Genomic DNA, 63663 nt, shown 5'->3' with positions numbered 1-63663 from the left:
CATCCCTTATAGTGACCATAACTTTGCCACAACACTACCGCCACCTGCTAAACCTTAATTAACCAAGGAGAAAGCATCCGTGTTTAACTTGACCCAACCACCTCTAAGCCAGGGCATGCCACTTAACAACAGTTAGAATTAAATTACATGAAGACAAAGACAATCCTAAAACAGAATAGAACTCACAAGTACTATTTAAACAAGTATATACAAGTTTGGTGATAGAATCCATTGGTTGAACCTCAATTGGATTGAAAATCAACATATTCCTATGGGGCCAAAGCGACCAAATACCCAACCGAAACAAGAATTTACAAAGTAAAAAAAGCTTTTCCAATGGCACAATAGATAAAATTAAGTTAAGCTTAGGTTTTAGTTTTAAGTTTTATATACAACATTTTGAAACCTCACTTTTTTTCTTACTCTTTTTCATATTTTTAAAGTATAAATATACTTTAATACATTTTCAGTAAAAAAATTTAAGCAAAAAGATAAATAAAATGTTCCTAAACAGACACTATACAACCAATAAGCCAAAGTAAGACCAAAGGATGCATTACAAAAACCTTGGATTCCTAAAGCTAAAGGTCTTGGACTAACGACAATCTCTAAAGAGAAGGATAGTCAAATTAAGAACCCACACGACACCACACCTTGGACACAAAGTAGCCGCAATAAGCCCTCTAGCTATCAAAACTTCTCTAACCAAGAATGCTTGTTGGGCCAAAGGTTTTAGCTCAAACAATGCTATTATTTAAACGAAGCCTAATGAAGAATTTAATCCTAGGGGAAGCCCAAGATTTCCAGACCCATTTCCCCCATGCTGAAACACTAATCATTGGCACGCATTACTGTTCTCAATTGCCAAAAGATAAACTTCCTGGTTTAAATTAAGGGCGTCCTCCAAGTCGGCCTGTTTGTTTGGAAGGCTAACCCTGCATGTCCGTATGGTGCTTACTCAATCAGTTACGAAGGCCATCCCAGCTTATGTAATGCAATGTGTGGCCCTTCCTGCGACAATTTATGATTGACTAGATGCAAAGAATAGAGACTTTCTTTGGGGTTCTATGCCGGAGAAAGTATAAATACACCTTGTGAGTTAAAAGATAAAATGTGATTAAGCCTACATCTCTTTGAGACCTTGGCTTACATACCACAAGAGCTAGGAATTCGGCTTCAACGGCTAAATTAGTTTGGAAAACTATTAAGAGTGGCTCTAAACTCTAAAGCTAGTGTTTTAAAATGCAAGTACCTAGCGTCTACCGAACCATTAGACCATCAGGCAATGGCCATGGCCTCTAATCGGAAGAGGACCCCTAAAATAATAATAATAATAATAATAAGGCTTCTCACTTAGCCAAAAAAAAAAAAAAATGTTTTATCTATTTGTTTTACAATATATAAAAAATTTAATCAACGCCCAAAATTTTTACTTATTCTTTCTAGGACAAAATTTAATTACAAAATTGGTTGTAACCAATAAGGCCATAACTTCCTTTAACAAAATTAACATTACTACATATTTTATTTGTTTGATTACATGTTCTTTAAACTCTTAATACACATGTCAAAATTTGTGCTAATCGGATATTATTTATTATATGATCTATAAGTTTATATTTTATGCATAATTTTAAACTACAAAAAATTGTAATTTAAACAATTTATTGATAACATAGCTATTAATCTTTAATTTTATAGAAATTTCGCAAGTTTGGAGGATAAAAGAAGAAAATGTAATTTAATGGTAGATTCATCAAAATTCACCTCTAATAAAAAGATATTGAGTAAAGTTGTAATTTTAGGCTACAACAAATTTTGTAACTAAACTTTGTCCTCATTTCTCTCTCTATCAAAATTAAAATTAGAATTAATAATTTTCCAAACAAAATTATTATTGAAATCTATTGTTCAATACCTAAAGTCCAACATTGCCAAAAGAAATAATGTCCATCTCAAACATAATATTTATTTTAATATTGATTGCTTGGATTTATTTTTAGAATAAAAGTTCTAAAATTCGTTTTATATAAATAGTTGAAAGTAGTTGAATTAATGTATAAAATTATATATATATATATATATATATATATATATATATATATATATATAAATGCTAGACTATTTTTCTAATACATGTATTGCTTATAAAATATTAACTAATAATATATTTTACATGTGCACCTATAGAATGAAGTTATTAAAAATTAAAATTGATCAAATCCTATTTAAGATCGATTATGTCACAAGAAAGATTAAGCATATTAACGATATTACCAATTGATAAGAAAATTTTAGTGGAACTTGAATATATATATATATATATATATATATATATATATATATATATATATAAACATAATTAATTAGTAGTAATCTTAAATCTCAAAAGCCAAGAAAAATATATTTTTAAATAATAAAATATCAAAACATAAATATTATTCAATTAATATTTAAAATAAGAGAATGCCCACTATAGTATTGAGGTAGCCTTAGATTGGCCTTATTATCACAGACCGTAAATTTGAACAATGTTTGAAATGATTTTTTTTTTTTAAAGCTGAATTGAGGTATTTAATAGAAATGACACTATTTAGAATATACAAGTTTTTAAAATTTTTATTTAATATTTAAAATATTCTAGGCATATGAAAAATCTTTGTAACAATGTGCCCATATTTTGCATCAAAGGCAGGTAATAATGTGCTCATTGTTGGAACATTGGAAAAAAAATTTTTTCTTTACTTTCTACTTCTTTAAATTGTTGTCTTAGAATCAAAATTTGTTGAGGCAGCCCTACCACTAACTTATCCGCGTTAATGGTAGGTATGGCTTTAGGCTTATGGATTCTTGAACTAAAGAAAGGTGGATCTATGTTCTTGAAGTGTTCATATTGGGCCATGGAAAATAATATGAGCACTCTGTGACTTGGCAAGATTCCATGAGCTTTCCATATATAATACGGGTTTTTCTTTTGTGCCGGATGAGCTCATCAATCAATAGTTTAGAAGATACTAATCAATAAGTCTTACCTTAGTTTTTTTTTTTTTTTTTTTTTAGGGGGAAGTCTTACCTTAGATTAAAACCTTAAATGGCCAACTTTTTTGTTAATAAGAAAACGATAAAGCTATTTAATTCGTGGTTGAAATCTTACATACATACTTATCAATTAATAAATCAATGAACAAAATTCAAAGAGTCCTTCAACCAAACACAAAAGTTTAATGTCTAATTAAGTAGTGAACCACCTTGTTCCCCTCCAACTCTTACCAACCAAAAACGATTATTCTTTTCAAAGATCAAAAGCTCATAACTAGGTTGTATGAGGTTCCCCCTCGCAAAAAAAAAAAACAAGGTTGTATGAGGTTAATTAAAGTATATAGCCTCATTTGGAAATTAATTAATATTTCCTATTCATGGTAGGTAAAGAAATTAATTAAGGATCAGGCTGTGCACTAGATGTGTTACGTACTTATCACGTGTATAAAAATATGTTATGCTTATGCGTCTATTTCATGTTATTACAACAAATAAATAAATAAATATATATATATATATATATGTGTGTGTGTGTGTGTGTGTGAACATTTAAAATTTAATAGGGTTTATATTTTTATTGATTGCATGTTAGCTAAGAAGTAAGAACACCCATAACACAAAACCAAAGGGGCAAGTGCCCATTTAGTAGCGAAAACAAAACGGCACATATCATGACTAATCGTTTTCAAAAATAAATCAAGAATTCATTCTTAAATGTTATACTTTCAAGTCGGTTTCTTTGTTTAATTCGAAATTACTTTTGAGTTTTGATGTGGGTCAATTTTAAGATATTATTTCAAAATAACATTAAAAAATGTTGCCGGCCATAGACGGTCTTCTTCTATATATTATTGTTTTCATTTGTTAATGTTGTTGACCAAAAAACCAAGTGTTTTTTGTATGCTAAAAAATAACTCTCAAACTTTGATTAAAACATAAGATAGCTATGATCTGTCTCAAGCATTACATATGCAAAGGGTGGGATTAGTTTTCACGTTAAGGCGTTCAGCTACCTACCATTAAAACAAAAACAAAAACTTATATGAAAATATTAAAAATATTATCAATTTTACTAAAAACTTTCAAACTAATATGAAAATTAATTAATATGATTGGTGTTGTATCAATAATACAATAATAACCACAATATCTCTACCTTTTTTTCTTTTTTTTTTTTGAGAAACCAATATCCCTTCCTTAATTAGTAACCCAACCCTAGCCCCAAAAATTTTGGAATCAATTGGTGCCGCATTTTTTTTTAATTCAGTGGTTAGGAGTGGATGATTTGAATCCTATATGTTCTCATTGGAAACATAAGCTCTTGCAATTAGTTCCATATTAATAACATAAGAAATAAATTGTTTTAATTATTTTTTGATGATGATACGGGTTCTACAAACTTTATTACATAAGTTTTAAACTGATGTGTCGACTTTTATACACAAAATATTTATATATAAAAAGAATTAAAAATTTTATTTATTATATTATTAATATAACATCAATCACCTAAGTTGGCATGTCAGCTGTGATCCTTTTATTTATGGTAAAATAGGCAGTACCTTTAGTATTTTGTCTTTTATCTTGTAATTAAAAGTTGATATATCAGTTTGCAAGGTCTATATAATAAAATGCTTAGTACTCCTAACATCATTCTTAAACTTTAATTGTTGTGGCGACAAGCATGGATAGCTTAAGTGTCTGTTTGGAAACAGTCTTACTTAGAATTTTGAAGAAAAAAATATTTATAAATAAATAAATTAACTAAAACCAAAAGTTGATATCAAAGACAGTAATTTACCATAGGTGAGGTGCTGTTTTGGTATTCTTAAGCTTAATAAACTTGAAAAATGTGTGGCAAATCTAAATATTTCAAGTTTCATTCACTATATTAATTTGTCTAAAAGTTAGGATAATATATATATATATATATATAATGTGATAGTATTAGCGTGCATGGTACCAACTCTCCAGACTACTCTGATTCTCAAAATAAAAATAAAATAAAAACCCTTTCTAGACTCTAACAGGGGTGTGATACTGATATGTTTTAATAGCAATGGAGATTTGAGGCAAAATCAACTGCATGATTTTCCGCGTGATCTTTGGGGAAAAGACTGAATATACTCACGATCAAAACGCCCCGTCGTACACGTTAAACGTGCCAGCCACCCTGCACCCATAATATACTCCAACTACATTCCACGTCAGACTCTCAAAAAAAAAAAAAAAAAAAACTATTGAAACATATCAGTATCACAACTCTAACATTTATTACTCACCTACAACTACAACCACAACTCTAAGCAAAATTAACTTCCAAAATAGAGGGAAACCAGTCACTATATCTATTCGGCAGAATTTATAATTAATGGAATAGAAGATAGAAATAGGCCAGCTACAAAAACAAACTATATACATTTTATCTTTTATTTGTTTTTCAATGGATTTATTTTGATATAGATATTATTTGAATTTAATTAGGTTTGTTGTTCAACAACAAGAAACTTTAGTAGTTGAATTAACTTAAAACCCAATTCAACCAACTTTTAGAGTTTTAGTAGTTTGGCAAATTGTTGGATATGTTCGTTAACAAACAAATAAAATCATAAAAATCTTATATACTAGTTTCTGTGTTTCATTTTAGATTTTACCAATCACAATTTAACTTACATTTGTTTAACTTTTCTTATAGAATAGCCAAAGTTTAAATTTTATAAAATTAAATACATTACAAATTATAATTAATGGAACACAAAAATTGATACAGAAAATTTGTATTCGTAATATATATAAACCAATTCATGGATCTTAAATTTCACTCCATATTTCTTTTATAAGAATCGCATCTTGCAAGTTACACGTAGTGTTCTTTGATTAATGACTATGGTCAATGTCTTCTTTAACCTTCATTTTAAATCTAAAACAAAAAAGGAATAAGAAAGCAGAAAAGGTCTAATGTGGGGTAATGAATGTATTGGGTTCACTTTTTGTTCATTTGAAAATGTCAAAACCCCCCCCCTTTAAGAAAAGAAAAAGAAAAAGAAAAAGAAAAGAAAACATGGGCAGAAGAATGACTGAATGAATAAAGATAGGACCAAATACAATGATATTCCATTTCAAACATCATAACTTATTTCTTTGTCGTCTGACACTTTGACTTAATTAGAATTTAGCAATTAAAACATGGGGCACTACTTTTTCTGTCGTATAAAAGTGCAATCCCATGTTCTTAATAATTATGATGGCAATTATTTTGTCATTTTTTAATCGGACAGAAAAAATTGTAAAATATTTTTATTTAAAACCCACACGTATTATAATCAATCGTGGGTTAAAATTTTTAAATAAAAATCAATAAAAACTTATTAATTCAATTACTAGTGAAAAATATTGTGCCAAGTTGTCAATAATGTTACTCATAATTGTTTAATACTCCTATATTCAACAAATGTAAACATGCTTTTCATAGTGTGTGGACATCATCATTTTGTGAAACTCACATTAATTAGTTGCATTCGGATACTTGAAATTGAAATTGAATTTTAAACTAATGAATTTAAAATGCCTTAATTTCAAATCTATAAATTTTAAAATTTGTTATTTGGAAGTATTTTATATCTATGATGATTTAAAATTATAAAATTTATAATCTGTTGAAGTATGTCTTAAGAATTTCTAAAATTCCATGGATTTATAAATTATTTCAAATTCAATGATTTTAAGGTTTAAAATCTTTATAGGATTTGTCAAATTTAAATCCTTGACTTTTTCTTTTTTTAAATTATCCGAACAAGATATTTGAATTTTAATTACCAAAATCAAATCCACATTCTCAAATCCTATTATCTAAATCCAAATCCACATGCTCAAATCCTGCCATCCAAATACACCAATCCATAAAATAAATGTTGTTGTAATAGAAACATTGTGTGGATTGTAGGAGTTAAAAACAATAAAAACGATTTAGAGGCATGTTCTTAAAAGAAATGTTATGTTTATAATATTTTCACAATAAATCTTAACTGAGAGATTGTTACTTGCTATTATTGAAAAAATATTTTGTATAAAATAATACTACGTCATTTATATCAAAATTCAATAAACGAGAAACATGTGTGTAAAAATAACCACCCACTAACACATATCTTTCAATTGTTAGTGGGTTAGTTATTTTTTACTGACATGTCTCACACTTATTGGATTTAATACTGCTGACATGGTATTATTTGATATCAAATACCTTCTCGTGTTACTGGTGGAAAAAAAAAAGTAATTTTAGTAATAAGTTTATATTAGAACCAATAACAACTTTACCATTTTAGATTTGTTGTGAAAATATTGTGAATATGACACATCTCTTGTACTTATTACAAAATGTATATTGACCTTAATTTACTTGCGGTCTCATCTTAACGTTCTTTTAGCAACATATTTAGGCCAATTACAATTTACAACTCAATTTTTTTTTTTTTTTTTGGTAATTTACTCAGGGCATCAACTTTACTTGGTAGTCCAAAGCCGACTTTTCTACTGGTTGAATTAATTAATTAATTAATTAATTAAATACAGTAAACCGTCAAAGGTTACGTGTTGGACTATCAAACGCCAATCCGCTAGGAACACAACTAACGGTTCCCACAAAACGTCACCGTTTTATTTGTCAACGACGTCGTTGAAGGTATAAAGGCTGCAACGGTCAATACGGCAGTTGAAAACGTTAAATAAAAGTAACGACATTTTAAGACATTTAAAAAATAATAATAATAAAAAAAACGAAAACGAAACTCGCGGGAAAACAATATAAATACACAGGATTAGCAAAGAATCCGGACCTTTTCAACGGCCAAGATTTGTGGAATTTTCCCAGACAAGCTGACAAAACTGCTCGCCTCTTGTTCTTCTTGTTCTTGCTTTTGTTGTTGGGTCGTGTAGATTTTCGTCAAAATTTATACGAAAACCAAAAAAAACCCAACAATATTGCCACCTCGAAGTTTCCAAAACAATATCCAATCAAAAAAACAATTGATCTTATTGTGGGAAACTTCAATTTCTTTTTTGGGGCCTGAGGAGAAGGTTTTTCCGTTTTTATTTTTCACAAGCTCTGGTCGTAACAGAATTTGGTCAGTTTCTATTTGGTTTTGTCAGCAAATATTATTATCATTTATTGTTTATTTATTTGGTTATCCATTGACTATGGTATGCTGCTTTATCAGATCGAATAGAATTCCGGTGACTTGGGTTCTTGAGAATTTGATAGCAATTGGTGATTTTTTGGAAGTTGATCGGGTGACTTGGGTGACTTGGGTTTGTGAGAATTTGATAGCAATTGGTGATTTTTTTGGGTGTTCATGAATTTGATCGGTGAAAGAATGAACTTTTTACTACAGGTATATAGATGCTGAAGTCCCTTTGGTTTTCAACTATTATAGCTTTTTTTTCTTTCTATTTTTTGTTGTTGTTGTTTGTCATAGGAAGCATCTTTGGTATTGGAGAAATACATGTTGCCTGTTGTTGATTCTTGAACTTGTTTTAGTTTGTTCTGATTTGTTCTTCTGTTAATTTCCATAATTTCCTGTCTTTCATAGCTGACTTTATTTTCTCTTTTTTTTTTCTTTTTTTTTTTTGAAATCATTATCTGAAGGTTGCTGCATAGTTAGATTTTGTGTTGCATCTTGAAGATTTGAGTTGCATTTTCGTTATTCTTGAATACCCGAATCACGAATTCACCTCTCTATGCCTGGAATGGAACAATTCCGGCATATTGGAGAGGTGCTTGGAAGTATGAAGGCCCTCATGGTGTTGCAAGACGATATTCAATTCAATCAATGTCAGTGCTGTTTGCTGTTTGATATTTTTTGCTTGGCATTCGACACAATTGCAGAGGAGATACGACACAACCTGAAGTTTGAAGAGAAAAACAAGAAATGGAAAGCTCTTGAGCATCCTTTGGGAGAGCTCTACAGGGTTTTTAAAGAAGGTGAGCTTTACATTAAGTATTGCTTGGATATCAAGGATTGGTGGGGAAAAGCAATCAGTATCCATCAGAACAAAGATTGTGTTGAATATCACATACACAACTTGTTCTGCTTATTCCCTGCTGTAATTGAGGCCATAGAGAATGCTGGAGAGATAGCAGGACTCAATGAGGATGACATGAAAAAGAGGAAAGTCGTGCTCACGAGGAAGTACAATAAGGAGTGGAATGACCCAAAACTTTTCCATTGGAGATTTGGGAAGCAGTACTTGATCTCTCGAGAAATATGTAACCGGTTGCAGAGTGCTTGGAGGCAAGATAAATGGAGGCTTATTGAAACACTAGAGGATAAGAGAATTTTGCTCTCTGATGCTTTGACAAAAAATGAGCACCGGCTTGCAGACTTGCTAATCAAGAAACTACATGGGTCAGAGCAATTTAAGGGGAAACTTTTTCCAAGTTCAATTTTATTAGGAGCAAAGGATTACCAAGTGAGGCGCAGGTTAGAAGGGGGAGGCCAGTATAAGGAAATTCATTGGTTGGGGGAAAGTTTTCTTTTGAGGCACTTCTATGGGGAGGTTGAGTCTTTGAATTCTGAGATTTCTACCCTCCTATCACTTTCCCACCCCAATATATTGCAAAACCTTTGCGGCTTTTATGACGACGAGAAGAAAGAGTGCTTGCTTGTTATGGAGTTGATAAACAAGGATCTCATCTCCTTCATGAAGGAGAATTGTAGTGCAAGGAGGCGGATTCTGCTTGCTTTCCCGGTTGCTGTTGAAATCATGCTTCAGATTGCAAGAGGCATGGAATATCTCCACTCTCAAAAGATCTATCATGGAGATCTGAACCCTGCTAATATCCTTGTCAAAGTGAGGAATTCCACAGAAGGCTATTTACAAGTGAAGGTCTCAGGTTATGGCTTATCATCGGTAAAAAATACTACTCGAAACTCAACAAACCAAAATACAGACCAAGTTACAACAGACACTTGTATTTGGTATGCACCCGAAGTTCTGGCTGAGCAAGAACAGCCTGGAAGTGCTTTTACTTGTAAGTACTCAGAGAAAGCAGATGTCTATAGCTTTGGTATGCTTTGCTTTGAGCTCTTGACAGGGAAAGTTCCTTTTGAAGATGGCCATCTACAAGGAGAGAAAATGAGTCGAAATATAAGGACCGGGGAAAGGCCTCTCTTCCCATTCCCTTCACCTAAATTCCTTGTGAACCTAACCAAAAAATGCTGGCAAAATGACCCAATTCAGCGCCCAAGTTTCTCATCCATCTGTAGGATTTTACGTTCCATCAAGAAATTCCTTGCAATGAACCCCGACAATGGTCAACCTCAACTGCTCTCACCTTCTGTAGACTTTTGTGAAATAGAGGCTTTGTTTTTAAAGAAATTTTCTGCAGAAGAGGGTGGTGATCCAGCTCCAGTATCACGAATTCCATTTCAAATGTTTGCTTATAAACTTGCTGAGAAGGATAAGACTTCTATGAGCATTAAAGATGATAGGAGTCAGGATCCAACAAATGATGCGACCTCGACTGGCAGAGATGATGGTGTGTCTGTAGCGGATGATCAACTGGTACCAGCTAGTGATACAGCTTCATTTAGTTTTGATTTAATATCAGTTTCTTCTGAGACCCCAGTAAAGAAAATTTCACAAAGAAATAAATCTGCAGAACTTAAGATGAGAAAAGGCCCAGGTAGGCTACTTCTAAACTCAGCTTATTTTCCCTTGAATTATTGGAATTACAATCCATCCTCTATTGCAATGTCACTAAATTTGTTGTGTTGCTTACACAGGAACAACAAAAGCACAAACACCAAGACAGTCACCAGCACAATCACCATTGAGAACATTTAGCCACAATTTGAAGTCAACCAAGGGGAGTATGTCGCCATTGGCTATGAGCCCTATACACCCAAGAATAAGAGGCAGGCCTGTCCCTAATTCTTAGGTATTGTAGGGACTTCACCTAACTGAAACAGAGTTGGTGGTGTTCCATAGAAGTTTTTCCCAAAACACGGGATTCCCACAGTAATTTGTCACTTACATCACTTTTTTGGTCTACTTCTGAAAATGAAAAAAGGAAAAAAAAAAAAATGTAGTTTTGTATGAGGTTAGAGATAGTGAACCTCCATGACTAGCTGCAAACAAGTGTATCCATGTTATAGGACTACAATTTTGAAGTAGATACATATTTTTGTCATTACACAGTTACCATGTGATTGTGATCTGTATATTCGGCCTTGTTGGAGGGCTTTTTTTTTTTTTTTGTGTGTAATCAATATTGGACAGATTTTAAGCTTACTAACTGCAATCCAAGATCTTTAAAGCCTAATTCTCATATAAAAATAAAAAGATGCAATAGATGATCAACCTAAAGCATCCACTATATTGTTTTTTTTTTATCATCTAACCAAGACATCAATTAATTTTTAGTGTAAACGAGATTTGAACTACAAATATTTTATTCAATGACAAGAGACTTTACTAGTTGAGCTATCTTTAAATATTGAAGATTAGTAATGGCTCTATTCAAAGTTAATCAACTAAAAAAAAATATCAAGAAGCACTTTGACACCCTTCTTTTAAAACAAAATGAGGCACTTTTAAGTCTATACAATTGTGATATTCCACGAAGATTGGGAAAAAAGAAAAACTCATGAGACAGGATATCTTGTCATATCTTTTATAAAAAATAAATAACCATATACATCAAATTTTAGAAAATATACAAAAGCAGCTTCCTACTTTGGACATTAATTTCTTAATTACAACTCAATAACGAATTTCTTGTCAGTATGAAAAAGGCTTCTGCGCTGTCTTTGAACAAACTAGTCAGTTAAAAAATGCTAGTCCTTCACCGAAAACTTATATGAGGAGTTCAGGACTGCAAAACAAATCTGCATTGTTCTGAGGAGCAAGTGCAAAAATAGATCATATTTGTTTCAACTGACACGGCTGTTCCCAAAATCCTACTTTTATCTTGAATCCACTTGTTCGGAATTCATGTCTATCTCAATCAATCATTTTAAATCTTAAAGCAGTAGCTCAGGCCTCTTCTATCAATGGCGAAATGATAGTTGGTTTTAAGCGTTTTAATTTATCATTCTTGCATCTAAATCTTCCTCTTTGGAGACCTGGAATCAGTTGTCACAATCTGTCTGGCTTCTCTTCAAAGATGTTTTAGGGCTAAAATGTTGCACAACCAGTATTTTCAACCAGTTGTGCCAATCACATGATCAACTTGAGCTGAAGAATTCTTCAGATTCTCAGCATTTCTCTGTGCAAAATTATGGTTTCTGCTATGAACAATCCCCCAGAAAACCTTGGGGTCACATGAGCTGCAAAAAAGCCATAGAAGACTACAAGTCCTTGGTCTCAAACAGTTCAATTTTCCTTAAACCAACTGCAACACTTTTATACACCCACTTGAACTGGCAGCAACCACCATGTCTGATTTCCCTCTCCAGCAAACACTTGAAACAAACTGCCCATTATCATCATCAGTCTCTTTTGCAGAGATAGGATCAATGGAGCCAAACTTATGGGAAGTAATAGGCATATATAGAGATCTATGATAAGCATAAACCTGAGAAGAATGAGACCACTTTAATATTAAGTACTGAACTTCCTTGAATTTAAAAGAAGGAAAACCCTTCTTAATTTATTTAACCATGAACTCAGTATGACATAGGCAATTAGTGCATACCTCATTTGTTTCTGAACCACATGCTATGTAACCATTAGCAGTGGATAAACCCACAAAATTCTGACACAAGAGGTGCAAAGTTGAACCAACCAAAAAAGGGGGCAAGAAGTCAGATTCTTAAATGAAGCAAGATCTATGCCAAATTTTAGAATAAAAGAAAGAAAAGGAAATAGGATCTAGCATAAGTAAACCAACCTTCTCGTTAGTATGCCCACTAAGGGTTAAGATGTTGCAAGCATGAGTGGACGGACCACTAGGACTGCTTTTTTTGAGATCCCAAAGCTTTAATGTATTGTCGGTGGATGCAGAAACAAGTGTTTCAGAGTCCAAGAATTTCACATAGCTCACAGCTTTGTCATGGCCAGCCAATACACACCAGGGGGTTCTAGTATTCCGAAGATCATAGCAATAAGTTCTATAATCGGAAGACCCAAAGGCCAGCAAATGTGAGGAATGAGGAGAAAACTGAACACAGCAGACATTTGCAATGGTCCTGATCGTATCTAAGCAGTTCCTCTGCACAAGAAGTTCTATTGCATAAGACTTTCAAAAATTTTAAGTGGTAGCCAGAACTAGAAAGAACAAGTGCCAAAATGCAGATGTCAACCAATTGAGCTACAAGACTAAAGTAAGATTGTCACAATCAATATGTCTACCTGCACATCTTGCCAGGAAAGTTCTGGCCATCCTACTTGATCATTTCTATAAAAGAGTTAAAATAACAATATCACATTTGTTGTTCACTACTTTCAAGGAGTACCAAAAAGAAACTTTTTGAGAATAGGACAAATCTCTCTAAGGAAAATATACTCTTGAAAATCATCAATGATTTGGCATTATATGATGAATCAATCTGAAAGTTCTTGTACCCAAAAGAAAATATAAAAATTAGGTCAAATTACACTGAAAGGTCCCTAAATTTTAGTCCATGGGCAATTTTAGTCCTTAAAGTTTAAAACAATCAGTCCCTAACAAACTTAAAGTAATCGCTTTTAGTCATTGATATGTCTAATGGAGTGAAGACGTGTCATTTTTAGTCTAGCCAGATCATCTAAGGGACGAAAAGCAATCACTTAAATTTCAAGGGCTAAAATCCCTCATGGGCTAAAGTTTAGGGACCAATAATGTATTTAAGCTTAAAAATTAAATGTTACCCCATTTCTTTTTATACCTTCTTTAAAATCATTGGATTTTTTTTTTTTTTTGTTAAAAAAATATAGGTAAGCTACCCACCAAATGAGTCTTAAACCCATGAACTCACCCTCCCCTTAGAACTTAAAAGGGGAGGAGGTCTCAGTTGAGCTAGAGCTTATTGACTTAAGATTGTAGAGATTAAAAAATAAATAAAGACCAAAAGGCAATCCGTTTCAATTGTAACACTAATTTTACTGAGTACCAATTTTCTTTAAGTACTAGTTGGCGTTGGATGAAGTGAGAAAAAGGAGAGAGAGTATGCATGCCTCAGTAATGCTCCACAGTTTCACCGAGTAATCATCACTTCCACTAGCCAACTTTGTTGGACATGCTTGAGAAAAGTCAACAGACCAAGCCCTCTTTGAATGCTCCGTGAATTGAGAAAACACTTGACCAGTACTTGCATCCCATAACTGGAAATCCATCCAAGCAAATCAAGTTGAGAGCAATGCAGAAAAAATTAGTAATTATAAAAAGCAAGGCATACCCACAGGTTAAGATGCAATGTAATAGAGAATCAAATAAGAACCTCCAGTGTTCAAAATTGTCTTGTGATACCAAGGATCAAGTAATCATAAAGTTACTATTATTAGGAAACTAAAAGACTTAGTCATTAATCAAGATTATATATCAAAAAACACTTGCAGTATGCATCCACTTGCTAGCATAACCCAACTAACATATGCATTTTAAGACCCCAAGGGGTAGCACAATCAGCTCGAAACCATGCCTCATGAAGCCGAGGTCATAGTTCAAATCTCCTATTCCCCCTTCCTTTGAGGCCAAAACTTTAAATATATATGATCATAGACGTCATCGCCTACAACTTTAAATACAGTCCGTTCTTCCTTCAAGATAATGTCTCTAAATTATGTGTGGAGGTTAAAAATAAATAATACAATGGTGGTGTGCGCATGTTTCATATTATACATTGGGAGTATGATAGTTAAATTGGAACTGCTTCTACTTTGCTGAAATCTTGAAGTCTAAAATCAGTTTCATTATTGCAGTCTTAGATATTTCATTCAAGCCTACAATAATGCACTGGAGTTCTCCTATACGGGAGGCTCAAGGCATGAGACAATTGCTCATGTCTGAATTAACAGAGGAAACCAGAACAGGGACATAAAGGAAAGGAACTAGCTTAGTTCAATTTATGGAGGGACATGTAGATCTAGCACAAATACTGATGATGAAAATGATATTTTGCTCTAACAAAAGGATATGGATGATCACATTCACAATATAATAAAACCAGTTAAAATCTACTTATCCTATTAACTCAGAATCTACTTTAACCCTATAGAGGAGGAGGAGGAGGAGGAGGGAGGGGAGGGGGCATCTGTGAGATAAATCATTGATTATTTAGTGAAAAACAAAGAGAAAAGAACATGCTCCACATGAATTGGCCCATTGACATTCTGGCCCAAGTATTCTTTATCAGTTCACATTCTCTTACGTGAAAAATATACTCACCTTCACTACGCCATCATAATCAGTTGAAGCCAAATAGTTCCTGATATAGTTGTTCCAGCAAACGCAACTGAGCCTTGATTTATTTGATATCTCAATTACTGGATAATGAATGTCAACAGACTCATCAAAGAGTGCATTAAATTCAAATATCTTTATTTTCTTGGACACTCCAGCAGCAGCAAAGTAGTCTTCATCCCGGTCAAAACTGAGAGAGCAAATTACATTTGCAGAACTATTGAAATCCCCGTTTCTTAGTATCCCACGCACTTCAAACTTACTATAACGAGCATACTTGCACAAACCATCAAAGAAGTCTCCTAAAGGATCAATAGAAATCTGTTTTTCTTCATCCTTTTGGGCCAAATACCAGTTCTCACGCTTTCTCAATAAATCCTTATCTGCAGGTGTTGTGGCATCACTTTCAGAGAGCTGAACTTTGGATCTCATGGAGAAATAAACACTCTCAAGATGACCGATATTCCTTGTCAACCCCAAGTCATTTGTATTGGATACAGGGGATGATTGAGAAAGCACCTCCAAACTTGATGGTTCTTTGTGAAGGAACTTATTCTCCTTTCTATTGAGAGAGTCATTGTGCAAGCACACATGAGACAATGGGTTTTTTATATTGTGCCTCCTCTCAACCTCTTCGATGTCTGATTCTAAGCACCTAATTTCTTCTACTAACTTGGAAGCATCCTTCTGCTTGTGCTCGTCCAACAAAACCAGGAAATGCAATAGTAAATCCGATTCAGCATCATCTTGATCCATGGATGATGATAATTCTTCTGCAGACACCTCCTCTGCTCCATTAGTCATTTCAGATTGTAGAATTTCCCTGTCAGACAAATTAGACAAATTATTAATCCAGAACATTACATCAGAGTATAGATATAGAACCAAGCTGGGGTCCAAAATTTAAAGGATTTGAAACAAATTTTTATTGGCAATTTCACATGAACACCTGGTGGGTTTTGAACTCATGACCTTACCCTCCACCCCTTTCTTTTGGGGGAGGAGGAGATGCTGTTATGCTAGAACTCATTGGCTTAAAACAATTTTTTAATACATTGGGCACTCAATTCCACAAGACTACAACCTACTTATGTCACCAATATTTGATTGTATCTAAATCAGATAAACAGCCAGTGCACTGTTCATCATTAAGAAAAAGAGGAAGGTCACTTTGACATGACACGATGCCAAATGCTCAATCTCTCATGCTAACAAAATTTACTAGACTCTAGCAACAAAGAGTTCAGTCTTACCTGGTAGTTGGTCGGGAAGAAGGTTTAGGATGAAGTAGCCAAAGACAGAATCCAGCTTCCTTGGTATTTTCTGACAAAAACTCTGGGGGAAGAATTCTATAACGCAGATCTGACATGGCTGCAGCATGCATTTTTTCTGAGTCAAAACGACCAAGTAACTGAAAGACAACCCAAATTAATCCATTAAAATACAAATCGGTCATTCAATGACTTTAATATGAGCCAATGACTAGCAAGTAAACAGTCAATGAAAATCATAAACATTACTCGTAGGTCAGACTGACCAGAATCGACTAAATAATGCTTCCAGATTCTAAACTCACTCAGTATTCTTAAGAGAAATGCCACCAGCTATTTCATTTGTTGGCAAGTCTGATATATAAAAAAATCATAACCTTTATGTCTGGGTAATTTTCTCTTCTAAGAATGCTGGTTTTGTGAGGGCATAAATTTCACAGTTGACATAAATGAGTGGCTATACATGATAAATGCATTTGTAGTTTAGGCTCCATTTGTTTTGTTGTAAAATGTTTGAAAACATTTTCTGGAATTTTTCATACGGTGACCACCTTGCTCCATACCATCCCAAATTCCGGACTGAACTGGCATTCCAGGCAAAAATTTCAGCATTCCAGCTGAAATGAGTGTTCTGGACCAAGATTCAAAGATGTTGGCTTTTTTTTTTTTTTGGCTTTAAAAACATGCACACTTTAGTAATTTTTCCTACCTTCCCTTTCACTTACAAGATCCTCAATTTCACTCTCTTTGGTGGCTCTCAGCACTCAAACTCCAGCTTCTCTCTTGCTATCTCTCCACACTCTCAACTTCTTTATCACTTCTCTCTCTCTCACAGTCTCTGTGTCAAAGGCTTGAAGTTGGCTGGAGTCTGTCAAAGAATTGAAGAAGGGACAGCGACACCAACTCCACCTCAAAGCTCAATCTTATTTTCAGTTCTTTCATTCTTTGTTATTTATTTTTTTTATCTCAGATAGATCTGTATCCATGTGTGTTAATTATATAAATTTGGTTATGGGTTTGGTGGGTTAAGCACTTTTTTTTTAAAAGCCTTATTGTGTCCGTGTGTATTGCTGTTATCTAAGAAGAAGTTTATTTTTTATTTAATTGTCAGGTTTCATAAACAAGCCTGTTTTGATTTGTTGAGATTGAAATTTGAAATTATTTGTTAATTGTCTTTCTTGTTTGCTGTTTACATAGACTGTAAATGAATCCACTAGTAAGGCTTTTCATTTTTCAGTCTCAAATGAATATAAAAATTAAAGCAACTCATATTAAACTTATACCCACTCTCGTTTTGTATGTTTTTTTTAAGTGTTTTATATTTTATAAACTTTAAATTATATATATATATATATATAGAGAGAGAGAGAGAGAGAGAGAGAGAGAGAGAGAGAGAGAGCGGTAATCCTGAAATGGTAAACCGGTACATATTAGTACCAAAATATTCTGTTGTAGTAGTTAAATCCGAAACAGTCTCCAGAACAGAATTCAAAAACCTTGTTCAACCCTGAAAATGTTTTATGTTGACTGAAAAGCATAGTTATAACTTTTGTAAAAAAATTTACACCCAAAAATATTGTAAAACGTTTTCAAAATTGTCTCGCACAAAGACACCCCCCCCCCAACTCTCTCTCCACCATGGCTCAGCCTCTCACGCCACCAGTGGTCCTTGCCAATGGCCCTTTCCTTTGTTCCCATCAGGATCACCCCCCCCCCCCCCCTCTCTCTCTCTCCCCATAACTCCTTAGAAGACCTCTACCTAGAGCTCCATTCATCACAATCCATCATCACCACCATTCCTTGGCGGCTATCTTCTTCCTTCACATTTTAGGTTTTCTCTTCAATGCTCCGCCCACCCTTGATGCCAGCTGCATGTTGAGGCGGCAGCTTGGGGTGTGGTGGGCTTTTTTTTTTGGTTGGTAATGAAGCTTGTGAACAATGATGACCGGCAGCAATGCTTCAAATAGACCCAATTTTCATGAACCCATTGAAACATAGAAAATGATTTCTAGAGCATTTTTAGAAACACAAGCAAACACCGGAAAAGAAAATATTTTCCCTAAAAATGTTTTCAGCTAAAAATATTTGTTTTTGATAGGTAAACAAATGGAGCTTGGTAAACATTTTACAATGAAACAAATGGAGCCTACAGAACCAAAGGAGAAATTTTTTTAGAAAAATCATTGACTGATGCCTGAGTCACATGAAACAAGGATGAATAAACAAACCAACGAGTGTCAACTGGAGGGTGAAAAAGGACAGTGTAAGGCCAAATATAAAGGGGTCAGCAAGCCCCCAGAGAGCAGATGACAAAAAAATAGGACTGATTTATACAACCAACAAAAGTGTGATTTAAACATTTATGCCATCAGATGAAGAGGTGCAGTGAAACTTTGAATTCCCAGAGTAGCTTCTCCTCTGGGATAAGGACCTCTTATTTCATGGCTTAAATCCTTCACAAAATCAGAGACCAGATCAAACATAAGTCCTTATAATATTAATAAAGGTATTCAACATTTTTTTTAGTTGTACACTCAAGAAAAAAATTGGCTAAGAAAGTGCTATGTGGGTAATATGCAAATTTCCTTTGAAATGAAATACCGACAGCAGAATCACAAGCACTTAAGAACTGGGAAGTTTCAGTTTTCCTTCTTATATCCAAATAAATGCTAATAAATCAAAAAATATTTTCAAACTCAGCAGCACCTCAAATCATGGGTCAACATGTTTGTAACACACAAACCGAAGTACAGCCGAAGGAACTTGACATTATACATCCATTCATTCATAGTTTAGAATCAAGACAACTAACGAACATAGTTGACCTAGATAGATTGAACAAACATGTAAACACAACAGAAGTCATCTCCTGTCCATACTAATAAGTTCAGAGTAACAGCTAGTTATGAATTTCTCTAATTATGCATTCCAGAAATGACACAAATACAGCCGAGCAATATCATCCACCACTGTATAAATGGACAAATGTTTGCACTCTTTATATTTCTCTTGTGGTCACTGTGTTCCAACACCAATAATACAAACATGCATAGCTGTAGTTTATGAGTGGCAATAATATAAAAGCTGAGATGAAAAATGTCAACTAGTAAATGAAGAAGCAGCATCTCACCTCAAAAAGAACAACACCCAGACAGTAGATATTTGAAGAGATTGCGCAGCCACCCTCACTGGGCTCCTCCGGACTTGTATACCATTTCTCTTCCAACTGGTCACCAAGAGAAGCCAACTGCAGCTGAGCTATACTAGACGTAAAAGGGCTGCTACTGCTAGACTTGCTCTGAGTTTCAGACTGTGTAGTTGGCTTATCTTCATTATATTCAGTACAAGAATCCCGAGGACAAGTGATATTGGCATTGCTATCATATGCAGTTTCACATTTGTAGCCAGGTATTGAAGGGTATTGATGCCACTGCCTAATAAAGTTTTTATTCTCACTGAACTTTTGTTTCTTTGCATATAAAGCAGCAGGCGGGAGCATTATCTGCTTCATAGGCCTTTTTCTTACAAGGAAACTATCTGACTGAAGAGTATTTTGATCCATAGCACTCTCTAACATTTCTCTACAGACAGGTGAACCAACAAACTTAACCTTATTTGATGGCAACAACCTAAAACAAGAGGGCCGTAAGTCCTTCAAGGCAGTTCCTTGAGAGTGATAATAATCGACCACATTCACAATCTGTCTAAATATATACAAACGCTCAAATTTACTTGCTTTTTGGCATCCAACTTTCAGCCATTGTCTCAAACTAACTCCGCCATGATCAGAACCACCAGTTCTGGGCCCAGAAATACCATCAGGAGAAGGCAATGCAGCAATAACATCAGTAGAAGGCATCGCAGTTTTGGGAGCCAGAGATGGTGATTTATCAGAAGCTGCCACAGTACTACTGGCAACCTTCAAATTATTCTGGTCTTTGGACTCAGTAGGAAAGCCATCATGAGGTGGGCCTTTACATATGATCCCTTTACCCTTCAACGTCTGTTTAACAAAAAACTCAGAGAACCCTGATTTAGATAAAATCTTTGTCCGAATGCCCCCATGATTATTCCCCGAAGCCCCTTTTATTTCAGCACTTGTCAACTGTTCCATCATATCATTATGCTCATCAGCACAAGGTTTTTGAGCAGATAACTCTGCGAGTGGCTTGCAATCCATATCCTCCCAGAAACTCGACAGTGTCTGACTATTATCCCTGTACATAGTGTCACCACGTGAACTCCCACCTCCCAATCCACCCGCAAGCTGATAAAGATGCTGCCACTGGCTCTGCTTACCCTGCATTCTTTCTCGATAGTTTGATGTGCCAACAATAGCTAAGTTCGAGCCATTGTAATTGGTCACTCTCAACTCTTCAACCATGACACTGGCATCATCCAAAACACCAGAACTAGCTTGGGGTTGTTCAGATCCATTCACATTGTCCATGCTCCTATATAGAATCTTACCCTCTTGAGCTGCAAATTCCTCAGCTGGGTCCTGGGAATAGTCACCCTCTACAGGAATAAACATATCCTGGGGTCCCAACATGTCACGGCTTTCAGGTTTCAGAGAATACTTGCTCTCCTTGCGTTGGAAGCGAACACCCTCTTCCGCACCTAAAGGAGTCACTTCGTCACCCAATCCTTGGTCCATGGCATCCAAACTGACCTCATCCAGTCAAATTTTGGCTTGCACTATAAAATGGGACTTGTTCAGTCAAACCCCAGATAAACTATCCAGTTTTTTTCTTCTCATTTTCTCCTGAGAGCAACTGCTAATCAAGCTACCAAAATTAAAAAGAAAAAGAAGAAGTTCAACACCATAATAAAACAAAATTTAACAAATTACAACAATGCCATATGCTAAAAACAACATATAAAAAAACTATAAACTCCCATCTCATTCACAATTTCACATAACTCAAATTGTCCACACACGCACACGCACACAAAAAAAAAAAATCAGGACGAAACATGAAAATACCGAACCAATTAGCTAGTCAATCAAATAACAGTATAGGTGAGAAAATTGGACATAATTTTTATATTAATTTTTCCCCTGGAATCATAATTTTGATATTATTAGATAAGAAAAGAAATAACCAATACAATTTTAGAAAATTCTCATATTTATAATTGTTTGCTAAGAAAATGAAGCAAATGGGCATTCTAAAATTTCGGAATTAACGTCATTTTTAACACCCCATTTGTTTTCACCTCAGAAACCAAACTTTCCTTCTTTTTCTCAGGAGCAAAACAGAAACTACAAACTATTTTTATATTAATATATAGTAACAAATAAATAAAATACTCAAAAGAAAGCAGAGCTTACCAGCTATTCGAATTTGAACCAAAACGAAACGAAAGCGCTTCACCGCCTAGCTATTTCATTTCGGGTTTAAGTATGAAGGTTGTGTAGGGGCAAAATCGGAAATTCAGTCGAGACCAAAAGCCCTAGCTTGGTGAAGATGATAATGGAAAATACTGGTAATAAATATCTTTCTTCTCTCTCTCTCTCTCTCTCGCTAAAACTCTCACTCTCACTTCCCAATTTTGAATTTTGAGTACTTTTTTTTTTTTTTCTCGACTAAATAAATTTCTTAAATATCTTGGTGTTTTTTATGGGGGGTGACAAATTTATATAAGTTTCTTTTTCAGTGTGATTCTCATTAGATCTACGAATCTCCCAAACGCGGCATAAGAGTAGCCACTAAAACAAGTCACTTTTGATAAGATTATTTTTTTCCTTTTTTAATTTATATTTATGGTGTATCAAAATTGCTAGTTCAATCATTTCGAAAAAAGTGCTAGTTCAAAAACAAAATTTATAATTTTAGCTACAATTTGTCCACCCGACAAGTTGTAAGAATTAGGTTCATATGGGTCAACAACTTTTTATTACTCACAAGTTATAACTTCTTATGTGAACAAATCGTAATAAAGTTGTAAATTTTATTGTGTTCACATATATTCAAGAGTGTATTTAATGAAATGAAACTCTTATCTTCCTTTGTTGTCTGCATGCATTAAGAAATTTTAGGCTGTGATTGGTTAGAAACGGGGGAGACAAACAAGAATAAGTGAATACCTAGTACAATGCTTAAATAATGCTTTAGGTAAGAAGTGTGAAATTTAAATGCACTGAATTTTGTGCCTTAAATGAAATTCCATCTACATTTGGTCAAGGCAAAAAATGGTAGGTTTTGGTAATAAAAATGTGTGGTTGTAGAAAAGAACAGTTCTCAAACTATTGACTTTAAATGCTGTTGATGTGGACTGCATAGACCCAGGCTTTGACTATTTTCTAGTTAAGTTCGAGCTTAGAGAAGATGTAGATAATATCCTAAAAGGTGGGCCTCGGTTCATTGGGCAACACTTGGTTCATTGGGCAACACTTCTTGGCGATCAGGCAATGGCAGCCCGAATTCAAAGCCTCCTCAGCAACCTTCTCATCAGTTGCTGTATGGATAAGATTGCCAGAATTACCAATCGAGTTTTATGAGCGAAACCCTCTACTCAAGATTGGGAAAGCTATTGGACCAATCCTACGCATTGATGCACACACAGCAAATGAAGTGAGAGGCTGGTTTGCTCGTTTATGCGTGCAGGTCAATTTAGACAAACCTCTCATACAAATTATAAATCTTGGCAAGTTAACACAGGCTGTCCAATATGAAGGCATTAGCATGCTTTGTCTTGCGTGTGGCGGGATTGGTCACAAAAAAGAATCATGCCCATATCACATCAGAGAACCCCATAAGGAAGCAGAGAAGTAACAGAGTAGCAATTCCAAAGCTAGTGATAGCTTGCAGTCTACAAATGGCGAGCAAGAGAATCAGAAGCAGGTGGAGTATGGAGAATGGATGGTCAGGGGCGTAGCCAGAAATTTTTACATGGGGCCGATTTGAAGTATTTATATAAAAAACATAAATCACAAGTCTATTGAATATGAAATTTTAATTTTGATATATCTTAAACATTAATGAATATACAAGGTAGCAAGGTAAACATTAATGAACCTGTTGAAATGAATGCATCTAATCCGTGATGACCTATTGGTTTCTTACTAAAAATGTAGCAAGGTAGACAATATATCGCATCCATTGAAGGTGAGTATTCCAACCAATCCCTATGTGAATGTAATTCAAACCGTGAAGGTTGAAATCGATGACGATGAGTATCATCGTTGTATGGATAGTCTATATTTTTAGGTTGATATGGACCTTCTTTGAGATAAACTCGTCGGATTTCATCTTGTTTGTTGATAGGGAATTCACATATTTGTTTACGTGATCCTGGATCACGATCTAGCTCTTCAGATTGAATTCTTGAACATTTGGAGGGGTGTTCATCAGGCATTGAAGTATCAACATTTGTTTCTACAGCCACAGGTGTCCTAATTTCTGAATTGCTACCATCTTTTTTCTTAACGAATGCATCAATTGTTTTTCGTTTGCTCATAATTCTTTTAGTTTTAAGAATATGACTCAAAAATTAACCTCAAAAGAACTTTAAAAAATAAAATTTTAATTAGAAATTTTTACTTAGTTATATGGATGTTATTTATACTCAAGAAAAAACAAAATTTTCACTATAATTTAAACAGTCAACCCATTTTTAATACGACTTTAATTAATAATAACTCCTCAAACAAAAACAAAAATTAAACACACAAGTATTGTTACACACCATAAACCAAACAATTTAACAACACCAACAGCCACATCATATGATATCTAACTAATCAAAAATAAGTAATGAATCAAAACAATTTTATCTTAGAAAATTTGTCTTCACAAAGTGTAAAGATGGGTGTGAGCTGTGTGGCAATGCCTACTACCTCTGCCTACAACTTTAGATCTTCCCTTCAAGACTCATCACAAACAATCTCTCCATGCCTTCAATCATGTATTTCTCTAAAAATATATGAAAATATAAAGAGCATGTGAATATTTAGGTGTAGATAGTTGAGAAAATCAAAAAAAGACACTAAAAAAGGATGAATGTCTAATGCTTAAGAAAAAGAAGAAAACTCACCATGCAGTCACCAAGTTTCAAATCTTGAAATTTGACAATGAAATATGTTGGGTGATTTGTTTTAGAAAGCAAGAAGAAAGAAAAAATTGGTCAGGATTTTTTTTTTTTTTTTCAAACTGTAAGGACAAGGACTGATGCTGAGTATTGCGGGCTGGTACTCTGGTAGGCAAAGGAATGAGAAATGTATCAAAAAAAAAAAAAAGAATAAGAAGTCAAGGGAATGGGATTCAGTGGGGTGGTTTTTTTTTTTTTTCTCTTTGACCGAAATGATAGAAGTGGAGTACTGGGGTGGGTTTTTTCTTTTTGTTGTTAGTGTTTGTACTATTTAAAGGTAAGTGGGCTGTGGGTCAGTTTTTTGTATTATTTGGAATACATCAGGCTAAAACTAAAGCTGGGAAGAGTGGAGATATTGTGGGTATGGTGAGGGGGCCGGATGTTAAATATTGGGGGGGCCCAATTATTTTTTATAGCTACTCTAATGGATTTTTTTTTTTTTTTTTGCAGGGGCCACGGCCCCCTCAAGCCACTACGTGGCTCTGCCCCTATGGATGGCAGTTGCAAGGCGCAAGCCAACCAACAAAGCCAGAACCAAGCTCAATATGCCAGAGCTGAGCCGAGCAGCTAAGTCACACTAGGAGCGAAGTGTCACATCCATGCATAGGGAAGAGGATCAAAGTAAGGTGGTAGGGAAAAGAAAAGTTACACCAACTCTACCTATCGTGTCACATAGGGAGGAGTCCAAGACTTCCCTGTCAAATCACAGCAAATCAAGATCTGGTAGAAGTATAAGGGGAACTGGGACACGTACGAAATCTAACCAACAAGCAAAGGATTTAGTTGGGGACCAACAAGAAGGAGTGGGCCCTAACAAGGGTAGTGGGCCTTTTGACTTGGGCTCTGGGTTAGGGTGTGGCTCAGATGAAGGTTTAGTGGGGGAAATTGGGCCTAACAAAAACTCCTTTATTTTCTCAAGCCCACCAAGGTCATCAAGCCGTATGGCCAAACCAAATGTTGATGAGAAGGAATTAGAAACTATCATTCTAGAGAGCAGCCATGATGGAGGAAAGGGGCAAGTGGGAGATTTGCTACAAAGGAAAGTTTATACCAAGGTGAAGGCTCCTAACGGACAGGCCAGTAGTTCCAGTCCCTCCATTGATAAGCTCAAGCTCATTATCACCAAGATCAAGTGTGTAAAATTTGGAGAAATCGCTATTAGAGGCATAAGTGGAGTGGACCCAACCGGGGGTATCAGTGAGGAAGATATTACAAGAGAAGCCAATGGGGATAATTAAGCATTCAATGACTCTATTCCGAGGGAAATTGGAGATGAGAGTAGAGCTGATGGAAGCATGGAGGTTGAGGGAAACTGAAGACCTTTCCTCACGAACCAATTTTGATTCTTATGTAACTCTTCTTTGAAATCACGAATATTTTGATTTGGAATTGCAGGGGTGCAATAAAACCCCAATTCAGAAAAACAGTGATGGATTTGGTGGATTGGCACTCTCCACTTCTTATGGTGGTAACGGAAACTAAGCTCAGTGAAGCAAGAGCTGATGAGATTATTAAGACCCTACCTTTTGATGGAGCTATGGTGACTAACACAATTGGCTTTACAAGAGGTATTTGGTTGCTGTGGAGATCAGACATAGTTCAAGTGGATGTCTTGGCAACCACAAAGTAGGAAATCCATGCCACCATCAGGGTAAGATGTCAAACCTTCAATTGGCTTATTAGTGCAATATATGCTAGTCCTAGGTTTGTTGAAAGATGCATGTTATAGGATAACCTAAAAATGTTAGCTTCACTTCATGATCTGCCTTGGGCTATTATGGGAGATTTTAATGAGGTGATCTCTATGGAAGAAAAGTCTGGAGGGAACCCCATCTGCCAGAGAAGAATTAGGGCTATCCAAGATTGTATGAATGTTTGCCAAATGATGGACTTGAGGTTTTTAGGGCCAAAGTTCACCTGGTCCAATAAAATGGAAGTTGGAAGCCTAATTCAGTGTAGATTGGACAGGTTTTGGGCCAACCCAGCCTGGAAATCCTTCTTCTCAAAAGCTAATGTCACTCATCTAGCCAAAGTCAATTCAGACCACTGGCCTCTACTCCTAAATCTTAACCCCAACATGGGCTCAGCATCAAATGGACCTTTCAGATTTCAATCTATATGGTTAAGTCATAATGACTTCCCTGCCATTGTAAGGGAGGCATGGATAGGAAAAGAGGCAGACCTGGCAGGCACAATCACAAATTTCGCAGTGAAAGCTCAAAGATGGAATAAGGAGGTGTTTGGGAATGTGTTTAACAGAAAGAAACAAATTATGGCCAGGATAATGGGTACTCAAAGAGCTCTAGCAAATAATCCCAACAACTTCCTACTCAAGCTTTAAGACCAACTCTCCAAAGAATACAATCTCATCCTTCAACTGGAAGAAGAGATATGAGCGATGAAGTCCAGAACCATTTGGACCATTTTTGGGGAAAGAAACACAAAGTATTTCCACATGTCAACTTTGGCACGGAGAAGCAAGAATAGGATTACCATTATACAAAATAATGAAGGTGAATGGATACAGTGGCAGAAGTTAAAGAAATCTTCATATCAAGCTTCAAGAAGCTATATCAAACTGAGCAATGTTGCTGCCCATTGAATCATCAGTGGAATTTAGGCTGGTGTGTGAAGTTGAATTCGGAAGAAGCAAACAATATAGCCCATATTCCATCAGATGAGGAAATTTGGAGTGCCCTTAAGTTTATGAAACCTTACAAGGCCTTGGAGAGCAAGGTAGTCGATACTATACCGGTATCGAAACATCAACGTTTTGTACCGGTTTAAATATCGGCCGTACCGGCCATGTATAGGCCAATTTCGGGCAATACCGGCCAATACCGGGCGTACCAGCCGGTATAGAAAATAATTTTTTTTTATTTTAGTTTTGTAATTTTTGAATATTTTTAAAGGCAGAATGGTAACTTATTTACATTAAATTATTAGTATTATTTGTTTTCTTAGTATGTAATGAACAATTAAGCTTTCTATTTTTTATATATTTTTTCTTTTAATTGATGCTAAAGTCTAAAACCTTAAATAATTTGTTCTGAATTGAGGTAATGTTTTATGGTAAACTTGTTTATTTATTATAACACACACACACACACACACACACACACACATATTTATAAATATAAAAAAAAATAACGGTAAACCCGAAACGGTACATCGGTATTGACCAGTACCGAAATATATCGTTCTACTGATCAAACCGATATAGCCTCCAGTACGAGATTGACTCATTTGCCAGGGAGTGATGATTTGCATGCAGGATTTTTTCAAAGGTTCTGGCTGGTGGTTGGTGAATCTGTAAAGAAAGAGGTCAATGGAATCTTTGTGAACCAAAAGGTCCCAGATTATCTTAACCAAAATTTGATTGCTCTCATTCCTAAGCAGATTGGTCTGGAATCTATTAGCCATTATAGACCAATAAGTCTATGCAATACTATATATAAAATTATCTCAAAGATCCTTGCTTAGAGATTGAAACCCCTTCTACCATCCCTAATATCCCCCATGCAAGCTGCCTTTCTTGAAGGTAGGAGATGGTTGGATAATGTCATTATTACACAAGAGCTCGTACACTCGTTAAGAAGAAGGAAGGGTAAGGATGGCTATATGGTAGTGAAGATAGACCTAGAAAAGGCCTATGACCGCTTGGAATGAAGTTTCATCAAAATGGTCCTTGAGCACTTTGGCCTACCCGAGAACATCACAAAGCTAATTATGAGCTGCGTCTCAACTACTTCGACGTCTTTACTCTTTAATGGGAGTAAACTAGAAGAATTCCAGCCTTCAAAGGGAATTAGAAAAGGTGATCACATCTCACCCTATCTATTCCTATTATGCATGGAATTCTTCGGTGCCCAAATTACCAGTATGTGTGAAGAAAGAAGATGGGACAAAATCAAAGCTTCCAAAAATGGCCCAAGCTTCTCCGACATATTTTTTGCGGATGACCTCATGCTATTTGCTAAGGAAGATGACAAGAATTGTGAAGCAATCATGGAGGTCCTAGATAATTTCTGCAGCCTGTCTGGTCAGAAGGTGAATCATGGGAAATCCAGAATTTATTTCTCCCCTAATGTCACAAGACGATGTAAGAGGAACATATGCAGGAATATGGGTATTAATGCTACCAACAACCTAGGTAGGTACCTAGGATTCCCTATCATTCATCAAGGTAGGGTCGACAATGCTTTTAACTTTGTGTTGGAGAAATTTCAAACTAAACTTGCTAGTTGGAAAACAAAACTATTATCAAAAGTAGGCAAACTTGTTCTAGTCAGTTTTGCTGCTGCTGCTATAGCTGAATATTACATGCAATGCCATGCTCTCCCCACCAAGGTTTGTGATGCAGTGGATGGAATGATGAGAAACTTCCTATGTAGATCAACAGATGAGAAGAAAAAGATGCATATGGTAAATTGGAACACTGTCTCTCTACCTGAAGAATTGGGAGGTCTAGGGTTGTACAGTTTGAAGTATAGAAACATAGCTGTACTTGCAAAGCTTTGTTGGAGGCTAGCTGGTAATCAGGAGGCCCCATGGGCAAGAATGTTAGCTGCCAAGTACCTAACACCTAGAAGAATTGTTGGTGAAGGGAGAAATCTTCCTTGTTCAAGCATTTGGAATTTGAAAAGCTAGTAAAAAGGGAGGATCAATATACGTTAAGGGCTTAAAATGGTCTGTTCAAAATGGAGAATCAATTAAGCTTTGGAAGAATTTTTGGCTCCCTAATGGCATCTTACGAAATCTCATACAAGGTCCACTTACTAGAGAAGAAAAACAATTGACTATTAGACAATGTTTTGATCTAAACCACGAATGGAATTCCATAAGCATCTCCTTTGAACTACTAGACAACATCCTTAATGTCATCAAAGCCACTCCTCTCTCTTATGACCAAGGAATGGAAGACACACTCACCTGGGCATTTTCTAAAAATGGTAATTTTTCACTCAAAACAACTTATCTTTTGGCAAAAGGCTTAAACCCTTTGAACCTGATTACTAAGTCTATAGCTTGGGTTTGGAAGACTGAACTTCCTCCGAAAATCCAATTTTTTCTTTGGCTTTGTTGGCATAACAGTCTGCCCACTATTGAAGTATTAGGTTCGAGAGGTTTAAGCCTCAACCCCACATGCAATATGCGCCAAGGAGGTACAGAGTCCATTGATCACCTTCTTAGAGAGTGTATAGTGGCCCAAAAATTCTAGCAGGATCTGAAATTCCCCTACTGCCTAAAGGATTCTTTTATGAATCCAATTGGAGAATGGCTGGAGCTTAACAGCAAGATCGCGGTAAGCTCCAATTTTATGCGCATACCATGGAAATTAGTGTTTGCTATGGGAGTTTGGTAGCTATAGCTACACCGAAACAACTTTGCATTTAGAACAGGTAAGGTGGACCGCATATTTCTTAAAAAATGCATCAAGGAAAGTGCATATTTCTACTCCATGAGTATGAAGGCAAAAGCCCAAATTCATAAAACTTTTATTCCAGTGAAATGGGAAAAGCCACAGGAGGGATGGGTTAAGCTGAACTCAAATGGATCAGCCTTAGGGAACCCGAAAAGAGCGGGGGGGAGGTGTTATTAGAAATCATGAAGGAGAATGGATTAAAGGGTATGATAGATCACTTGGCAACACCAACAGCTTCATTGCTGAGCTATGGGCCGTAGGAGATGGTTTGATTTTAGCCAAAGAGCTTGCGGTGAATAATTTGATTGTAGAGCTTGATGCTCTGAGCATTGTGATTCTAATGAATAATAACACTCCAAATCCTTTAATGGAGCCTTTGCTAACTAATTGTAGGAACCTATTGAGGACCTTCCTCAACAAGCAGATAATCCACACCTACCGTGAAGCTAATCAGTGCGAGGATGTGCTGGCTAGGAGCAAGCTCCCTGTCTTCTTTTGTTGTCTTTTTGAACCTACCACTTGTGATGGAAAATATTTTAGTATTTGAAAAAACAGACTTGTCCTGTAATAGACTTGTAAATGCTTAGTTCTTAATGCATTTTTCATGGTTTACCGAAAAAAAAAAATGATGTTGATGTACTTTTGGACCAATGTGTGTATTTATTATTTAAAGTCAGCTTTTACAGGCCAAATAATATGCAGAGATTGCGACATTAATCCGATTTAGTACGTGTGAGTTTATCTCATCCAAATTCATAACAGTTAATTTGACATGTTATTAATTATAAGAAAAATAATAATATGGGTAATAGAAATTAACAATCATGTTTTTTTTTTTTAGTAGAGTTTGTAATACGTTTTAGTATTGAAACCTATTTACCTTTTTTTTCAAAAAAATAAAAGAACCTATTTATTTATCCCTTGCATTTGTATGTATTTATTTCTAAAAAAAAATGAGAATTAGGGAAAATTTACCAATGTAACTATTATAAAAAATTGTTGCGAATAACATTGCTCTTTTTTGTACCATTTTGAACAATAATCCTTTTATTCTTTGTACGTTTATTAAAAAGGTAATCTTGTAATTCTCGTAATTAAGAAGAAAAAAATAATGATGAGTAATTATAAAATTTGGAAATAATTTTCTAAGATTAATTAGATAAATAGAGAAAAAAAAGATTAATTGGATAATTTGTTTTTCTTATTAGAGTTAGACTAATTGGATAATTTTAAAAAATTTGAAAGAATGACATTCTAAGTATTTGAGTTCATCTATTCTAATATAATTTTAGAGATAGTGTTTATTACACATATCTTATTAAATACTCATTTTTTGAAGAGTTCGAATTTGGTAAGGATTGTGTGTAAAACATAGGTTTTACACCATTTAATTGAAAATTGTCACATCAATATTTTACTTAAAATCTAATACATCCTATGACACCTAATAACATTTCAATAAACTCCTAATTTGGTTGAATATATATATAGGTATTATAATTAATTGGGTCTAGTTGTATTTATTTTTAAATATGTAATTGAATGATATGACCTGTTGAGATTAGAGAGATAAAATAATAGTTTTACGTCATATTCTTAGATAATTTAATTTATTTTTTCTGAAATGAAATAATTCAAAAAATTGTATGCATAACAAGATGTATTTAAAAGTTTTTACCCTAATTTTATAGAATAGAACGGTGAGTTCAATTCTTATGGAAAAAAAATGATTTATCAGTCTTATCTTATGGTGTTAAGTTGCAAAGATCATAATTACGGAATTACCCAACAACAAAGATTATTATTATTATTTTTTTTCTAGTCGGTATGGGTTTCTTTTGTTGTGTTGTGTCTTCAATTTTTTGGAAAAAGTTAAAAACAGAGAGAGAGAGAGAGAGAGAATAGTAGTAATGAATGAACACAATAATATTGAAGGGAAGAAAGAAAAGGCAAATGGCGGTCGACGTAGAGTGAATATAAATTGAAACGCACGCAAAAAGTAGGGTGTGATCAGAGTCACATCACGTGGCCCTTCATGGGCAAGAGCTTTATTACACTCTCACTTGGTGGTTCTCATTGTACCACTTCATTAATCTCACAATTGCACCTAGCTTTATTACACACATTGCGTCAGTGACACTGACCAGTCCCTCTCTCCCTCATCAGTACACGCTGCAGCAGGTAGGACAGAATAACCGATAAATAAAGGTCAGAATTGCATGAATAACACGTGTCCAGCATTACGTGCAATCTGCATGGCCGCTCGATGTTGTTTCTGTTCGTATTGCCAATGCCAAGGATACCCATTCCTCCTGACTCCTGAGGGGCCTTTTATTTATTTATTATTATTATTATTTTTTTATGTTAGGGAAGGAGAAAGTAAGACCCACCAGAGCTTCCAATACAATGCGTGAATGCCATATGCTATGGATTACACTTTGATTTTACCAAATTGAAAAAAAAAAATTTTTGAAAAAATAAATAAATTTTTTTGTTCTTATCTTCTTTTCCTATGATTTTTAAGTTGATAAAAATATTAATTTAATTACAATCCAAACTCTTCATCTAATCATTCTTATTCCTTTTTATTTAAATTATATTATCATGTGTAAAAAAAAAACAACTTAGTACACATAAAAATAAAAAATTTGCAACAATCTTCATCTAATAATTTATTTTTATTTAAATTATATTATTACATGTATAAAAAACAACATAGCACACCAATAAAATAAAATAAAAAAGCAACGTATTCAACTACATATTCACTGTATTCAATCTATATGATATATATATATATATATATATATATATATATATTTTAGGTTATTAATTCAATTTTTTTTCATTCAATCTATATGACATTTTTTTGTTGATAAACATACATTCTAAGTTAATTCTTCTTCTACTTATTCTTTCTTTGTTTACATTATGCATTAAGATTTTAAAAAGTCAAAATAATGCTCATAAGCCTCAAATGCCATGCTTTATCTCCTCAAAATACCCATTCCTTTTCAATTTTTTCCTTTCAAAGTTAAAGTGTTTTGGTAATAGGTTCTACAACTAAATGCATAAAAATAGTTAATTGTCATTTTTTTTAAAGCTTAATTGTCATTAATTATTAATACAGTGACAATAGATAGTTAATGTAGATCAAACTCTTTTACCAATAATTTACTATGAATGACAATCTATTTTCTAAACTATAGAAATTAAAAATTCTACTTTGTCTAAAATTCTATTAGCAACAGTTTCAAGTGTATAATTTAAAATAAATTTAATATTTATTTTGATTGTATAACATTATTTTATGTTTTAATATGTAAAATTTATATATCACACACTGATCATAAAAAGTGACTCAAATGTATGTATTAATTATATGTCGTAACATTAATATGTTTTATAATATGACTAACTAATTATTAATATAGATTTGAATCTTTTAATTTATTTACATATATCTTTTTAAGTAAACCGTGCAACACACGGGTCTTTAATTAGTTTTAGTATAATTTTAGCAAAAAATTAAATAAGTTGTTCTTAAACGGACAAGTGTGAGAGAGAGTCCATAAACACATTCAAATTTAATCACAAGTTAACACATAAATATGTTGTGAAATTGAAAATGAGTTTGGAAATTTAGGGGAGAAAGGGTTCGAGTTGCGGAATTAGCAGCATATTGTAATTATTTATCAAAAAAAAAAAAGAGCTTGAGTGTGTGTGTGTAGGAAAACTACATTCTTTAGTTAAAATAAATGGTAAAACTTAGATATATTTCATACTTGTAATAAATTTATTAATTCTTGAAAAAAAAAATATTTAGTATATTTTTTATTGATCAATATAATAGAGGCTTGGGTAACGTACAGTTGAGACAAAACTCCTACGTTCCATTTTCTCATTTGTTCCACTTTTTTCCATTAATTTAATAATTCTTGAAAAAAAATTATAATATTAGTATTTTTATTGATCAATATGTTCCATTTTTTTTTTCTCGCTAGTATGTTCTGTGATTAATGGAGTAGATAATGAAACACAAAAAATGGGATAGATGAAATTTTTGGTTAAGCTATGAAACTCTTAATCAGAAACTTTTAATTTTGATCCGCACGTTTTAATGTTTCCAACAGATAAATGAAAAACTATCGCATATTTACAATTTTGCATGTTATCTTTTGTCGTCATGAGTTTCATATCTACTTAGCTAAAAACCAAATTTCATATTTATTTTTATAATTAAGAAAATGCACAGAGAGTATTGTCAGATTATCAACTACACCACAGTGCGTTTTGTAAAAAGCTTTTTGTTTTTTTGTATTTTTTTTAAATAAAATTAACAAACTAAAATATAAGTTAACTTTTACCTTTTTTTGGTCACACGTGTAATAAATAAAATTTATATCTTTTGTCACACATGCAAGTAAATAAGCTACCAAAAATTATATTTTTGATCTCATATTTAACAAATAAACTACATAAAAGTTACCGATAACAAACAGACACTAAGCCTCTGTTTGGATTGCACGTTTCCAGCTCCAAGTCTGCGTTTGCATTTGAAAAAGTGGGACCCACGACTACAGAACACGGACCAGCCAACTCGCACAAAACGCTTGAACAGTGTTTTGCCCCTTAAAAAAATGAGAGATGCTGCGTCCACAATATTTTTACAATATTTTCACAATAAATCATAGGTGGTTAGTTGTTACTGGTTCAAATTTGAATCTAACACTAAGATTACTTTTTTACTCCAATAATAACAACCAGTAACAACCTGCCACTTATAATTTGTTGTGAAAATGTTGTAAAAACGTTATGGACATATCATTTCTCTAAAAAATTATTTTACTACAGTATTTTCAACAAAAAATTTTCAGTTTTCAGCAAATAAGCGGTATTCAAACATACCTAAAAGCTTGCACTGTTTTTGCTTACGTTGGTACATCCTCGTGGGTGTTTGATATGGGGAAAGTGTGTACACGATAATACAGTTGTGGACCTGTGCCCTGTGGCTGTGGCTATGTCTAAAAACAATATAAATAGTACAAGTTGTTAATGTGGTACCACAGATTAATTTTTCTGCGTCATATGGATTACCCCATTACCAGTAACAACAAGTATTATATGATACAAAAAAAAAATCATTTGATTAGTATACTCGATCATCAAAATGTGCAAAAAACAATGCAATAATCTCCACGTGATACATGGCAGAAACAATGCACCCATCGCCTAGATATATTACTGTTTTCCAAGTTCCAACAAGTTCAACACATCATAATTATTAAAAGGGGGGGACAATCTTCAAAAAGACGAACCTTAGCTCATAGTGTTTTGGGCTTTTCAAGAAAAATTGAGCTACACACAACACAGTTGTGTTACCACTTATCTCCTCCCTGTTCTGATCAAAAAACAATAATATATGTGCAATTTGCAATTAGTACAAAAGCTCTTAGCATCTTTTAAAGCATATACTTATGAAGCATCCGCAATGAACTGTTAATCCCGTCTCTACTTTACAGAAGCCCCTAAACAAACTAATTAACAAATTTTCAAGGCCATTCCACTTCAGTTCCTCTGTTTATCTTCTCACTTAGCTTTTGGTGAAAATGCAATTAATGCATATCCCAGATGTGACAAACATCTTAACCAAAATACATCAATAGCCTAATATAACAATCAAACTTAATGAATGTACCATATGTAAACAGCATTACATATGAAAAGCAAAAACTTAAATTGAGAGGCAAGTAGCAATTCACCTCTGAAGAGGGTACATTTCTACTGGAATTGTAGACTAAATAGCATACAATGATAAGGTATAATAAATAAATAAATAAATAAGAGAAACCTCAAAAGATTAACATCGGATTAAATTAGTTTCCACTTTGAAGTACAAAAAATTTACAAAACTAAGCTTGTACCAATAAACACACCAACTTCAAAACCCACAATCGTTTCAAAGAGCTTCTTTCTCCAAAGATCATTGAGTTTCTCCAATGACTTTTCTAATGGACTCATTCCAACCAACTAGAAAAAGGAATGAACAGGTGAAGTTGAAAATTATAACGGTGGTTTTCAAACTTCATGTACTCATTCACAATTTCACACTATAAAAGGTTTAGTGTAATACCTTTGTCATTGCCACCAAGGCTGAAAATGATACATCCTCAACACAACTATATACTTGTGTATGAGTCAGGAAGGCATTGGCAAGGGGAATATGAAATGTAATTAATAGATAATAATCCACATCATGTTCCAAGCCAGACCACGATGGAATGAAGTAACAAGGACTGGTGTTCCCGGACATTAAGAATGTAAAATAAAAGACTTTTGTTGATAGATTTCAAGTTAGAAAACATACGTTACTAAAAGCTCAAAAAATATACCACAGAAAAGCTGAAAAGGCCACAGGCACTGAACTCCTTACACCATTAGAACAACAGCCTTGTTGCATGTTTCAATACAGAGACTAACAAGTTCAAGGTTCGAGAGCACACCAAACGAACTTTGTTTTCAATGCAGTCCTAACATTTCCATATATAGAAGTCATTATAATCCATATTAATTCATAATTACCACATACCACGTTTATTATATGAAACTTGAATAATAAATAATTCATTCCATGCAACCACGGCATAAAAAAGTAACTTGTGCAATTTAACCAACATTCAGAAATAGATTCATTTGAAATGGCAATAAAATAAAATAACTTTAAAAGCAAAGAAAGGTGAATTTAATGGGGGCTGAGATAATGGAAGTGATTTTTGAATGAAATAAAAATAAAACCTGCCTTCAACAACAATATAAACAAAATTTAAGCACCCAACCTTGTGCATTGCTTATCTCAAAAAGAGAGAGAGAACTTGTGCATTGCTTGTAAATTTTAAGTTATACAAGCAAGAACTCAACCATTAGCTAGAATTAATTAGAGTTTGATCTGTTAAGAGAACAGAGATTAATCAAATTCAAAACCGAAACTTTGAGGAACGAATCAAAATCAAAATAGAAATTTATAAGTTGTCATACATCCACAATAATTAAATCTGGTGTTTCAACTAAAACCAAATAACTTCTCATATGTTAACCAAGAAAAACAAGCAAAACAAGAAAATGTGTATAACAAATTCCAAAAGCACATATAGCAAAAGAAGTGTCAAGAATACCCCAACCAACTTAAAATTTTAAAGAAACAACACAACATAAATAATAAACCCCATAAACTCAATAGCCTCTCCACAACCACCAAAAGCTAAGAAACAAGAAGAAGTATAACGGGCAAATGGGTGTAAAAAAAAAGTGAAACCCCACAGAAAAAACACCAACCAGCATATAGTATGAAAGAGAAGTTGTAGCACGAGTGAGATTGAAAACTGTACCCATGCAGGGCTATAAAGGCAGCCAAGTGGGAACAAGACAGATTGTGAAACAAACAGTCTATTACTCTATATTTAACTTTGCTGCAATAGACTGGACAGTCCTTATGCAGCCTTAAAACAAGATCCACATCAACATTAAATATATATATATCAGGAAAAAAGCAGGGACTCCTTGCATTTTTTATACTAGCAGAATCAGTTGGTATCAGACACTCTTGAGGGGGTTAGACACTGGTGTTAGAACCCCACCACCCACTCCCACAATTTAGCTAGGGAAGAAGGGGGGTGGGGGAGACTGATTGTGTAACAAACAGTCTATTACTCTATATTAACTTTTTTGCAATAGATTGGACAATGGGCAGTCCCTTTGTTTGATATGCAGCTTTACACCAAGGTCCACATCAACATTAAATATATATCAGGAAACAAGCAGGGGCTCCTTGCATTTTTTATACTAGCAGAATCAGTTGGTATCAGACACTGTTGCATGTGTCTATAAACTATATACAGCCATCTAGCAACAAAAGGATTCAAAATTGTGAGATATGAACAATCAAGAAGACCCAATAGTCTAGGACTAGGACACTTAGACCTACATGCATCAGCATTGACTTTTGAAAACCAGAAGTTGCAAATTCAAATTATCAAGATAAGAAGAAAGGATCCTCTTTCTTCTGGTATATCTCAAATAGTTGCTTAGCATGAGTAACAGCTAATCTTCTGCAGTCAGAAAGACCTTTATGATCATGCTTCTCCAACTCTGCAACAGATTTCCTCAGCTTTTTTTGTGGATCACCAGCTATAAGAAACTCTGCCAAAGTAGTCCCCCTGGAGCCAAATGCATGGAAAACTCTATTACAAACAGCAGAAGCAAATTAAATAGCAACAGTTGACTAATCAGTAATCAGCTGAACGCTGAAATTTTTTCCCCTCATAAATGTTACAAATAGAAATGTACAAAACAGATGTACATTTCAAAATATGTTAACAAGTTACATGAAAAGGCAAAACATAGTTCAGCCTCCTTCAAAAGGTTTCTTGGGAATTTTGCAAGAGTTTGTACGAGTCAATTTATTTATTTATTTTCAATCTAGTCTTGTTGAATGAGGCATCTTGCAAAAGCTGTTCAAAACTGTGCATGTAACGTGCTTGGAAGGAAATTATAGGGAATATAAAGTCATTAAAAAAGAAAACAAAAAGTTACATATAAACAAAAATTTATAGTAGACTGCTCTCTCAGTCTTACCTGGCTACATCAAAATTCTTAAATCCTCGGTTATTGGGAAGTGAAAAACCAAAAGGTGATCTTTTCACAGAGGTGTGCTGTCTGTAAAGTGCACAAACAGCCTCCATACAAAGTTCTTCATCTTTCCGAAATTCTTCAAGCATGTTTGCTTCGAACTCCCACTTTTGATTATCTCTGTTCCTTTGGACTTTTGGTATAAATTGATCCAAATTTAAATAATCATTCACATCATCATCAGAATCTGACGAACTAGAACTGTCATCACTATCCCCATCCAAATCCAAATTATGCCAAAGATTTTGTGGGCTTTGTTCTATCCCCATGTTCTCCTTACATCGTCTCAAAAACATCTGATCCTGCCTTGATGGTCTTATAAGTTTATCAACACCAATACCACCAGAAGAAACTGCTTTTCTTGACATATGAATGGTAGGAGAACCCTCAGGATCACTAATCAATTCTTGTTTTGGCTCCATCTTTCGTTTACTGGCTTTAAATATTTCATCTTTTTCTTGATCAACATTGTTGATGTTTTCACTCACATTTACATGTGAATCCCATTTTCGTTTGAGCATTCGGGTCCCATTTTCCACAGCAGCCAGATTGGAGTGCACATTGTCTGCAAATTTTTGAGAATTTATTTCTTTTCCACTTGAAGTTCCTTCCGCAGCACAATCTTCATCACTATCAACGATGTCAATAATCCCATTTTTCTTACCTACCAAAAAAAAAAATCATTGATGTCAATTTTGGTTTTAGATGCAAATCTTTCAACAGCTAGCATGTAAGAAACATATAAAGCAGATATTAGGTATGTCAATTACCAGCAAAATTTTGGAAGCCGGAAAAAGAAGAAAAAAAGGGGTGGGGGGGGAGCAATTTCCTTAGCCTCCAGCATGTGAACGGTTTATGCATTAGGAAAAACCTATTGGAATTGGCTCCTAAGATATTTGGATGCCCAATGTCTTAAATATCAATTCAAATTTTAAAATTTTTTTAACATATAAGATGACTTCAAAATTATTTAGATCCTTATCATTTCATCAGTTACAATACTCTGCCAACCTGCCTCCCCATTCAAAGGCTACACCTTTCACATCAAAAGCAGGTCTCATTAATAAACCCATGTATCATGACTTAAAATTATTTTCACCTTGGATTAACTAGAATAGGAAGTTGGTCATCTTTTCATACACATATAATAAAATGCTCTAACATTAGAAAGCACCAATCCTAATTTCCTTATGAAATGATCATCTGTAGCCCCCTTTTGAAAACCCACATATTGTTTTTAAACTCACAATGTAGAAGGAGAGTACAGGAAGTGTATACTTCATGACCACCAGAAGGAATGTAATGGGCCTGGCCCCTACAATCGTCGTAGTGTACAACAGAGCAGAAGTCTGGTGCATTTGCAGCCATATTTGTTCATGTAGTTAAGCATTTCATTACTCACAAAACTCCAGTTTAATAAAACAACTTATATATAGCCTACACTACAATTGTACAGTTCATGCAGATCTCCTGACAATCTTGAACCTTCCATAAAATTTTCTTATCACATTCTTTCCATATTATGACAAGTAACAAGAAAGGAAATATATATATATATATATGCCAAAAAAGGAGTAGTCCCCTTAAAGAATTAATAGACAAAGTTTAAGGATTGAAGAATAACAATCAAATATAAAGGAGAAAAATAAAAAGATGGAAGCAATGCTTAGAATGACTGGAATGTTAGCCGAATCCTTTCACAATAAAAGCCAAGTTATCTCACACTGAAACTTTTCATAATAAACCAAGCCAAAAATCTCACAACATAGTTACAATTATAATGATACAAATGATAACCCATTATCTATTAACTACATTAGTGACAAACGAAATCATCTATCGTGCTACTGTTGATGAAGAGAAACCAAATTGAGATGGATATAGAGATCCCAGTACCCTCCAACTGACACTTTCTATAAAATGCTCAAAAGGCTAATTTTTACTACTCTGACACACGTAATGGCTATAGTTTACAGTGTTCATTTCAATTAATCATAGCTCTGATGTCTCTAATTAGAAAGCTAAACCTTTTTTCTACTCTGCACAGTATTAAGCTGCCAAAGCACAGCTCTAAAGAAAAAAGCTTCCATAAATAGTAATTCCTAATCATTAGGTGAATTCTATATATAAGTATATAGCTACAAGAGATTATAATATCCAAATGGCAATTCTTCTCATTACTGTATTCATTTAGCACCAGTACTAACATACCAGCTAGAACTGAAGCCAACCCATCAAAATATTCCCAAAGAAATCATCTTTCATGAGTCTTTCTCTTTAAAACCCCATTTGTCATTTAGCCACTCTGGCGTTATAGTCGACATGTTATAATAATAAGCACATACACATGGACATCAAAAATATCTCCACACATACATTACTCTATGAAACATGTGAGCAAACAAAGCACCAATTTCATAAAATCCCAAACTCTAATCCACACATAAAATTAACACAATGTGTGTGTGTGTGAACAGTGAACATAAAAAAACGATAACTCTCCAATACCTGCAGTTTGAGAATCCCCATTTCCTTTGATCGGAGAATCAAAACTAAGTCCTGCAAAGGCTTCTTTACTCATACATGCAGTAGTTAGTATATCTCCATTTTCTTCAAAACCAAGTCCCACACTGGCTTCTCTACTCTTATTTCCATTGCAATACAATCCATCATTCTCAATCTTCACAAAGACCCCATTTTGACCAAAATTTCCAACACCATTCTCATTCAAATCCTTCTTCTCTCTTCTCACTTCGTCGGAACCGTCCCGAATCACCTCGCCACCGCCATTATTGTTAGCCAGAGGCTCTGAATCCGTCAGCATTGCTATATCTTCCTCTAATTTCGAAACCCTAATCCCCAATTCCTCAAACCTCTTCTTCCAAAGCTCAACCTCGCCTTTAGCCTTCACATTCTCGCACTCGAGCTCGCAAATCCTCCTCCGAAGCACACCAACCACGTTCTTCTCATCTTGCTTCGAATTCTTCGCCTCCTCCGCTTTCCTCTCTCTCTCTAGCGCCGCCTCCAACGCCTTCTTCTGATTTTCAAGCTCGTCCTCCAGGTAGATCCGATCCAGATTCTCCATCTGCAATTTCTCCGTCAACAACGCCTTCTCTTTCTTCTCCTTCTCAATTTCTCGTTTCAATTTCGTTTCTCTCGCTACCAAAATCTCTTCGGCTCGGTCAAAGTCTTGACTCCGATACGCGGTTCGGAGCTTCGCAACCAACTCCGAAATGCTCTGGTTCTTTGGGTTAGTGCAATCGCCATTGCCGTCCAATGCGAAAGCCGGTACAGGCCGTGAACTCATTTTGGGGAAAATGTGAGAGAGAGAGACAGTCGAAACGACGCCGTGGGCTGGTGAAAAGGGTTTTGAGGAAATGGAAATTGTTGCTGTTGCTGTTGCTGTTGCTGTTGCTGGGTTTTGTTGTGGAGAAGCGGAAGAGGTGGTAAACGACTGATCACTGACTGAGCGCCAACTGGTTTTCACTTTGTTCACTTCAGTATTGGTTTGGCGTGGCTTCAGAATTACACAAATTTAGCAATAATTTTTACTACATTTCTCTTACATGGGAAACTGTTAGTAGCCAAAAAATAAAAATAAAAAAAGTTTCTAATTTACTTGAAAATGACAAATAGTTAGTTTTAGTATGCCACACATGAGAGTTGTGACACAAAATGTGTAATCTTATATATATATTTTTTTTCATTTTGAATGATTATATTTAAATTTTAGTAATTACTAATTGTTTAGAATTATGAGTTCTATTTAACTGAATTAGTAAAATTTTTTATTTGGAACTGACAACTTAAGTTAAAAACTATCTTTAAAAGAAATTATATTGTTTAGAATGTATATTTGTGAGTAAGCCTATTTAGAAAATATTTATATATCAATTAATGTATTGTCTTTTACACAATCATAAAATGTATTGTATAATTGTGCGGATCAAAATACCGTGAACAAGGTAAATGATCTGCATCATTAATTTATGGATATGGGACGATGGTTTACAATGGGAGAGTTAGATTAGAAATCAAGCTAAAAGAAACTAGAAGACACAAATTGGAACAAATGTAAGTTGGATCTTGTTATTATAACAAATGTGAGTTGGATTTTGTTATTATGTTCCGCCTGGCCTAAGTTTACTCTCTTTGTAAATTGTTGAGTTTATTTTTGAATCCCTTTCTGAAGTGGAGGAATGTCCTATTTATATGAGTTTTTTCTCACTTCTATAGTGGGATTGTGTGGTAGAGATCATAAGGTACTTGTCCCATTAACTTTTTCCTTTACCTTTTAAGGGAGATAAGTGAATTATTGGGTGAGAAATACTATTCAGGCTGATCATTTATTAATAAATGTAGCATTTAGTAGATGGGAATATTCATTTAATGCTGAGGTGACTATTGCCGGATCTAGGCGTTATCCCTTTTGGTTCATTGGGCATATTTTCGTTGGATTGTGGCCCTCCTCTGGCTCTTTTCATGTTTGCTTATATCAACGACGGTTGAGTGCTGAGGTTTTGTCTTCTCGTTCAAATACTAAAATTGTAGTGAAGGCCATTGCTGGGCTGGGATCAACCATCCTTAAGAGGGCTTAGACCTTGCCCTTCCATAGTGTTTGGTTAGTCCTCCTTGTTGGTATCTTAGGCTGGGCCCAAACCTTTCTTCCTCTATCCTGTCCTCATGGACCATGGGCCTCTGTGCAAAAAAACTGACCATGACCATATTTAGTTTATGCAAGAATTATAAAATGCATGTAATTGTATATTTTAAAATGTATTTATGCACACACCTAAGGTTATAAACTAGTTTAACATAACAAACTACTCTCAAATGGTTAATCCTCTATTCTATTTTGTGAGGTTCCAAAGTACCTTTTTTACTTTAATTAAACAGAAATATACATCTTTTACTAAAATTTATTAATTTAAATTATTTTTTGAAGGAATTATTAATTTTAATTAAATATGGTAATTTTAAGAACTTGTGCTTTGTTATGTAAAGGATAAAGAATTGAGTCCAAGATTCCAATTTATTGGACCATCAGTCCACTTTTGGCCACATGTGCATGCCAGGTCCTCTCATCTTCTGAAATCCTAAATATTAGTTGGGTCTGGGCTGTTGCCTGTTGTACAAGCTGGACCTCAAATAGCTGAGCTATTTTTTGTTGATTTGAAAGGAGGGATGTTAGCTGAACATAGCAATTCAGATTTTTGTAAGCTTATGCTGTGGCCTGATAATACACAGTACCAATCTAGAATTTTCCTCAGATTATTCAAGGATGCTGTGTCATTTTTAAAGAAGAATATTGAATCATTTGCTAAAAAAAAAAAAAAAGACTGCTGAAGGAACCGTCTTGTCTGCCCAGTTTTATACCATGAATGAATTTATGGTTTTCAGCTAGCAACAGATCTACAGATAAGATGTTGGATCATTTGTTAAAGTTTGTTTGTTTGTTTGTTTGTTTTTTTTTAAGCAACTTAGCCAGATGGGCTTGAAACTCCTTTGGAACATGAGGGAGACAATGGTCAAACTGAACGTGGGCCGCTGAAGGGGCATGTCCATTGGAGGCGTAGTGGGCCTCTGGCAATTTTATGGATTGTATATCATTATGTGAGCCTGTGAGGCCTTAACTCTTAAGGAAGCAGAGAGTGACTTAAACTTGTAATTGAAGTTATTTCGAATGGTTGACTTAAGCAGGCTATGAAAGATAGAACATAGAAGTCGTAAAAATATGAGTTGGATCTGTGCTTTTTAAATTTTTGGAGATATTTATGTAATAATAAAAAAGAAGAAGATGCGTCTGTCGGTCTGTGTTCCAAAATTAAGCACTTTTTACCGTTAAATTAAAAGAGATTTGAACAATATCTCGACAGCCCAACTTAGTGAGGGACAATGTTTATGATTGTTACTTGATTAAGACAATTAAGTTGCCAAGTTTCATCTCCACCTGGAGTTGCCAATTTCTCCATAATGACAAAACTCTCTGGAGCCTGGAGGTAGGGTGTAACATCACTTTACATTGGATTGCCAAGTTATCTTGAATGGTGCCTGCTAAAATTAGTCTGTAGAACAGTAGAGGTGTGTATTTAGAGCAGTTTATTTGCTTGAATTATTTAGCTTAACGAATGAGTTGTATAAAAGTGTAACTGTACTTAAAAATAAATAAAAGAACCTTTAAAAACCTCTACTAATCTAATAAGCCAAAGAAGTCATTGGGCTATTGCCTGCCTCAATAAAATCCTCTCCATGAACTTGTTGATGTTGTTTGTGCCAGTAGCCTGCTTTTTCTTTTGCATTTAGGTCAAACGTAGCAAGAAAAAGAAAGAAGAAACTAAGAGTATTTGCATCAACTCATGCAAAAATTTCCATATATTTTAACATAAGAATATATTTTTAATATTTTACATATTCATTTTTCAAAACAACTCACGTCAGATTATCTATTTTACACTACATTTTATTAAAATATCAATTTTTTTTTTAAATTGTTTCTCTTTCTTCGCACACAACAACTCCCATCTACTTTCTTCATTTATCCTCAATATATGTACAGAAATAATAAATAGCTAAATGCAAAATTAATAGTATAAGTATAAATTTACACGATTACTGTAGCAAATTTATAAATTTACACAATTATACACAGACTGATGTGAGTCATTTTAAGCAAAATTGTGTAAATCCTACATATTTTTCTATTATACATAGATTAATGTGAATGCTTTAAGTTACCACCGCCCACGTTGGGCGGAATGGTACTTAAGGCTTATGAGGTTTGAGGGCCCAAGTTTGAGTGGTCCTGGGTGAGGAGGGGTGGAGGTAATATATTAGATTCATTAGATTAGAATTTCTATTTGAGCTATAAAAAAAAAAGATTCGAATGCTCTAAGTTTGAAAAGGCAATTGATTAAAAAAATATATAAAAAAACTCATAATTAATAGTAAAATAAATGCCAATCTTTGAAAGTCTCAAAAGAGATTACCATCTTTTGCTCCTATTTTCCGCTTAACGTTTGACTTTCTATACTCATTATAAGACAGTCTTATGCTGCAGCTGATATGTGCAATAGAAAATGGTAATGGGCGCAAGATAATCTGGAATTGCATGTTGACAAACCCAAGTGTCCAGCAAACTTGTTTTGTCTTGTCTTTTTGTTAGGTCATGATGATGGTGATGGACTTGCCCCCAATTTTTCTTCCTTTCTACTACACACAATTACTTACTGTACGTCAGTTCTTATTATTCGGTTCAGTCACATGACAAGATTAAGATGCCTAAAATAATTGGTTCAATCTAGCATCATTGACTCAAAAAGTGGCAATAGTTTAGGTAACCTGCCTTGCCTAGCCGCCCTATCCAGCTGTTATATTGGCATAGATTTCGGATTCATGAGTAAGATTCTTGTGTGACTGTGTGAGCATCCTCTTACTTTTTAGTGTCTCTCTCTGTAATCACTAGCTAGAAATGTTTCGGGGATTAAAATAAGAAATAAGAAATTTGAGATTTGATTCTTGTTTGTGCTCAAAATTAATTAGTATTTTTGTTGATAATAAAAAAAACAAGGATTTTGCTAATGTGTGCCTTTAGGGCACACAATAATTAATCATTTTTTGTAATATTTTCTCGAGAATTGAAAAAGTATTGACAGCTTTTTCAATTTTCGAGAAAATGTTTTCAAAAATAGATTGTTTAATGTGTGCTCTTAGGGCACACATTAACTGGACCCAAAAAACAATTATTATGAGTGAACACTATAGGTTAAAAATTATCTCAAAAAAAAAAAGTTTTGACTTAAAAGTTAGTGATAATACTCAACTAAAGCAGGGGAAAAAAAAAACCAATGAAGAATGCATATACGTTGGCACTATTTATTTTAACATTGTGATCCAAATGTATTTGTTATATATACATAGGATTTCTAATAACATATTGTCCCACAAATGCATGAGTCCCACCAATTGTGACACATCCATTACATACAATGGATATGTGAGATACTTCTCTTTCATTCCGGTGAGGCAGTGATACTTATGTCCTAGAGTGAGGAGCAAGAAGTTTCTCATTTTACTCTCATCAAAGCATGCTTTTCCCATAAGCAAGACAACAATTTTAACAACTATTCAGGAAACTGTCTTTCACTGAGGCAAGTGGCACCAATAATTTTAGACCACAAAACTAGGAGGCTACCATCCAGTCAATCAATTTAGCTTATGTTTAAATAGCAAAACTAACTTCTAATCTAATCAACAATTCCATCCCCAAAATATAGAGCAACATTAATCCTTGGCACGAAAATCATAGTTACATAACCACAATTAATCCATAAATAAGATATGCTATTAGTGAGATATATCAGATGCATACATATCGCAGAATTCAAAATTTTTATGTGAATGAATCACCTAATAATTCTAGATAAAGTTATGTATATGCAATATATTAGGATCCTTTACGAAATTCAAACAGAATATCATTAAATTTAATTATTCTTAAGAAAATAACACTACTTGTGCCTCAATGATCAATAAACCACAATCAGTCTATAGTAGGGTAAATATTGGACCTTATTATAATGGGATTAATATTGGGCCTATTTAAAACATTGGCCCAAATAGTGGAAACAAATCTAGCATTAACTAGTCCATTATGATAATGAGCATAGGTCCTTAGATCATTGGTCAGGCTCAATGACCCTTCAAGCCTAGTACTGAGGTCATGTCCGAGGTATATTCGAGATACCAAGGTAGATCCCAGAGAAGGTAAACTTCTCCAAGGTAACTTTCTAAAGTTTATTGATGGTTCCACTACAACCTCTGCATTAATGAAGGTCACCTACTTGGTATCACTGCATTTAATGTAGAAAGACAAGCCTAAACAGTAAAAAGAAGCCCCAGAAGTCTCCGTTCATGATGAATAATCAAGAAAGAAGAGTTAGATAAGACTAGAAGTTATCCAGGTGGGCACCTGAATAGTAAGAAGAAATTCTAGAAGGCTCAGTTCATGATAAATAACCAAAAAAGAAGAGCCCGATAAGGCCAAAAGTTATCCTGGTGGACAAGGACAAAGTACGAAAATGAAGGAGATGACTCATATAAAAGAGAAGAAAGAAGAAAGAGAGGAACAACAGAGAATACATTAAAAGATAGAGAGATAAAGCGTGAAAAGAGGCTAGAGAAATATCCTTGTAATATAAACATTTAAAAGTAAATAAAGAAGAGATCATTTCGATATATTGTGAGCACCTTACAATTCATGTGTGTTCTTATCTAAATTTCCCATTGTGGATCAATATCGACCCATAACATAAATTAGTTGTAACATATATCTTGCTTAGTATCATTAATTACCGAGTTGAGGTTTATGCTCTTACAATTGTTGTGGATCAATATCAATCCATAACACAAATTTGTTGTAACATATATCTTGCTTAGTATCATTAATTATTGAGTTGAGGTCTATGCTCGTACACTGTCCATAAATAGACATACACTATTATTGAGATGCATCACATACATATACATATTGTAAAATTCAAAACTTTTATGTGAGTAAATCTCTCAATAATTCTAAATAAAGTTTCTTATGTGCAATACATTAGGATTCTCAATGAGATTCAAAAGAGTTCCATTAAATTTAATTGTCCTGAAAAACTAGAGTCCGTTTGTTACCGTTGTTTAAACAATAGTTTTCAATATTTAAACATTATTACATATATTTTCATATACTTTTTCATCCACATATATTTTTAAAAAATACAAACAACATTACTAAAACAATATTATCAAATAATCAATATTATCAAACCGGCCCTAATATTGGATGTACTTCAAACGATCATTGCAAGTTGCAACCAAATGTTTGAATTTCACTGTCTTGACTCTTGATTATAAATGGTTTAAGTTGCAAAGGTACAACCTCGCCAGGACGCAACCTCCATTTCCTGCACTTATCACACCCGATAATTTCCAACAAAATCCAGTACAAGGTAACAGACAAAACGTGGGAAATAGCTCACGTGGCAACACATGATCATACAAAAACAAGTATCTTTAATAATTTCATCTGAACATATCTCGTTTTTTTGCTCCTGAGTTGGCGAGAAATTGAGATTCTGACTGATTCACTGGTTTTTATAGTAAATAATACCAAATCAAAGGGTAATTTATCTAAAGAAGCGCCAAAATTTTCTTCTTCAGATAAGGACATCAAAGTATAAGTTTTATAATTAATTAAAGAGATTTTTATTTCTTATTTCGTTTATTCTATTGGATTCGGAATTCAGATCTCTTGGGGGGACAGTTTTAGGTTCAAATCTGAGGTAATTTTTTTAATCTCGTTTATTTACTTTTTACTAATTTGTATAAACCACTTTGTATGGCTATATGCTTTTTTAGAATTTCATGCTTTTTTAGAATTTTATGCTTTTTTTTTTAAGCATAAATTTTTTTCGTGCTTTATTGAACTTTCGTTTTTAGAATTGTTTTCATAAAATTATTGGAAACTTTCTTTTCCTGGTAATGACTTTTTTTTTTCAGTTTTTCTCAAACTGTCTTATCTCCAAGAAACCTAACCTTGAACATTAAATTAAAAGACTTTGATGGTGCATTTGTTTGTTTATAAATGCTAGGAGATTAACTTTGATTCTATTTTTCAACCAATCAATTAGATAAGTAAAAAAAATATTAAAATAAAAAAATCATCATGTGGATCACCTTTTAATTGTTTAACAAAAAGTGTAAACCGAGGATCTGGTTTCTATAAGAAAATTTCATAATAATAAAATGGATCAAATTTTCAAAATTGATTGCTATCTAAATAGAGATGCAATGATTGCTCGTTATCATTATATCAAGACATCAATTAATGGTTTTAGTTTCATGACGAGAGGTGGTGAGCTGCAATATGTGGATAACTAAAAAAAAAGAAAAAAAAAAAAAGAAGAAGAGAAAATGTAAGCTGTCAATTAGCCATCAATTACACAAAGTGTAACGCACAATAGATAATGTTTAGAGAAGCTGCCAGTGGACACCTCGATAAGAATTGATGGCTAACACTAAAAAACGAAAAAGCAAAAGGAAAAAAAAAAAAAATAAAAGTTGGAATTAGTTAAAGAAATTGTCGTGAATCAGGGAGTTCTATTATCTTATGTTGAAGTTGACATATGAAACCTCTTGCATGTCTTGTATACGGAGAGGGAAGGAATTTCAACCAATGGACCATATATTAATTTGGTGGGCCTATGTTGTCAAAATCATATTTGTATACAAATTTCTAGTTATATGGTTTTTTAGTTTCTTGTTAATTTTTTTTTAGAGAGTTTCAATCTATGACGTCCGCTTCTGATGATAGTTTTTTATCATCAGATCAAGACACCAATCAGTTTTTGGTGTAGGCGGGAATTGAACCCCAAATCTCTTATACAACCATCAGAGACTTTACTAGTTGAGCTAACTAGAACCCACCGTTTCTTATCAATGTTAGGTTTTCCTCATTCCTATGTTGTCAAAATTATATTTGTTATTACCAAAAAAAAAATTATATATATATATATATTTGTATATAAATTTCCAGTTATTATTATTTTTAATTTCTTGTCACTATGTAATACTTTTAAAAACCAGTTTTGTTTAGAGGTGTGCAAAATATCCGCTTAACTCGCCAACTTGCCCGACCCGCACCCCCCGTACGGGTTATTAAGTTAGGCGGTTTGGGTTGGACGGGTTAGACCCCCAAAATTGCGGATTGGATTGGGTTATGGATTAAAAAATTGCCAACCCGCTACAACCTGACCTGCCCGCTTAATTATGCATACATAAAAAAATATTAGTTCAGATTGTTAAGTATTTAAAGTTAATCAATTCTCCTAATAAATTTTTACAACTAATTAATAATCAATTCCCTAAACATAACTAGCCTTCAAAAATTTTCTTAAACAAAATCTAAAAAGTCAACATTAAAACTCTAAACGCCTCTACCTACCACTCATCCCATTTACTTCAGCCATATGTACAGTATACATTTTGTGGCTCTAGGTCTCACTTTTTCTTCTCACCTTTCATTTTTGGCTTTCACCTTCAGCCACTGTCTTTCCCTTCTTGTTTTCTTTTTAAACTTTTTTGTAGCCTATTTCTTATCATTTCAATTTTTCACCGACAATCACAAAAGTACGTAATTGCGTTATTGTCTTCTACTGTTTAAATATTTTTTGTCTTTTTTATTTCAATTTATGCCATTTGATCCATTTATATATTATAAAATGTGATATAATATTACAAGTAAAGTCATTCTGGCAAGCAGGTTCATTGTATATTCAAGTTAAATATGTTATATATTACATAAGAATACAGTTCATCTAATTCTTTGTCTTTGTCTAATTGTTTTTAATCCTTGATATGACTTTAGAAATGTTAAAATTTTGAGTTTGTTGATTTAATTTTCCTAAATTGTAAGGAATAGCCTACTATTTTTAATTTCCTAAGTTGTAAGGCAGAGCTTACTTTTGCTAGAGATGATATATATTTTTTTCATTGACCTTATGTTTATGTTAGAATTGAGATTATTCAATGAAATCCACCTTTAGTTTTTTTTTGTGCATTAGTTATATTTTGAGATTATACAATAAAAAATTAAAGTTTGTGATAATTTTTTTTAAAAAAAATGTTGTTAATGCCAACCCGCCTAACCCGCCGAGTTGAAACCACCAATATTTGTAACTAATCCACCGGATTTAAACTTTGGTGGGTTGGTAGTGGATTGAAATTTTCCCAACCCGCTAGTGGCGGATTGGATAGAAATATTGGCGTTTACCCGCTTAATCCGACCCGCGCACACCCCTAGTTTTATTTGTGATTTAGCCTTTTTTTTTTTTTTGGTGATGTTTAGCTCCTATTTTCATTTAATACCCTAGTGCATTTTTGGTTTTGTGGTTTCATTTGCTATATATGGCTTTTTAATGTGACTTTGCCATTAATGGATATATATATTCAAACTTCTTGTTTTAATTTTTACCTTAGATTCATGAACTGAATGGTTCAAGTCACATGAAGAATCCCATGTGATATAATGATTTTGTTCATTTAATCATTATTGGTGAGCGCAACAAAAAGTGTTTCTTGTGAATGACATGTTTTTGACAGATTCTATTATGGCCTTCCTTTTCTTGGCTTTTCTCCACATAACAGTGTAGATTCCTTCTTACAATTTCTTAGTTTCCCATATGAAAATTTAGTTTTACTTAGTCAAGAGAGACAAACCATGGGGCCCAAGCTTATGAAAGTTTAGACCTCAATGGGAATGTTGGGCTCCATGGAACTAACTGGAATGAATAAGCTTTCAGGTTGCTTGTCCTGCTTTACTTTGTGTTTGACCATATGTTTGCTTATGTCTCCTTTTTTTTTCCTTGATCTTTATTGGAATAATTGTTAATTGTAGTTAAGAAGTATGGAACCTTCCCAAGGTGGTGTATAGTGCTTATCATTGAGTTAAAAGTGTTCCACTGAAATGGCATATAGATCACCAATTGAAGCTGTAATTTTATATCATTCAAAAAGCTTTGAACCTCCCTTCTTAATAGTAAATTTTATCTTATCCTTTTTATCAAGCTTCAGTGTATCCAGGGAACAATCACATTTAGCTTTATCCTTTTTCTTTGGGTTCTATATTCAACAAATAATTTGGCCCTTATCCAATTCCAGTCAAATCCTTTTGCATACAGACCCTTTCCAACATATTAATGCTAGGAATTTTGTAAAATGATATCATGACAGACTTACCCAAAAAAAATATCAAGACAGGACTTATTGCTTGGGATTTCAGTAGTGCATTTTGACATGGTAGAGAATTGTAACTGTTCGCTAATTACAAATCATGATTACAGATGGGCATGCCAGCTTTCCTCTTAATGAACTTTACTAATTTATTTTTAGTTAACATGTTCTTGGACTGTTCTTGCTTGATTCTTTCTTTGCCAGCTTGTAGTGCTAAATTTGATAATTCTAATGTCAGTCTGTTTGTCCATTCCCTGCATTTGTTGCTGGGTTAAAAATAAAATCAAAAAAATACTAGGCAAGCAGTATGTGTTTTGCAGACTAATCAAATGGTTCAATGAAGTGTGCACGTTTCAGTTCCCATGTCTGAATCCTAAAAAAACATAATTAATTTTAATGCTTTTTTTTCCCCTTCTAGATCTCAGGTCTTTGGTGCTGAGGAAGGAAAGTGCCTTGTCTTGACAAGTACACTTCCATGTGGAAGTCTGCTACAAGGTCTAAACTAGAAATGATAATGCATCGGTTGGGTTGGGGGAGTAAAGGAAAATCCTTTGCAGGCTGCATGGATCCTGAAAACACAGAACAAATATCTAAAACCAAATCAGGTGCAACTCACTCATCCATACAAACTAAAACTTTGAATTTCTGTTTGCAGTTATGAAGAGGAAAGTTTGGCGAGCAAAGCATGCATTTTAATGAGACACATGACATTATGCTTAACTTCAACCAACTGGGGCAATTTAGTTGACTGCCCCATTACTATTATCTTGCCTGAGTAGTGAGTAGTAACCTTGATACCATATACGCAAAGGATATGTCTCATTGTCCAACTCTATTTCTATAATTTTGTACCTTTGTGATGTGAAAATTTTGAGCTTGTGAGCTACTTATAGAGTTCTATTTGTCAGCTATAAAATTTGAAGTTAAGCATCATCACATGTTTCTGGTTGCCGTTTTCCTCTAACTTGCAGAAATGGATAATCATGTGACAAGGATCTTGAAGCTTATCAAGAGTGAAGATCGAGGGAGAAAAGGTAGGAAGCATAAGGACCCAAAAAAGGAGTCAGAACTTGTTGGACTCATTGAGGACTTTTACACAGAGTACCAATCACTCTATGCCATGTTTGATCATCTGAGAAGAGAGTCAGGTAATGTAGGTCGTGGCGGAAATGAAAATGAAGTTTCTTTCTCCAATTCAAGCTCAGACTCAGAATATTTTTCCTCAGAGGAATTTGACAGCAGCAATGGCAGAGTAGAAAATGAGCGTCAGGAGGAGGCAGACAGAATTAGAAAAGAACTTGAAACAGCTGAATTCGAAATTACTGATCTGAAGCAAAAATTGGCCTCTACAAGTCAAGAAAAGGAAGCTTTAAATTCAGACTATATGGCAGCCTTGAGCAAGATTCAAGAAGCTGAGATTATCAACAAAAATGAGAGGATTGAAGTGGATAAGAGAGAAAAGGAACTTTTGGCTATTATAAAGGTGCGTGAAATTCATGGGAATCAAGCCTCAGCTCGGATAAAGGGGCTGGAGAGCCAGTTAACTGGCTTGAAAGTTGAAGTGAGATCCTTGTGTGGCCAGAAAAGAGATTTGGAAGCACAGATTGAAAGCAAAGCAACTGAAGCTAAACAAGAAAAGGAGAAAAATACTGGACTGCATGCCCGGATTTCAGAACTTGAATTGTCATTAAAAGAAAAGGACAACAAAGTATGTAGTCTCCAGGAGAAACTCAAAGATAATGAGGAATATTCAATGTCTAAAATTGCTGACATAATGGCTCAGGCTAGCAATTTGCAACTGGAAGCAAATTCTATTCATGCTCAAAAAGCTGAACTGGAAGAAAGGAATCAAAAAATGGTATGCGAAAGAAATGGAGCATTGGCTCAAGTCAAGGGCTTAATGGATCAGGTCACTGCAATGCAGATGGAATTGGAGACCCTACACAACCAGAAATCTGAATCAGATCGGCAAATGGAGAAAGAAAACAAAGAAACATCCAAATACCCGGTTGTTATTGAAACCCTGAAAGATGAATTAGTAAAAATGAGCATGGCTGAAAAGAGAATGATGGATGAGAAAGAAGGTATTCACATTCAGGTGAAGGACTTGGAACTGGAAGTGGAGTCTCTACACAACCAGAAAAACGAATTGGAAGAGCTTATAAATAGTAAAGTTTGTGAGATGAATCAGTTGGAGGAGGATAAGGAGGGGCTGCAAGCTAGAAATCTTGAACTAGAGAGAGCATTGACAGAGAAGGAGGATAAGCTTTCTGCTCTTCAAAAGAAATATGAAATTAAAGAGAATGAAGCTTCTACTCAAGTTATGAATTTAGCACAGGTTAATATGCTACAAGATTCGGATTCATTGCTGAACAAGAAAAGCCAGTTGGAGCCACAAATTGAGAGAGAGAAACAAGAATCATCCAAAAGGCCAAGTCAAGTAAGTCAAAACATCAAGTTGAAAAGAAAGATTGCAGATGGGCAAAGAATTGTGAAGAATAGCACTAAAAACAAGACTAACGGAGAGCATAGAAAAGCTAAAGTTTGCTTGCAAAAAAACAGGTTATTTCCACAAGCTGCAGAAAGGAAGATGGAAGAATTGGCAGAAGCGTTCTGCAAGAATCTTGATGATAAAACCCATCTCTTGTACCAAAGAATCCTGGTCATTGAACGCTTACACAGTGAAAGCAAAGATAGCTACAGGATGACAAAAAATAGATATGAACAAGAAATTGGAATGCTTGAAGAAAAGGTGGCAACTTATGAAGCTGAGATAAGGAAAATGAGTCATACATTGGAAACAACAAACAATGCATTGTGTGGAGCAGAACAGGTCAGGAGGTTTGAGGAGTATAACAGCAATGTTGTTAGTCGTATAACCAACATGTTAAATGAGCTTCAGTTTGCAAAGGACTGGGTCACAGTAACAAATAATGAAATCAAAAGACTAAAGCATAATGAAAGTTGTTTGGCTGCTCAACTTGAGAACAAGGAGGAACAAGAATTTATATTAAGAGAGAGGGTTTGGAAATTGGAAGCACGGTTGAGCAAGGAAGGAGGGGAAAAGTTAAATTTGATGACAGCCATAAGCCAACTTGAAAAGAAGGTGGGAAAATTGGAGAAGAACATTAAAGAGAAAGATGAGGAGTTGATTAGTCTTGGGGAGGAGAAGAGGGAGGCCATTAGGCAGCTATGTTTGTTAATTGATTATCACCGTAGCCGCTATGATGATCTTAAGGAACTGATGCAACAAATTAAAAAGTAGAAACACGACACTAACATATTACATATTTAGAGATGTATCCAGTGTCACGTCATTTAAAATTGTAAATCACATGACATCATATATACAATTACATATAATGGAACGAATCATGTTCCAAACTTTGAATAATCCTATTATAATTTCTTGCTAATGACATCTAATGGCATCTTTATGCATTGTATATTATAATTAATTCATTCATTTTTACATATAAGGGAATGAATTCTATTCTGAAATTTGAATGGGCCTAATAATTTCTTGTTAATGACATTTTCATTTAGCATTATAAATTAATTTATTCATTTTCCTTTCATTTTTTTCCCAACGAGACAGGTCGGTCAGCGAAGTACACAAACATAGTGGCAACTTAGCTTACCCCATTGTATTCATATTCATAGCTTAATTTAAATAAAAATTCAATTGTCTTGCCAAGAAAAAAGAAACAAAGCCTTAGCTTTCCCTCGTTGACTTCGTAATACCTTTTGGGGTACATGTAACTTGATTATGATTAGATTATTCACAAATAAATTGTTATTAATTTAGTTTGCTGTCTCTTAGTTAAATTCTGAATTGGAATAAAATCATCACTTTATTGTTTAATTATTTTCTTCTATAGTATTCAAGTGTAACGTGATTCATTGCTTATTTGTTAAGATGCCTGAAAGGTCACATGTAACGTGACCACTTGATATGTTTTTTGAGTTTTGACATTGAGAGGACCCAAAAAGCACATGGTTTCTAATACTTAAAAGTTAAATCTGATAATCGCATCAATTGAATTTGAAACATATTCCGTACAACAATGCCAAACTTTTGACAACAATTCAGAACCAAACATAAATATCTTAACCGGAAAATTCTACAATGTCCAACTTTTTTTTAGGGTACCTCTACTAGTAGTAATAATATGGTTATATATGAAATTAACAAAGTTTTAACAATTATATGGTTTATGTCGCCACAATATAATTGAGGAAAAAAAAAAGCTTCTTTTTAAATTGAGCGTGCTTGTCTTAATAATTCTAGGCACTAAACATGTACTAATTAATATATAGTATTCTCACCGGTTTTAGCTCAATGTGGACGTAAAATATTTTTGACATTGAAAACTCAAAGTTATTCTAGTCCTACGTGGAAAAATAAATCTTGAAATTTATAAGTAAAATTTTAGTAAAATTTCTTATCATCAAATAAAGACCTAAATTTTTTTTGAGAAAGAAGACCTAAAATTTAATCAAACCAAAAAGATGTTTATTGATGCTTTGGTATAATATTAAATGAGTAATCATTATGGAACGAACAATAAATTAATCTTATCAAATTTATTATAAAAAATAAAAACTTTGAAACATGATATGTTTGGTTTCCATTTTTAAAAACAATTTTAAAAACACCATTAAAGAGTTTTCAAGAATGAGAACAAAAAAAAAAAATAAAAAAAAAAAAAATATATATATATATATATAAACGGTTTGGTCTTTTGTTACCTTTATAGTAAACATTTTTCATTGTTAAAAAACGGATTAATCAATATGATTTTTACGCCCTCTAGAGTAGTTTTAAGATCACAACTTTTATCACACATTTCTTCACAACTTTTTTATATAGCAGATAATTATTGGTGATCTATCACTTTCATATAAACTCACTACTTTTTTACCATCACTTGCAATCCATCATATTAAATGGACTTGTGGCACAAAAAAAGTTATGTAACTAACCAAAAATCTTGTAACTCAACTGTTGACACTTTTTAATATTTTTAATGAAAACATCGAAAATTCAAATCTTCACTCCGTTGTCATAACTTGTAACCATCGAATTTAAAAATAAAAATAATTTTTTTTCAAAAAAGGGGTTGTCTAACTAGATTTTCTCTAAAACCTTCTAAACAGGCTAACTACGGTGTAAACGTACAACCCTTCAAAGCAGGAATGAATTCCAACATTCCCTGCATTGGTTTCAGAGAATCCACGCTACTTACTTCAGAACCAGACAAACAACGAAGGCGGGAACCACGTTTCGTTGGCACCACTGTCACCAGATACTGGGCCACGAGTACCGCATGATAAATTGAAATAAATAGTATCCTAAATTACAAAAATTTTCATCAAATTCCACTTTCTACAAATAAACCCAAAAATAAACCCATTGTGGTTCCAAAAATTTTGGGGTCATTTGGTAACGTTGTTTTAATAACGTTATTTATATTTTTAAAAAATATGTGTAGGTAAAAAAGTGTAAAAATACGTGTAATATTGTTTAAAAATTGAAAAATATTACTTAAACTACCATATCAAACGACCTATATTTTATATATTTTACCGTACTATTTTACAAAATACCCAACATCAAAGATTTTATTTTAGCATTTAACATATTAAATAATATAAAAAATACGATAAAATAATATATCCACTATGATAAACAAAAACCATAACCACAACCACAACCAAAAGAAAATAATCATTATAATAAGTTAATAATAATATGACAAATAAAATATATTTTTTAAGTATAATATTTGAGCTACCGTCACAACTAAAGATGAATGTGCGTTGCTCAAGAGCAAAAAATTATACCTTTAGCTCTATTGATGCCGCCTATTTTTCTTATATTGGTTGTTAAATTTGGCCATATGGTAATTTGACCCCACTAGTGCTAATGCTAACGCACAAAATCTATATACATATTCTCAAGAATAAAATATTTAATTTACATCTAATTTTTAAATTAATTTATACATTGCACTTGGCCATATTACTAATCTAAATTAAAATTCAATTTTTTTAGCTATTTATATGAGTAGTTATTAAATACTTTTAAAGCACGATTAAGTGGTGCTCATTTCTCTCATATTAACAGTGATCCCATTAATTAAATTCCTGGTGGAGTTTTTAAAATCTTATATGTCTATTTTAAAATAAATAAACTGAAATTTATAATTATTTTTTTAAATATTTTTTAATAGTTGTGAGAACGAGGATTTGAATCCAATACATCTTTATTGGGAACATCAAATATGTGTCAATTTAGTTACAAAACTCTTAACATAGATGGTGACATGGAAAATAGATGAATTTTTTTTATTTAGAGTTACCTTCAAATATTTGTTTGAATATATTATTTTATAACTGTAAAAGAGAGTATTTAAACCCTAGACATCTTTACCTTTTGGAATATCAAAATGTGTCAATTAAGTTATAAAACTATTAACATAAATGATAAAAAAAAAGATGAATAATAGGTTATGAAATGGATAGAGTTACCTTAAAAGCAATGTACATAATAATATAATTAAGTACAGTGCCATGCTACTTCATTTTCTCATATCTATTCCACTAATTAAATTCAAGAATGAGCACCACATTATTGTATTTGGGAGCACTCAATAATTTTTTTTAAAGGCTTATTAATTAATAAAGTTTGGCTACAAATTTAATTGCAGTCTAAGGCTATAACTCCTACTAAAAAATTTAATATGGATACATATTTTTAAAAGGAAAAAATATATCTACAAAATTAGTTATAGTTGAAGGCTACAAACTTACTCAATATATTTTTATTGGAGGTGAATTTTGACAAATCTACAATTTTCACAATTTGATACATCTTCTTCTTATATCCTCAGTGCATACAATTTTTTTAGAAAATTAAATATCAATAACTATGTCATCAATAAATTGTTTAAATAACAAGTTTTTGTAGTTTAAAATTATACATAAAATATAGACTTATAGATTATATAGTAAATAATATCCAATTGACACAAAATTTGATATGTTTATTAAAAGCGAAAAGAACATGCAATTCAAAAATTAGATTAATATATAGTGATGTTTATTTTATTGGGTAAAGTTGTAACTTTAAGTTACAACCAATTTTGTAGTTAAATTTTGTCATTTTTAAAATTTAACAGCCAAATTATGTGTTCTTAATGCACATAACAAATTTCCTGCCAATCAGATACTATTTATGTTTCAATCTAGAAACTTATTTTTTATGTATTATTTTATATTATAAAAACTTGAAATTTAAATATTTGATTGATGACATAGCTATTGATCTCTAATTTTTTTGAAATTTTGCAAGAGTGAAAGATATAAAAAGAAAATGTAATTCAATAATAGATTTGTTAAAATTCACATCCAATAAAAACATATTGAGTAGAGTCGTAGTCTTAGGTTACAACCAAGTTTGTTACTAAACTTTGTCCTTAATTGTTAGAGTATAAATATAGAACATTTGCATTAGCTCGTGTGAAAAATATATTGAGTGGAGTTGTAGTCTTAGGTTACAACTAAGTTTGTTACTAAACTTTGTTCGTAATTATTAGAATATAAATATAGAGCATTCGCATTAGCTCATGTGAAAATTTATGTCTATTTTAGTATAGAAACCTACTTTTTCTATTTTACATACTCACTTTTCTAAACGTCATATATTAAATTATCTATTTTACAGTATATTTTATTAAAAATATTAATTTTTATTAATTGTTTCTATTTCTTCAGACATAACAATTACCGTCCACTTTCTTCCTTTATTCCCGGAATGTGTTTAAAAAAACAAAAACAAAAAAGCAAAATAGACATTGCCAGTGTACGTTAGTGTAACAACTCTGTATTTTTAGTTTTTTACACAACTTCACAATACTTGATGTGAGTAAATTTTGGGATTAATCAGGTAAAATGCGGTAATTTTTCTATTATATAAGCATCGACGCGAGTGCTCTACGGGGTGAATGGCACAAACGCAATAAACCTATAAACAGAGGGGCAAAAGACGAAAAAGAAGCTCCAAAGATTCCAGCTTCTGAAATTTGAAGCTAGAAACGCTGTACCAGTCACTTTGTGCGCTCAAATCCAAACAAAACCCAAAATCCCTTCTTATTACAACTCATTTTCTTTCTTTCTTTTTTATATATTCCATTTTCATTAACATCTCTCTCTAATAGTCCCATTGGAGAGAGAGCTTCCTTCTCTCTCTCTCCGTTTTCTCTGTATCTTTGATCGTCTCTCTGAGGATATTCTCTCTCACTTTCAGGTGATCTTTTGCTTCTCTTTTGCTTCTTGTTTATTATTCGAATTCTTTGTTTGAACTCAAAAAAAAAAAAAATTTTTCTCGATCTCTGAGTTGAACTCTTGGTGAAGAACTCCACCAACTAACAGTCTTTGTAACTTCAATTACAGAGAAAATTGAGAAATTTTTTTTCTTTTTCTTTGTGTTGTTATTTTTTTGAATGATTTGATTAGATCAAAGTTCTTGTACGGTAAAATTTTGATTTCTCCAGCTTCAATTTGCATGCGCTTTGTGTTTTTTCTTTGAATCTTTGGTTACTAATCAAGTTCTCGTTTACGATATAATAAAATCTCGCATATAATCTGAATTTAAGGAACTGTATTAAGATTAAGAACATACAAATTTTCATTTTATTTTGTTTGTTTAAGTTCTAGTCAATTTCGTGATTATATTTAAATCTGTTCTACAATCTCAAAATTTTGATTGCTATTTAAATTTATTTATTTATTTATCGATCTTTGCAGCTTGGGTGAAAATTGAAAATTTTGAGTTTTGTGAACAGAGAAGCGTGCGGAAGAAGAGTGAAAGGGAAAGTGAGTAGAAAAGGAAAAGAAAAAAAAATTGTGGCAGGTAAGGTAATTTTGTAGCTGTTTTTGGCTTATTTGTAGAAGGTTGAATTGCTTAATAATGGTTTATTATTTTCAGTTTTTATCGCGTGGCTTCAAATCTGGAAATTATTTGTTACTTTTTTTTTTATTAATAGAAGATTTTTTTTTTTTTGAGAGAAAAAAAGAATAGAAGATAGTATTAGTTACTTAGAGTCTAGAGATATAGGGATACAAAATTAGCCAAATTTTAATTTGAATAATTCTATTTTTACACGGACCCATCACATTTCTTATCTGGCAAAACTTGGGTCTAGTATGCTGATCAGTTATAACAGTGACATATGGCAAAAAGTAGACATATGTTAATATTATGACGGTGTAGTACACTGGAGCATCAGATCCAAGCGGCTAAGTCCAACAATTAAAAATATGTCATATCAGTAGTGGCAGAAAATTCCAAAAAAAAAAAAAAGTGGCAAAATTTTTTATGTGTTTATTTATTTATTTATTTTTGATAAGGGAATTTTATTTGTTTATTTTATTTATAGATTAGTGATAATTATCTGTCTTTAAAAGGCAAATCTTTTTTTTTTTTTTTTTTTGAGAATCTTTAAAAGGCAAATCTAATAATAAAGTAACAGCTCTGAAATAAATGAGAGGTGGTACGTCCACAACATTTTTACAACATTTTTACAACAAATCATAGGTGGTTAATTGTTATTGGTTCAAATTTGAACCTAACACTAAGATTACTTTTTTGCCCCAATAATAACAACCAGTAACATCCTGCCACTTAGGATTTGTTGTAAAAATGTTGTGAAAATGTTGTGGACATATCATTTCTCGAAATAAATAGCTGTCTTTTCTGAATCCCAAATTTGGCTTCTGAGGCAATCCTTAGAATTGCTGACGTGGCACCAGATTAGTGCAGCTGTTTAAACTCGGTATTAAAGACGTTAAGCTGTTCTGGATTGACTTGTTATTTTATTTGAATATAACTATTATTATTGAATTGAAAGCCATAATGCTACTTTTGGGTTCAGTTGGTGCTTGTTTCTACACCAATTGCTGTGATAGGTACTAGGTAGTCCTTCTATCGCAAGTATCATTAAATGGTGATGAATTTAAGTTATGGACTTATTTAACGGCTACAGTTGCCAACTTGCCATCCAAGATTCATGCGCCCATGTATTTATTGAACCTTTAATTTTCAGCGTCTGAAATTAAGATTAGGTGTCAAATGGCTTTTGGCTGTATTGGTCTATCCTTTTACACATTTATAAATCCATATTTGTTAAATCTTAAATCTTCAGCAGCTGAGACCTAAGATGACTGAATTGATGTCATGGACGGAGCAGGACTTGGAATTAGAGGGGCGACTTTGTTGCTAGTTGTGTGTAACGGCTTCGACCTTTGAGTCTGCTGCTTTACTATTAAGGATTTTTGTTTAAAATTTTTTAAATGGCCAAGTTGTTTGTTTAGGTAAAATAAATTGATTGGGCTTAATTTTTTTAGTTTTATTATTGGTAATTTTTGTTGTTGGGCTAATTTTTTGGGGCTTTTTTCTTTTGTTTTAGATTTAATCTATTAATTTTTTATGTTCTTTAAAAGGTGAAAAATGCTAAAATTACAAATTTTTTACAAATTACTAATGTGGTGAGTGGTTATTGATAAGTAAAAAGTGATGCAAATGTTTGAATCAATAAAAATTTGCTACCTCAATAGTTTGCATAAATATTTTAAAATCGTTTGTAGTTATAACATTACTCTCAAAAGAATTGATGGCATTATTAAGGGAGGGGCAAAGTGTAATTTTATTGAACAAAATTGCTAAAATTAGTACCTATTAATATAGTATAACAACTCCGTCCATGATTGATGTTAGTTTTAGCCTCACCTTAAACCCAAAAAGAAAAAGGGTTGTCTTAAGTCTTGACATTGGTATTCCAATATAAGAAAAATATCAACTGGTTTTGAGGTGGTAGATTAGCATTGAGCCCCAAAGAGCAAGATCTCTAGTTTTAAATTTGAGGCAGCAGGTTGCACCATAATTTGAAAATAAGAACACCTGGAATTAAGTAATTTGTATCCCAGTTTTAAGT

General features: G+C 33.4%; 6 protein-coding genes across 11 annotated transcripts in view; 4 read left to right on the top strand and 2 right to left on the bottom strand.

Moving 5' to 3' along the window:
• Positions 1 to 7907: 7907 nt before the first annotated feature.
• Positions 7908 to 11124, top strand: LOC142641777 (uncharacterized). The gene is made up of 4 exons (XM_075816257.1): positions 7908 to 8162; positions 8256 to 8429; positions 8684 to 10723; positions 10824 to 11124. The coding sequence occupies exons 3-4, from the start codon at positions 8776 to 8778 to the stop codon at positions 10976 to 10978; spliced, it is 2103 nt and encodes a 700-aa protein (XP_075672372.1). The 5' UTR covers positions 7908 to 8162; positions 8256 to 8429; positions 8684 to 8775; the 3' UTR covers positions 10979 to 11124.
• A 552-nt stretch (positions 11125 to 11676) lies between these two features.
• LOC142618696 (protein SPA1-RELATED 2) lies at positions 11677 to 22301 on the bottom strand. 3 transcript variants are annotated; one of them, XM_075791689.1, is made up of 8 exons: positions 22028 to 22301; positions 19823 to 21479; positions 16675 to 16832; positions 15407 to 16244; positions 14197 to 14343; positions 12932 to 13252; positions 12737 to 12796; positions 11677 to 12616 (listed from the first exon to the last, which is right to left on the bottom strand). In XM_075791689.1, exons 2-8 carry the CDS (start codon positions 21347 to 21349, stop codon positions 12425 to 12427), a joined length of 3243 nt encoding a protein of 1080 aa, XP_075647804.1. In that variant the 5' UTR covers positions 21350 to 21479; positions 22028 to 22301; the 3' UTR covers positions 11677 to 12424. The 3 variants fall into 3 exon arrangements, with proteins under 3 accessions (XP_075647804.1, XP_075647810.1, XP_075647817.1); XM_075791695.1 differs by having other exon boundaries at positions 19823 to 21467; XM_075791702.1 differs by having other exon boundaries at positions 19823 to 21457.
• Positions 22302 to 26215: 3914 nt separating this feature from the next.
• Positions 26216 to 27127, top strand: LOC142624767 (uncharacterized). The gene is made up of 2 exons (XM_075798527.1): positions 26216 to 26354; positions 26535 to 27127. Exons 1-2 carry the CDS (start codon positions 26216 to 26218, stop codon positions 27125 to 27127), a joined length of 732 nt encoding a protein of 243 aa, XP_075654642.1.
• A 10888-nt stretch (positions 27128 to 38015) lies between these two features.
• LOC142624755 (uncharacterized) lies at positions 38016 to 45195 on the bottom strand. Its single transcript, XM_075798501.1, has 4 exons — positions 45124 to 45195; positions 41405 to 42413; positions 38843 to 39560; positions 38016 to 38424 (listed from the first exon to the last, which is right to left on the bottom strand). Exons 1-4 carry the CDS (start codon positions 45193 to 45195, stop codon positions 38241 to 38243), a joined length of 1983 nt encoding a protein of 660 aa, XP_075654616.1. The 3' UTR covers positions 38016 to 38240.
• Positions 45196 to 53639: 8444 nt separating this feature from the next.
• On the top strand, positions 53640 to 55931 carry LOC142624748 (uncharacterized). The gene has a single exon (XM_075798488.1). The coding sequence runs from the start codon at positions 53640 to 53642 to the stop codon at positions 55929 to 55931; it is 2292 nt and encodes a 763-aa protein (XP_075654603.1).
• A 4764-nt stretch (positions 55932 to 60695) lies between these two features.
• LOC142642063 (uncharacterized) overlaps positions 60696 to 63663 on the top strand; it is an 8205-nt gene continuing 5237 nt past the window's right edge. Inside the window, exons 1-2 of one of the 4 annotated variants that reach the window (XM_075816418.1) lie at positions 60696 to 60977; positions 61516 to 61583. The gene's annotated coding sequence lies outside the window, so the exon portion shown is untranslated. Of the gene's footprint in view, positions 60978 to 61477; positions 61589 to 63663 lie in introns of all 4 variants that reach the window. The other 3 variants (XM_075816432.1, XM_075816424.1, XM_075816439.1) reach the window with 3 other exon arrangements.

Source organism: Castanea sativa, chromosome 1 (assembly GCF_040712315.1).
Source record: "Castanea sativa cultivar Marrone di Chiusa Pesio chromosome 1, ASM4071231v1".
Classification (NCBI taxonomy): Eukaryota; Viridiplantae; Streptophyta; class Magnoliopsida; order Fagales; family Fagaceae; genus Castanea; species Castanea sativa.
The sequence above is the reverse complement of the archived record's forward strand: the minus strand, read 5'-3'. Positions and strand labels throughout refer to the sequence as shown.

What these genes read in the sequence shown, in the direction of transcription:
- LOC142624755 (XM_075798501.1), bottom strand. Translation starts at nt 45,195, where the DNA reads ATGCAAAAGAAAAAGCAGGCTACTGGCACAAACAACATCAACAAGTTC. An exon ending in AGAGGATTTTATTGAGGCAG is followed by an intron (nt 42,414 to 45,123) that starts GCAATAGCCCAA and finishes GTAATTCTGAAG; the next exon opens with CCACGCCAAACCAATACTGA. An exon ending in TGGGGATTCTCAAACTGCAG is followed by an intron (nt 39,561 to 41,404) that starts GTATTGGAGAGT and finishes TTTTTTTGGTAG; the next exon opens with GTAAGAAAAATGGGATTATT.
- LOC142624748 (XM_075798488.1), top strand. Translation starts at nt 53,640, where the DNA reads ATGGATAATCATGTGACAAGGATCTTGAAGCTTATCAAGAGTGAAGAT.
- LOC142624767 (XM_075798527.1), top strand. Translation starts at nt 26,216, where the DNA reads ATGGATTTGGTGGATTGGCACTCTCCACTTCTTATGGTGGTAACGGAA. An exon ending in CACAATTGGCTTTACAAGAG is followed by an intron (nt 26,355 to 26,534) that starts GTATTTGGTTGC and finishes TAAAAATGTTAG; the next exon opens with CTTCACTTCATGATCTGCCT.
- LOC142618696 (XM_075791689.1), bottom strand. Translation starts at nt 21,349, where the DNA reads ATGGACCAAGGATTGGGTGACGAAGTGACTCCTTTAGGTGCGGAAGAG. An exon ending in TCTTCCCGACCAACTACCAG is followed by an intron (nt 16,245 to 16,674) that starts GTAAGACTGAAC and finishes TTTGTCTGACAG; the next exon opens with GGAAATTCTACAATCTGAAA. An exon ending in GTGGTTCAGAAACAAATGAG is followed by an intron (nt 12,617 to 12,736) that starts GTATGCACTAAT and finishes CATTCTTCTCAG; the next exon opens with GTTTATGCTTATCATAGATC.
- LOC142641777 (XM_075816257.1), top strand. Translation starts at nt 8,776, where the DNA reads ATGCCTGGAATGGAACAATTCCGGCATATTGGAGAGGTGCTTGGAAGT. An exon ending in TAAGATGAGAAAAGGCCCAG is followed by an intron (nt 10,724 to 10,823) that starts GTAGGCTACTTC and finishes TTGCTTACACAG; the next exon opens with GAACAACAAAAGCACAAACA.